We start from the raw sequence: 72089 nt of genomic DNA, 5'->3' as shown, positions 1-72089 counted from the left end.
ATCTTAATTCCCAAGATCGGTGGTACATTGGTATTTTTAGAAATGGTTAATATTTCTTATGGTGTATGGTGTCCACCTCCTTTTTCATAAAAAGAAAAAATATATATATATACTTCATATTACTTGTACCTATAAATAAAATATAATAATTATCAACAAATGAATTGGGTACATAAGGACATAACTTGTATGTATGACCACTAATTATAATAATTGTTGTGTTTAAATTGGAATGCAATTACTTAATAGTAGTAGATAAATCTTACAAATATTATAAATGCGAAAGTTTGGATGGATGGATGTTTGTTACTTCATCGCGCCAAAACGGTTCAACTGATTTTAATTAAATTTGATACAGAGATAGTTTATTGTCTGGAATAAAAATAAAAAACAAATGAAACTTCGTTAGAATCAAGCCCACACGTGGAAAATTAGAATCTGCCATGTGTATCAACCGCATTGTAGCAGCGCGGTGGTTAAGCTCCAAAACCTCACCTCAAAGGGAAGAGGAAGACGTTTCCCAGTAGTGGGATGTTTATATTATTTACAAATGCCTCCGATCTTATCTTTCAATAACTGTATCATATACATACTTTTTATCATACTATTTAATACATATAAAATACCATTAAAAAAATATTTATTCAGTTCAAACCCTTTTGAATCATTTTACAGAGTTATATTAAATTTAAAGCTACCGGAACGAAGATTCTTACGAGTAGAAACGGGAATAAACTCAATAATCGGTATTAAAAATCAATCAAATGGTAAAAATATTTTCAGAATAATTTTTTTAAGCTAAACATGAATTATTCCAAGTGAAATAGCGAGACAAAATAAGCCGATAGTCAAACGTGACTAACGTCCCGCGGTTCATAATGTCAATAGCGAATAAGATTAGTGCGTAGTATCGAATATTATAAATAATACAGCTGCAAAGGTCAACGGTAGGCGCGATAATGTCTGACATGGTATCAATCAATCATTGGATAACCCGCGAGTCAATGGTTTACACGAGGTAAATGGGGTAGCGTCAGCACAAAACAAAAAAAAATCACACAACAATCTTATTAATTATGTAGGAAATTGGAAATTGTTTTTATGTAGAATATAAAAATTTAGTTGTACATAGTTGATGACGTAATGTCAATAGTGAAATCTGTATCTAGTCGTTTTCGTGTCGACTTATCTTAATATCTCGTACTTCCAATGTTCAGCTAGTCTTATAAATATTTTTCTTGTGTCAAATTTATCTTTAATGTTACTTGTAAGGGCAACTTGATAAAAAAAGTATTGAATTTTGTTTTTGAATATCTTATAATTGGTTTAATGTTGACTGTGGATCGGTACATTGTTCTTCTGTTCTCGTGGTCAATTAAATAAAAACACAAAACATCTGGTCTTTTGTTTTTATTTAATCACGTTTATTAGTTTAGTCCGTGAAATATTATTGAAGTAGTCTACTTCAGAAATTCAAGAATAATATGAAACATCTGTACGCTTATATTCGGATTTGAAGAGAGCAAAACAGCGAACATAGGGCAGCGAATTGAAGGTGATTCCTTAAAATAAACAAAAAACAAAAAAAAAACACAATATAGACAAAACTTTCATAAAAACAATATATCTTTGAAAATTTTTTTTACTGACCGTACAATTCGATCTGATTACGATAGCAATAGTGGTCTTCAGCTGATAATATCTAATTAGCACACATAATAGCAATACATCGCGTTTTATGTACAGCTGTACATCAAAATAAATCGATGTCAATGTACACGCACCCCTCCAAGATTACCTACTCAGATGTCTATTATACGTCTTATCATGTTTATTACACACTCGTCCGTTCGAGAATCGCTTATCTGTGTTGTGTCGGACCGCCCAGTTGGTCAATTGGCTAGTGTATGCTGCTCTGTGATCCTCGGTTCAATCCCAGGGTAAAGGAAAAATTATTAAGTTTTCCTTTTAAGAAATTCTTAATAGTCTAAAGTTGCTAGTTTTTATACCCGTGCTTGAGAAGACTGGTACAGCCGTTTTGTTCATTAAAATAATACTTTAAAGGTTCGGGTTCCAACGCAAGACCGATTAGGAACAATAATTGTTAATAGCAACATCGTCGTAAAACTGATTTATTTGATAAGAACTGCTTTCCGAAACAGTGGTAGAGTTGAAATATTGACGTTTTAAAAATGCTTTATTGTATAATTTACTCCAATAAAATACAATGGCTTTGATTTGATTTGGTATTGTTCCTCTTTCTGGTCTAGAATAGTCTTAATCTGTCAAAAGATCATCTGTATTATGTATTTAATTTAAAACATTACTCAATGCAATATCAAAACTATATGAAAATGTATCTTATTATTAATTAACGTCGTAAAAAAATATTGTCTAAAACATCAAATATGTAACAACACCAAAGTCATAAAACAGTTGCACAACGAGTAAGATAATGAGATTAATGAATCACGCTGTTCCACTGCGTATTAAATATATATGCAGTTGTTAATACATATATATTATTATCATATGATACAGAAATAATTGTGTTATTTGTTTTGCAGCTATCTCGTATTTTTGGGTGCATGCAAACTACGAAAAGGAGTTTTATTTTACATTTAATTTACAACATCCACGGGCTCACAGTTGCTCGTGCCTTTTTTATATTTTATTTTTATAAATTTTGGCGTTATTTTATATTTTTACTGAACACCAGCAGATCTTCGCTGGACTTCGAGCTTGTCATTCTTCACGTCACTTCTTGAAAGAAGTGGCACACACTGACATTTTTTTTTTCAATTAAACGAAAAAGGAGTTGGTAGAGTCACGATGACCTGCTTGCTTGAAACCGAGCTTCTTTAAAATTTTTTCTGGTCATTTTTTCACCAACATAGCTAGCTGAGGATCGCGCTCTTGTGATGAATAGCTTGAGATGGACTAACTCTATTATACCCTGAAACTTCTATACACATAATCAATATTTTATGTCTTCAAAAATTAATAGAGATTTCTATGCAAGCTAGTTTTACCTTATACTGCTTCAGAATTATTTTAGGTACAGCAGGCATAATTGTAGATAATTGTAAACTTTAAATAAACAATAAGTACACTTTTTGGCCAGTGACTAATAATATACGATTCAAAAGAGATTTAAGGAGACTAGTCAGAAGTGCACATATTATTCTATTTTTAAATATAAAACATTATTCTCACAACATTTAGGCTTTCGAACCACTAATAAAACCGATTTGGCTTCGTACCCTAATGTGAAATTTTTATTCGCCTGTTGATCATAACTGTTCTTTATGGGCTATTACTTACATACATCATATTATTTCTTGAATGCTTAACCATATGGCTCTTTAATTTTGCAAGCATTTGTCATTTTTATGGCTAATAGATGATAATAATGGAACTAGATATGAAGATGTATATTAATATATATCCCAAAAATTGAGGGTATTTAATGAAATTACTTAACCCTTTCCCTGTTCTGCCGATTACACATGCATGTTGTTTAACTATTGTTTCGGCTATTTGGACAGGGAACCTGTTAAATTATGCAGAGAAGATCGTGCAGTGAATACAATACGTGAATCTTAACAGTAAGGTATGTAAACTTGCTCCGTGGTGATGGAAAACATGATGAGAAAACCTGCACGTTTTGGAAGAAATTCTACGACATAATTATCATCCAACCTACATTACAGCCGGTTGGTGGACCAAGCTAAAAACCTTCATAGAATATATCTTTGCTCAGTAAAAGGATCTTACTTTTTAATTCACATAGCCAGATATTACGCACACGTACATAGTTTTAGCGTCAAGGGTCGAAACATTAATTAGAAAATTTACAAAACTCTGTACGAAAATGTCTTTAGTAATTAAAATAGTTTAAATGTATAGCATAACTTTAAGGTCAGTCAACTAATACCAGATAAATCTTTGTAACGAGGGAAGAGGATTACAAAACTGATTTATTTTCAACCCCTTATACCCTATTAAATACATTAAAACAGTTATTTGTAAACCACAATAGAGCAAGTTAAGCGGACATTGTCAATCCATCTGTACCTCAGAACAGATAATCTCATAAAACTGGCATCAATGTACTCAGACGTATATGATTAAATACGAATTATACGAATTATGATTAAATTAAAACCTAAGGTATGTGTTAATTTGCATAAATGTTTGTCTGTTACCTTACTCATTGTCCTGGCAATTTAACATGACAGAAAAGAGACACGCAGGACAAAGTGCTTCAAGTACTTGCCGAAGCACGTCTGGTATAATTCTGGACATCTTGAAAACTCCGAGCTACTAAAGATTTGTGTAACAAAAATATTCACTTCTGACTAAAGCAATTATACTCTATACTATATACTATAATGCTTTTGTGAGTGAGTGGTGGAAAAAAAAAGGAAAAAAAAATCTTAGGAAAATAAAAAGGTAGAGAATATTCGTAGACCAAATAACCGTTTACATTTTTCTGACAAATTAACATTGAAGTCCTTAAATTGTCTTTATTTCGTAGTTTAAATAGATGTCATTTCTCCAGTTCTCTGTTCTAAGATCTCACCAAACTCGTACATTCGGTTTGCGGTGACGCACCTTTCGGCAAAACTATAAATGGATGATTTAATTAATTCAACCAGTTGTCCAACCTTAAAGTTTATACACATTAAAGAAAATGTTGTTGATAAAGTTTGGAAATTATTTATTAAAATTTATAAAACAGTTTAGTAAAAGAGAGTTATAAAGATACGAAGCAAAGCCATTGAAGATATCGTTTAATACTTATTTAAATTCAAAGATAGTTTTAGTTGAATGGGCTTTTTTATGATATAAATAGGCATAACTGCAAATGAGACAACCGCCAATGTGCCACCATCCTTGGAAACTAATATGTTATGTCCCTTGTGTCTGTAGTTGCACTGGCACATTCAACCTTCAAACCGTAACACAACAATACTGAGTAATCCAGTTTGGCTGTAGAATATCTGATGAGTGGATGGTACCAACCCAGGCACAAGGCATCACCACCAAGTAAAACTATTAAATATAAGCTTTTTGAATCTTTAAATAAAAATTTACCTCGACAAAAGTAAATCTCGATGACCAATTTTATAATTGAATAGACTAATAAAGGAAGAAATACTTTTAATTCTCTCTTAAGAATACTAACGATAGCCCTGATACAACTGAAAAGATATCAGATGTAGAACGGCTTTACATGCCTACTTTCTTTTTCTTCTTCTGCCAAAGTCAAACTAAAGAATGGCTTTATACTTAACCAACCCGTTTTTAGAAACCAACACCTAACCAGATTCACAAACTAAAAAATTTACGATATACTATTTGTTACCTCAACGTGTTAGGTCATTATTCTATGAATATATTGAGTATCACTTTTGGTGGCGTTGTCCAGCCCTGTCTGGGTAAATAAATCACTCATGTAATTGCTAAGCATTAATAATTTATACTGCTCTGTTCTGACTTAAAAAATTGAGTTTGCCAATAATTACAGACTCAAGTGATATGTTGACTGGAAAATAATATCTTAAAATTCAGATATCTATGTTTGGACGTGAATTTTTCTATCATATTTTATGATGTGACATAGTCACTGGTTCTAAATTAAGTCTACGAAGTATCAGCATATCTAGCTCCAAGATTTTTCTCATTTAAATATCATTTTTGCGGTTAAATTATTATTCCTTATATACCTAACAATAATTTTAAAGTATGCTCTTAAGTTAATGGTTCTCATTCATAAATTTAAGCACATACATCACAAAGTGAGCTATATAACTTCCACGTTAACTGCCTCCCATTATCTAATTCGGATGTTTTCTTCAACGCTGCTATTAATCTGTTGTATGGCAGGCCTCCAGCTTGAATAATGTGTGTTGCCACTAATAGCGTTTAAATGATATTGAAAATTACATGGATTATTTTAATTATGAATTAATAATAACACTTTTTGTATACTAAATGAAAATATTGGATTACCAGGTATCCGATTTTTAAAGAACTATACGAAAAAGTACTCTTATGCTTAAAAAAAATGTTTAAGAATGATATTTAAAGAAAAATCTTAAAAATCGTCTATTTCCTTAAAATCGAGACGAGACGGGTTGAAGGTAAGACGTTGGATCATGACTGACCGCTTTGGATCGAATCGGGATTTGTAACCAAGACCTCGCGCAATGGTCTTCATAAATCCCATCATAAAACCAACGAAGAAGTTAATAATATATTATAAGTAAAATATAAAATATCAGGGTTATTGGTGCTGACACTGTTACGTCATATTAAATAAATCCAGTAAGTCACACACACACCTTTAGCTGAATCGTGGCTAATCGTTCAAAACTTGCCATTAAGCAAAAACATTTCTGACTTCTTCTTAATCTTTAGTAAGTTTTTAGTCGAAATACTTTTAAGCGAACGCTGTCAGAGACACCACACGAACTATAAGCAGTCATAAAATAAATCAAAGCGCTTTACGACCAAACTATAGCGCCATTAAAATATGGTAAAACGCTTAGCTTTAGCACAAAAACCCGTGTTTTATGTAATGAAATTTTAACAATAAGAAAATTAAAATTTAACGAGATAACCCGTTGGAAAGGCTCGTAAATTTTCAAGCATCTAGTTAATTTGCAAACTAATTTGCTGTGAAAATTATAAACATAGTGAATTTTATTCAAATAACTGTTCGCGGCTTTGCGGTTAAAATGTCGTTTAGTATACGCGTATACGTCAAATATCAAATTTACGACGATATATCATAGTTAAATTTATGATTTAAGCCTATCAGATGAGTATGTAAGCATAAATAAATACACACACTACGTAAAAACACAAAACCTGTATATAAATGACTTCCTCGATTTTTTTATGAATGCTGAGTCAGAGCTATTATTTTGGTCTAGTTTTTAAGACTTTAGCAAAAAAAAACGTTTGTGAAAATATGAACTTCGTTCCAAGAGAAAGTGAACTCGTCACGTAAAACGTCAAACTTCCTCTAGGCGACCATTCCCTCTCTTTGTCTTTGTCTCTGTCTTTTTCTATTATATGGTTTAATATATTTACTTAACTATACTATTTACCCCTCCATTTAAGCTTAGGGAACGACAATAGCCCAAGACATGAGATTATTCATAATGATTCTATTTCTTGTCATTATTTATTATGTATGTTACTTAATACACAATAAATATCGAAAGAAATTTCATTCCAACCGCAAAACTCCCACGACAAATCTTTATTTTTCTATCTCTCTTTAACAATTACACATCTGAACAACTCTTGGACGGTTAAGGTAACCTTCATAAAATCAATCATAACGATTTTGATAGATTACTTTTAAAACCAATTACAATTAAAGTAGTGTTCGGTTTTTAGGATTTATCAAAGTATTAAAAAATAATTGAATTCTGTCAATGCTTATATATTTCAAATTACTTTATTCGTATTAATACTTTCTGATAACATTTTGTCTAATTCATTTTTACCCGTAATCGGATTGAGAAGGTTTAAATCTAGGTCTCAGATTGAATAATCGAAATTGAAAGACAATTTTTGAAACTTCTATAAAATGAATTATCAACTTCAAATACAAGTTATTCAGTAGGCTTTTGGGTATTTTCATTTCATGTTAGTTTTTTTTTTTTTTATGGCATTGGTTGGTGGACGAGCATATGGGCCACCTGGTGTTAAGTGGTCACTACCGTCCATAGACAAAGGCGCTGTAAGAAATATTAACCATTCCTTACATCACCTATGCGCCACCAACCTTGGGAACTAAGATGTTATGTCCCTTATACCTGTGATTACACTGGCTCACTTACCCTTCTAACCGGAACACAATAATACAGAGTACTGTTATTTGGCGGTAGAATATCTGATGAGTGGGTGGTACCTACCCAGACGGGCTTGCACAAAGCCCTACCACCGAGTAACCGAGTTTGACGAGATTTAATTAAATGTAAACTATCATCAGTTCGCATGTAGTATTACATAAATGTTATATTCACATACTACATACTGAAACGAATTTCCGACTCAAATAAAAATTTACAATGCTGTTGTTTTGATAGTGTTTTAATCAAATGTTTGCACGTGATTTCATGTAAAGGTTCACAAATTGGTAAAATTGCATCCGTACTTTCACCAATCAAAAACTATTGTCTTGTAATTTTATTGAAAAAAATCAAAAAAAAAAAAAAAACGTTGCCAAAACGAGGCGCCGGACAGATGTGAAACTTCGTTTGTTTTGTCATAATATGTAGGTGAACTTGCGAATGAGCTACCTGAGCCACTATCCATATTTGTTGGCGCTATCAGAAATATTAAACATTCCTCATATCATCAATGTCTCACTAACCTCCGAGCTTGGTAGGGATTTGTGTTGAATAGCCACCCTGGTGAGTGAGCCTGTGTAACTACAAGCACAAGGGACATATCTTAGTTACCAAGGGAGGTGACACATTGGTGGTCTAAGAAAAGGTTAATATTTCTTACAGCGCCATTGTGTATGTTGTGGTAAGCACTTAGCATCATGTGGCCCATATGATCGTCCGCCTAACTATAAAAAAATATGTTATATACCTTATACCTGTGGCTCACTTACCCTTCCAACCGGAGCACAACAATACTAAGTGTTGATGTTTGGCGGTATACTATATGATGAGACAGTACCTCAGACTCCAACTCATATAGCGCCGACGTAGAGGGTGCAGGACGGTAGGAAAGAGCTTTGTCGTTTGCCGTCACGACATTCGAGTCGGTTTTACCCCAAGGCGCGCCAATAGTTATGTCACATCTATAATAATAATTAAAAAAAAATCACTATGAGTTTAAATATGCAATCAATTTTAATTCGTATACAATTACGAATTTTCAACTGATCAACTCGCTTTGCGTCATCGGATAGTAAAAGTCGAATAATTTAATTAATCCAGAGTATTTTTAGCGATCTGCGTTTCAAATAAGCTTTCAATACATAACAGCCCTTTTAATTAAACGTTTCATTGGCATTCCTGGCAATACTATCCGTTGTATAAAATGACTGAAGGCAGGAATTCGAATTAAATTCACAGGTACTAAACAACGCTTTGTGTTGATGCGTTTTCATTTAAATTTTAATACCTACTATTTTAGGAACTATTTCGTTCGTTCTGTTTGCTATTTTGTTCTGATAAAATTAAAGCGAACGTTGGTTTCGAGCATCGAATGTATCGAAAACGAGGATTCGAAATTAGAATTCATTCAATTATTTTTCATTACACTTGGAAATGATTAGGCACGTGCATTGATTTAAAATAATGACGTTCCAATATCAAATATAAATATACGATTTTGTATTATCTGCTTTTTTTGGTTTGTTAATTATACCTTGAAATTAATATAAGCCTATGGCTTTATGTAATGGCAAAATTAGTAATGAATATTTTAATTACTAATTTTATGATGAAATCATTATAGCTCATCCGATATTCAAGCAACAGCTTAGAAATTTTTGGGTAAAAAAATCATTTTATAGACTCTCTAATAAAACGTTTTTTTATTACAGGATAATCGATACAACACCGTGTAAATAAATCAAAATATTATTGATTCAATTAAAAGAAATGCATACTCAAAAGGTCCGAATGAAAATTGTTTTTAATTGACTTCAAAAAGCTTCAAGAGGTTCTCAATTTGAATCTTATTGTTTTTATAAAAAAATATATTTTGAATATAATGAAAAAAAATGTGCTTTATTATTAATTCTAATAATTATACTGACTTACTCAGATATATTCTAAACATAACTATTAACGAGATGATAACTGCCGAGAAGCGTAGATTTGCTAGCTGAGCCTACCTTTGACTAACTCAAAAGAGCACTGGATCACTAACTCCATCCATTTATCCAAGTTTTATATATCAGAATTGTCGCATAAAAAGTAATTATCGTATAAACTAACAACTGCGTCAAGGCTCTCTATATCACAGTGATAACCTACAATTTCCTATCAAGGACATTTTTTTTAACTCACAATATATTATTATTAATAAATGTGTATCATATTTTTTGTATAACGTCTGGCGTGTCGGAGCAAAAACAATGAAATATTTTCTTAACGTTCTTCTATTTATTCGTTCATATTGCGGACGATATTTCAGTACGATATCCAGTCTGTTCCGACTTCCGGTATCTCGGTTCACTCATTCAAGGCGATGGCGAAATAGATCGAACGGTAAAGCACAGGATTAACACAGGGTGGATGAAATGGCGGCAGGTTACGGGAACAATTTGTGACCCCCGTATTCCCCTTAGACTTAAGGGGAAGATCTATAAGACCATGATCAGACCTGCTATTCTATATGGATCAGAGTGTTGGGCTATAAAAGGGATGACTGAAAGACAATTGCATGTGGCGGAGATGAGAATGCTGAGAGCAATGTGTGGTGTTACGCGAATGGATAGAGTAAGGAATGAGTACGTAAGAGGAAGTTTGAAAGTGGCACCGGTAACCGAGAAGCTATCTGGAAACCGGCTGTCTTGGTATGGGCATGTTATGCGGAGGAATGAGGACCATGTTGTGAGAAAGGTTTTGAGTATGGCTGTGGATGGATATAGAGGTAGGGGACGACCCAAGAAACGATGGATGGATTGTGTGAAAGACGATATGGTTAGAAATAATGTTACTTGTGAGATGACGTCTGACAGAGAAGTATGGAAGAAGAAGACATGCTGCGCCGACCCCAAGTAAAATTGGGATAAGGGCAGGAGGATGATGATTGCGGACGATATTTCTTATTTATATAGAGATGATAAAAGTTGAGCCATATTATATTCAACGTTTAAGCATCAATAGCGCTAATATCGATGTAAAAGGTTGCAGGATCGATCCTGACCCCTTGGGCTATCGCCGTTTAAGCTCACAGCTTGGATCAGCCAAGCTGTGAGCTTAAATATGTATAAATAGGAATATTAGTAATTCTTTGTAATGGGGCAATACAAGAAAGAAAGAAATGTTTATTTAGAGAACACGGCACAATTAAAAATGTTTATAATAGATATTATATTAGATTTATGTATTCTTTATAAAAGAGAAAAATCTTTTGCATAAACAGTCTTGAAATCCGATTTAGATCTGTTCTGATTTCGTCAGTGCAAAATTTATAATATGCTTTATTTATTAATAGATTTTTAAAATAACGGCTTCAAATTATGAATCCGCAAATTTAAAAATATCTGCGGAATTTTACTATAGAAACGAATACCTTGCCCCAAGAAAGATTTATTGACTTTGCGGAGTCGAAAACTTGGCGGAATGCTGAGTTAGCCTGTGAGTGATGGTACGCAATTGTGAACAATTAGTCACATCTTGTTTATTATGTAATTTTAAGTGTATCACGTTGGCTTAAGATTAAATATTAATTAACTTGGTGGTAGGGCTTTGTGCAAAGCGGTCTTGGTAGGTTACACCTCTTCATCAAATATTCTACCGCCAAACAACAGTACTCAGTATTGTTGTGTTACTACAAGCACAAGGGACCTAACGTCTTAGTTCCCAAGGTTGATAGCGCATAGGCGGTGTAAGGAATTGTTAATATTTCTTACAGCACCATTGTCTATAGGCATTGGGGACCACTTACCATCAGGCGGCCCATATGCACGTCCGTCAGCCTATACTATAAAAAAATCCTGAGCTGTGTCTCAACAGAATCGACGTACAAAACCTTATTATTGAAATAAAATAAATAAAGCATAAATAAATCATATATTTGTGATATCTCTTAATTGATTAAATTTCCCCTTTATAATATTTCTCTATGATATAAATAATCTGATACAAAGTTATATTCATCAATTTAAATACGGAATTCCTTGAAATACTAATATATCTTTGAACGTCAACGCATCTAATTACTAGTTATTGTTATAATAATGTAATTAATTGATATGTGTATTAATTAATATCACGATTTGATGTTTGATATTTATATGAATGCCGAAATGTCCAGTGGATGACGTCGGTCTGAGTTGTAAGACGTAAGACACAATTTCGATGATAATTTCGTTCATGTGCCGAACTGTTTATAAACGGTATCTCGTTTTGTAATAAAAATGGTAGCCTATAGTGTAACGAAGGAATCTAATTAAGTCTTACTATCGAATGTTTTGAATGCAATCAAAAACTATTGGAGCCGACAAACAAACTTGAAAATCAAATGGTAGGGCTATACCTATTTTACCGCCAAACAGGATTATACTAAATAGGAGTGTGTCTCTAACCTTCATTTTACGCAGATGTATGGAAGTACATGCATCTCCGTAATATATCACATATATATGTCAGTGGCTGGTGGAGACCAATTAACATCAGGTGGACTATTTATCCGACTATCACAAAATAATTGTAAGCAGATAAAAAGTTTTTTTTTTTTTTTTTAAACAACAATAGCAATACCCGTTTTAAGAAAATACTCTCTATTAATAATAATATAATATAATATAATAATAATAATATTCTCTATTTAAGTCGGCTCATATAAGCGCTTTTGAAACCACCAGTTTTGAAAGTAGATTCCTTCTACGTTACTCCGTTACTCTTTTCCAAGATTTACGTACATGTGGTAAATGTAAGTATTTGTTATAAAGGGACGACTTTTTCGGACTTTTAACATTAAACCTAACCTAACCTAACATGTAAATCCTAAGATTTACCAAGTGAATGATGGTAAAAGTTCGAATCCTAAAGTTTTATGGACATTTACCACACATAATCGGTAAATCTTAGGTTTTACTGGAAAATCTTAAGATTTACCGTAGTTCGAGCTTTTACAGTAACACATACATTATCATTTTATCAAAGAACAGTACTATTACAGTTATTTCTATTCATATTCAATATACGTATTTAATTAGTTTGACAAAAAAAAAAAGATCCGCGGAATTTCTTTCACCGGTTCTTCTCAAGTCAGGGTGTATCCTATTCCGTGTAGTGTAATGCTTCTATATTGAATAAAGGAATTTGATTTTGAGTTTGTACTTATCATATTATAAGAACTATATTAAAGTGTTATAGTGTATATCACATTTAGGCTTCCCTAACTACATATACAGACAAACTAATAATACAAATTATTCATATACATGTACTAACAACAAAATTATATAAGGCACAAAATTACCGTCTCATAGCCAGCTAGCAATTTGACAAAAAAAAAAAACACCGCAGAGTTTTTTAGTCTAAAATTTCGGGTTATAAATTAATTTTATCGTGACAGGAGTTAATTAGATTCAAAAACTACGCTAGCGATGTTTCTCTTTGAGCTCGGCGTAAATGTCAAATTAATAATTTTACTATCGTGCGATTCAAAATTATTTCGAATTGTATGTTTAATAAATACAAAAGCGTCGGTACGCATTTGTGGATTAGAACAGCTTGGTAGAATATGCTCTAAAATTTAAGAGATTTTTAGAGATTTGACATTTTTAGCATTAAATATCATGTATTTTTTTTTTTTTTTTATGTCATAAGGTGGCAAACGAGCAGGAGGCTCATCTGATGGAAAGTGACTACCACCGCCCATGGACATCTGCAACACCGGGGGGCTTGCAGATGCGTTGCTGGCCTTTCAGGAAAGAGTACGCTCTTTTCTTGAAGGTTCCCAAGTCGTATCGGTTCGGAAAAACCGCCGGCGAAAGCTGGTTCCACAGAGTGGTTGTGCGAGGCAGAAAATGTCTTAAAAATCGCGCTGTTGTGGATTTTCGGACATCTAGGTGGTGCGGGTGATATTTGGATATATCAATATATATATGGTGATATTTTTTTATATCATGTATAAGGTTAAGGTGAAATTTTCTTAGAAAATCTTGATAACGTCCACTAAAACTTAGTTTTATTTGCATATAGTAGAGAAACACTGATAATTTTAGAGACGATGATATTATAGATTAGAGATGTGAGTTTGTAAATAAATACATTTTTTGCGCTTACATTGCGATCAAAAATGTGCTACAGTATAATACACCATAAAAAGGTCTAAAAATTCTCCACTGGCATATATCTATCACCTAGGGATAGCCCACAATAACCATTTTTTATATTTTACGAAAAATAATGGTTTATTTATAAAGCGATTTTAAGCAATACAGCATTAATTATTTTCCAATTAATTACCTTAAATAAAGATTAATATGGTCCTTTATAGCATGGTATTTAAATTAATATTTTCGAAGATATTACAGATTTAAAATGCAGGGATATATAAGTTTGTATTGTCTAACGACAAAAATACTGTGAACGTTGTATATAAAGACATTCTGTCGTATATTTAGTTAGTAGTAAATATAAACGTTTTTATTCTGCCCGTGCGAAGCCGTGACTGAAGTTAGTACATAATAATAACGTCTATGTTAGCTATTAAATATCAAAATGAATTTCAACAGCACTAATTATGTACTAAGAACAAAACTCCGTAATTTCTTTATAAATATTTACTGGGCCTTTTGAAAAGCAAATTGTCCTTAAATGAGGCGTTTAAACTTGAAATTCAAGTTTTGAACGTGTTAGAGTTTCACAAATTTACATAGAGATCTGAAACGCTTTGACGAGACCCCCCGCTGCCCCTAGCTCGTTTTAAACATAACTTCCCTTCATTTACATTCATATAAACTGAACAGGAACACAATATATTTCGTTTTGATCTAGCAATTTAACTTTCTAGAATTATCTTGAAAAATAAACCTTAAATAATTATTGAATTTAATTTTGTGTTATTTACACAATTATATATATATTTGGAATTGAGTTAGAAGTAAAATTAATGATGTAATTTTAGAGAAAAACTTACTCTGTAAACTGCACTTGTATATTTATTTTTATCGTAAGTACGGTCAGTCAACTTAACATTTAAGAGTACATTTTTTCCTTATTCCCTAATACCAAACGATTAAAATTAAACGATTTCAAAATAAAAGATCTTATTACTATTGTTCTATCTAAAACGCATTGTTTTGCATTTGAACTAACCCCACTTTCATTCAAAATTGCCAATTTTGTAATTATAATTCATGTCTGGTTTGGTGATGAAAAAAAAAACTTATGAGAAAACCTGCATGGGATAATTAAAATTCTACTTTATATGTAACCTAACCTAATGGTGGAGGAAACACATAAAGGAGACATTCTTCCCAAAATGAGAAAAGACCTCTGTTAGCCGTGGGCGGTCTAGAGACTACTACTACTTTCCATATATTTGTATCATCCTTAGGATGAATAATTTATTCTATATAATTTATTTCCAAGGGAAACGATTAAACATTGAACATACACATCTAAGTGACCGTGAGAAATAATTAAATTAGGCTCCGTAAAATTGCGTAAACAAGCTATAAACCTATGAAAGAGTTTTAATACATCCAATCACTAATAAAAATAAAATCGATTTTTAAAAATACAAGCCAATCACTTTAAATTGGTAGTCGTGAAGTTTTTGTTTGGCCCAGTGGTTAGAACGCGTGCATCTTAACCGATGATTTCGGGTTCAAACCCAGGCAGGCACTACTGAAATTTCATGTGCTTAATTTGTGTTTATAATTCATCTCGTGCTCGGCGGTGAAGGAAAACATCGTGAGGAAACCTGCATGTGTCTAATTTCAACGAAATTCTGCCACATGTGTATTCCGCCAACCCGCATCGGAGCAGCGTGGTGGAATATGCTCCAAACCTTCTCCTCAAAGGAGAGGAGGCCTTTATCCCAGCAGTGGGACATTTACGGGCTGCTAATGCTAATGCTAATGCTAAAGTTAAAACGTCACGAATTGTCAATTTCCCATTCGGTTCGAGCGAATTTGATTTTTCATTTCTATTTCTAAGTCTCTCGTGAAAAAAAAGTGTCATTAATTATATTAATTCGAGAAGAATGTCAGCAACGTGCGGTCATTTTCAAATTATGATTGATGTATTAAATCTTTGTTTAGATTAATATGCCTCCATAGTCACTTTTTTGAAGTGAAATGAGGTGTTTGTGAACTTTAGTAGCGACACAAGCGCTTTAAAAGCTTTAATTATTTTTTCTTTGTGTGGTGAAGGCTATGAGGATAGGAGACGTGAATTTCTTTTGTAATCCATTTATTATAGTACTGATAAGCGACCAAAGGACAAATGACCACCCGACGTTAAGTGTTCGCCATCACCCATTGACATCGCTTTGATATTGTTGTTGAGCGATAGAATATCTGATATGTACGTGATAGGTCCAGGCGATCATGTACAAAGCCTACCAACCAAGTAAGACTATGTGATATATAGATTCAACTAATCCTTCACCTATTTTGACTATTTTTATTCCATCTCTGCTATACAAACTGGTGGATATTTGCACATTTTATATCCTCCCAATACTTTCATTCTCTGTCTATGCGAATTTAGATCTAATATTTTCGGTTAAAGCTCTCGTACAGCGTAACATCACGCTGGGCAATCTTGGCTCTGAACAATTATAGGAAATTTTAGGAATATATTCACTAAGATTATGCAGCCCGATATTGTTTGTATTATTTAAATGTGTTTGTGCGTGTGATTATGTATGACTGATGTGAATTATGAATAAAAGCTAGTAAGTATAGTATACATATCAGACATATATAGTATAATTTTGTGTATGTCAAATAAGTCGTAGGACAAATGGGTCACCTGATGGTTAGTTATCACCACTGTTCATAGACATCGGTACTATAAAATATATTAAGCATGTCTCATATCAGAAATGTACCACAAGCCTTTGGAACTAAGATGTCATGTCCCTGTAGTTATACTGGCTCACTCTTCAAACCGGACCACAAAAACACCAAATACTCTTATTTAGCGGTAGAACATTTAATAAGTTGTCAATACCTACCCAAAAAGCCCTTTATCGAAGTATATTTATTTGTAAAACGATATTATTTGATTGGTGAAAATTATTGTTAGTTCAAAATTCCAAAATCGTAGTAAATTGTAAAATTGTGATTCAAATGAATTTGTTAGAGGCTACTTGTTAAAAGTATATTTCAATTTTAAATTATGTATGTAAAATTATACAACTATATAAACTTAAAATGTTCTACATTCCTTGGCTTTTTTCTTTTTCATAATCGAAGTCATATTCCATAGTAACATTGTGATCCGCTAAAACATTTGAAAGAGAACATCGTTCGAGAAAACACCGGCGTAACGTTAAAAGAAGTTGAACAATTAAGTCGAATTACTATTCAAATTAGAAATTCGTGTAATAAGCTTAAGTAAAATTATGGCACGCCACCAAACGCCCGTGCGCGATGTCGGCAAGCCAGCGAGACGGGTAACAAAGCGGGCTCATTAACTGCTCTGCTACCGTTGAGTTTCTTACACAGAGTAGGCAACAACAGATGATTATGTACTCCTTTCGAGGATTTTCGCAGTTTTATATTTTTTTCAGACCAAACTGGGTATGTACCTCCCATTTCTTTTACTGCCAAACTGTATCGCTGTGTTTAGTGAGCAAACTTTTACAGATACAGGTCCAACAGAATTTACTTTAATTTTTATTGATTCGAGTGATGTGGTTGTAAGATGTACCTTATTTTTGCTATGACAATGTCTGTGTCTTATCTCTGGTGGGTCATATGCCTGCTATAAAACAAAAATAAGGATTTTAGATGACGGGCTCCAATTCAGATTATTGGATGTCACGACTTGATCAGCTTGACCGAAACAAATTATTGGGTAGTATCCGAATTCACTTGCAATTGGAAGTAAGTTTAAATTGTAACTGTGGTCTGCGACGTACCAAATTTTTATTTCAAAATATATAACTAATAATATTCCTAGTTATTTCTACAGTGTTATTTTTGTTGTAGGATACGATAAATGAAGAAATGCACTATTTAAACACCAAGCTTTTGCTAAACAGTAAAGACTACAATTGTTGTCTGAGCCAAACTTAAAAATGTGTCTTTCACACAAGTAATCCATATAACTTTCCTTAGATTTTATATCATAATATTGTGTCGCTTGTATCAGCTCTTATACTGACTCATTTGTTTATTTTTTTAAATCGTAATATACAAAGTACTCATGTTTGGCAAAGATCCAATAGGTTTCCAGGTTTTGTGCAAATATTGCCATGTTACTTCCTCATACGTTCTTAGAACCATAATTATCATCATAGAATAGAATAAATATTTTAGTAAGAATTATTGTTATTTAAATATTTAAATTAATATACAAATCAAAAATAAAGACAGATACTGAATAAATCATAACTGTGTGGATGCTAGTAGCATTTTCTAGTGCCACAATTTCAAAATATTTACAATTTATTCCATGAATTAATAGAATTATTATAATTATAGGGTCAATAGTGAATTATTTACAGTGACAAATATATTTTCGGTAAGAATCGGATACGAAACTATAATATAATATAAGGCTATGTGTGACACCATTGTCTAAATTTCCTCTCACTCTCACCATTGTCTAATTTCATCTCATTTGTGAACGTTTAAATTGGACAAATAAATAAATATTGGACAACATCAATCTGATCCCAATGTAAGTAGCTAAAGCCCTTGTGTTATGGAAAATCAGAAGTAACGACGGTACAACATACACCTTTGTCGTCCATTGTCCATTGCTGGACAAATACTTTTCCATAATATGGCTGCAGGGCTAAGTGGAAGACGCACAGGCTGGGTTTGTTCCTCTAATTTGTGGAGATTTGTCCATGATATTTTTGTTACTAAGATTGTTATGAACAAACATACATTAAATTGTTCTACCTAGAATTTACAGAGACAATTGGTGAAGAAACAGGTTATAAGCCTCAATTATAAGGTACTTGTATCAACATATTAAATCATTTCAAGATTCCAATTTCAAATAGAAATACTTTGTATTCCTGTGGTTCCAGTTTAAAGGGTGAGTAAACCAGTGCAATTACAGGTATAATGGATAATATCTTGTATTCTATGAATGTCGGCGCATTGAATGTACAAAAAGTGGTTTATTCGTTTTTACTGTCATTGACTATATGATAGAAAGAGTCCACTGCATCGGTGTCACTATACACTTTAGTTGATAGTATTACTGAAATATATTTTAGCGATTTGATCGAACATCAAGTGACAGATTAGCTTTTTTCAAGATTCGTTCAGCAGAGTTCCATCATCTTCGCTGAACGAATATCGAATAATCTAGTTAAGGTCACTGCATCTGAATTTTAAATACTCTATGGAAATGTTTGAACGTAACCGGGGAGATGGAAAATTTTAATAAAATATGTTTTCCCGCATAAACTGGCATCTCCTGCGTCACGTCCCTTACGAATCCTTTAAACACTTACAATGTTACTTCATACACTTCTTCCTTATTCCTTAAGACGCAAAGATCAAATTCCTTTATCTTGTAACGAGAAGAACTTGCCTCGATAAACTATGCTGCACTATAAGGAAGAGATGTGCCAAGATTATGAAGTACCTACGTTTTAAAATATTTCTTCTTGTTATAATTTATTTGAATGCCGGTAGTTCTCCGTTTGTAATTGCGTATGTTTTTGCAATTAGCCGTTCGTGACATGCTTCTGCACGATGAGAGGAAAATATTTTATATTTAATATAATTTTTTTGGGTCTTTGAAAATTATGTAGTATTACTTAACGATGTAAATAAAAATGCTCTTTAAGCTTTAAAGGTATTTGTTTTGGTTATAAACTTTTTGTAAGATAAATTTTACGATATATTTAAAAATTATATTTTATTATTGGTATATATATTTTTGATGATTAAGAATTGGACACATCTGCGTTCACTAAACGAAGAAAAAAGAATCAAGAAAATCAAGAGCGTTTGATTCACGAATATCATACTTACCTTGCTTACTATACTTTTTTTTCAATAAACTCTTACATTTTACTCTTTTTTTAATAAAATCGTGTAATAAATTAAGAATATTAAATCTCGTTTATTTATCCTAACCGCAAACAATAACTACTCAAAGTTTCATCTAATTTTTAATCAGAAGTTTCCACTTCAAATAAACAATTTCAAATTAAAATAAAATAAGTAACTAAGCTATCAGTTAAATCAAAAGTTTGTATGTGTAATATATGTATAAGAAATATAATTTATTTATTTCATGTGTTATCACCAAATTACGTACTAAAAAGGGGCAACATTTTAAGTAAACTGGTTTAAACTGGTTTAAATTTCAGTTGAAAGTTTTGCCCTACTGATAATAATACTAATGGGTACAGAGAAATAAAAGTTTATTTAATATGAATGCGGGTTAATATTAACGACTCAAAGTTGTACTATTAAATAAATTATATTATTTAACAAAAAAATCGTAAGGTTATTATTATTCGTTATTATTGTTATTCGTATCTGTTGACGTTCATGCAGGATATATGTTAAAATTTGATTGCTATAAATATAATATCAATTTTACAAAGTGTGACCGCGGGGCATATCCAGTCATTAAATACAGTACTTTTACATTTATTAACTTCAATAAAAATTGAAATCCGCGCTTCAATAAATTCATAATTAAATAACGCGAACATATGATTCTGTAATAACATATTCCAGTAAATTAGCGAATGAAAGCAGTCTCACGTGAAAGTAAGAGCATTTATTATATCAAAGTGCATTTTGTATGTAGTCGAGTAATTAAGATTTAATTTTCAGCTCAACTGGTTGAAGTAATTAGTTTATAATACGCTGCAGATGTCTGGATGCTGTAAACTTGAATATACCTATCGCTACATCTGTAATAATGTTAAGTCATTCGAATTTTATGAAAAATCAAACCGGTTCAGACTGGTTTAAGCCAGTTAAATCTAGACAGTTTGTTCTATTGGTCGGTATAATTTTTCAACAATCATCATATTTCGGCCCATTTACACAAAAATCTTTAATGAATTACACCTAAATCTTCCCCTTGAATCACCCCGTGCATTAGTGAAAACCGTATAAAATCCGTTTTGGTAAGTTCTAGCGGGAGGAATTTATTTTATAATATGTAGTGAAGTAAACTTTTACAATTCTGTTTTGTGTCGCAATTTGAAGTTACGAATCTTGGTGGTTGGTTTGTGTATTTTCAAACAGCAATAAAAAAAAACTTAATGAAATGTCAGTCACGAACGATTGGTTTGAATACAAATCCAAGCCCGAGTTGTTTGTAAAGAAAAATGACCCAATATTTCATGGAAACGAAACGAAAACATTTACGCACTAAGGTTTATTATACTACGATTTATTATACTTATAAAATCGTTTATCGTGACTGACTAACAGCGCACAGACAAAACTGTTTAGTCGTTCCTTTTAAAGGACGATTAATTTATTTTCTTCGTCCGATTATCAGACGACACTTTTAAACTGCTAAGCCTAGAAAGCCGAAATTTGATAGATAGGTTTATTTGACAATCCAAATAGAAATGATTTTTGGTAATTTCAACCTAAGAATGGAAAATGTGAACTTGGCACTCGTAAGAAGTCGAAACAGATAGCTCGTAAAACAATAATTGTGATGGATATTGACTTAAGTTTTCTTTTTATTTATTTAGTCATGAAAGTATTCTTAAATCCATTCAGGTCACATAAATATACCGAATTTCATTATACGCATGCAGTTTTACTTGGTGGTGGGATTATGTGCAACCCGCTCTATCTAGGTACCAGCTACTCATCATATTTTTCCGCCAAAGAAGAGTAAGTGAGCCAGTGTAACAAGCGACATAACATCTTAATTACTGGACTAGTGACGCATTAAAAATTTAAGGATTGGTTAAAAATTCTTACAGCGCCAAAATATATGGGTAATGGTGACCACCACTACGGTGACCACTTACCACAGCGGTAGCTCATTTGCCAGTTCACATAAAAACACAATTGTGCTTGTGCGGATTACATCTACGCATTCTGTCCCCGTGGAATTTCGTTTGTCTTCTAAATTAAATTGATGTTGTAATCTCAACAGTATCCATCAATCTTCCAGTCGTCTCCATCCTACATGACATTGGCAACATTATCCGTGTTCAATTGGCACAATGCCATTAAATGATTGAATAGGAAAAAAAATAATAATTAAACACTTTATAGCTTTATAAAAAATTTAATATTTTAAAGTAATATGTTTAATGTCGTTCATCAATCATGTAACTTGACTTAGATCGATTTAAAATACAATTTAATTAACCATATTAATAAAATACAACCATACTTAACTACCGTTGAATAATCGCCACAGGATTCACGAAACACTTGTCATAATTAAATTATATTTTTGTTCTGAAACGTTTGTTAGGACGCTTCGGGGGTAGACCGGTTCGTATGCCGTGACGGCTAACGGCATGAGGCTTTCATTTCCCTATTTCGCTTACGCTATCTACCGCCTGTATGTATGTATGCATGTTTGCGGTGCGTATAATATATGTTTCATTATTTATACATAGTAATAGTAAACATAGTTTAGTAGTATGTAAAGTTTAATGCAGTTTTCATCAATAAACAGTTTGAGAGGAAGGTTTATATGTAAAGGTTTATGTACAATGTATACATATTATCGAATCGAGTATTTTTACTTTAGCAGGAATTTTTGTATATATTAATAGGTGGCTGGAATACATTTGATCTTTTTCCTCCAGTTTATTTCTTGGTTTACTTAAATAAATTATTTCAATAAACATCAATTTCGTTTCACGTCTGCCACGAGATCGGTAACGGATACAATTTTTTTAGTCTTGTTCGGCCGTATATGCGTCACTCGGACGACTTATGACGAAAATGTTTTTTTATCTCGGACAATAAAAGATAAAATACAAATAAATATTACTTCTATAATAAAATATAAATTAGCAATATACTCGTTTAAAAAAATCACAAAGATAATATGTATAATAAAATCTGAATTTAAAAGGTAATTACTTAAAAAATAATTTACACCGTGTTTAAAAGTATAAAGGAAAATAAATCATTTCCCAGTGTCAAAGGCGTGGTCAATCCCCGGCTTCGCAGGCAATTATATTTTAATTTGTCTTTCTTTGTTATATTTTAATAAACTTCACGATTTTGCTAATTTCACCTTTTTTTTAGAATTCCTTAGAGAAATACGAATAAACTATTATCTGAATTAATTTAAGATTCTTATATGCAAAATATGCTTTTAAAATGAACTATGTGTACATCTATGATATATTTATATCACACAGGCACAGTAGTAGTTCGCACAAAAGCATGCTAAGTACTGTCAAGTGCTAGCTACTAGCACGTGTAAGCAGATTTCCTTGAACGCATATTATACTAGTTCTTAGCATGCTAGGAGTATCGTAAACTGTTTGATCTTTTCCCCCTGACGAGAAGCGGTGAGGGCGAATCGTATGCCACCTATAGCTACACAAAATACTTGCAACGAGTACTAGGTTTTATTTCATACTATTAGTAGGCAGTATATAAATGGGCCACCTAATGGTAAATGTCCACCACCACATAGACGCTATTAGTAATATTCCTTATATTTCCAATACGCCACCAGTATTGGGTACAAAGATATTATATTCCTTGCATAGGGACACAACGATACTAAATATTATCGTTTGAAGGTAGAATATGTGGTGAGGGTGGTAAGCTAACCAGACGGACTTGCACAAGCTCTACCACAGGGTAACTATTATGGCATCGTCAAGCTAACACAATTTAAAACTAGATGACTTTAAAACTAAGGAACTAGCATACTACTGATTTGTTTTAGGGTAGAATAAAATTTTCCAGAATACCGATCTACCAGTACTAGTATTTGTAATATGGGTATGTCTATAATGCATAACATTACATTTATCTTGAAATAAATGGCAAATATTTTCACATCACGACAGCCCGTACTGAACCCAGAACCCAGTGTGAATGTTACAGAAATCCATCGCAAACGCCACATACGTATTGCTTTACAATAAACAAATTTTTGTCATAAAAAATCAAAGTCATTTCTACCCATCAGTTATCGATATTTAATTTTAATTCAAATAAGACGAGATATAGAGCAATTATACGAGATATAACATAAAAATTAAACATTTATTTAAAAAAAAAGATTGTTGTCTATAATTTCTTGCATAACAATTACACCTTTAATTATCGAAGTAAATACGTTTAATTAAAACTTTATTTTAAGTAAATATAACCATTGAAATAAATTAACAAACTAAGTAACATTCGGCCCTTCCACATTTGAACTATTGAGGAATTATCGAACCCGCTTGATTGAATCGTACAAATTCTATTCCATTAACTAATGAAATAGCAATTACAATAATTGAACGGTTCCGTACTGTTAACCGTTTCATTTGATTAAACTTTCGAAATAACTACAGAGAGCGACGTCTTGATATAGTTTGGGATTCTAAAGAGATTTTCACGAAAAACTATCCCACGGCTGCACTTGCTCCACGTTTTTGTATTATCTCCAAAGGAAAAAAAAGTCAACAAGAATTTAAGCATTGAAATTTTTTTTCATTATTTGTTTTGTTTATAGATGAAGCATTTAGACCTTGGAGTAATAGATTTTTTTTTTTTTAAATTATAAAGCTTCGGCTTATTGCCTCCACTGGTGACAGTTCTGTTTCATTTTTAGGCAAGCAATTAGAATTGCGATTCAACGGAGAAATTCTGCTAACATTCTTGCACCATTTCACATAGTCATGATTTTCATCTTATTTTAATTTTATATAATTATAATTGATACCTTAATATAAGTAATTGTTTATTGAGTCATAGAAAATCTACATATGATTTTATCAAGAAGTAAAAATATTTTGAATTTCTATCAACTATTTTTTAGGGAAGTAAAATTATCATAGACATCTTACATCCTTTGGCTGGTAGTGTTCAAAAACTACAGAAAAAAGGAAAGTTATGAGTTCAACTCGATTCGAAATGTACAATCAACCGAGAGCAACTGGAAAGAAACTCAATCAGAGCTATGTCACAATACAAACGATATGCCGCTTCTAAATTTCTTTATTCTATGGAACCTATCCTTTACGGGTCATTCAGGAAGTTCTCAAAACGGAGGGCAAAAGGGATGAAGCAGTATTTGCTAATGTTCACAAGTTGCTTCGTCCACTTGATTAATGATTTTCGGCTTAGTTATAATTACTAACAACGAAATACGGTTAAGATAATCGGTGACACAACAATATGGATACCAAGGGCGATATGAAGACGTGTTGTTACTTCGTACAAAGGTATTGTTGGAATAATTGTTAAGCTTTGTAGTTTGGTTCAAGATCAAGGTTATCTATATAAACTTTTATATATTTATTGACAAAATTGACGTTGAAAAAATTTAGTTGAATTGAGATTTTTATTTTATTCTATTTTCAAATTATAAATATCCTTGCAAACAACATTTTTTTTTAGCATTAGTAGCCTGTAAATTTTCCCACTGCTGGGCTAAAGGCCTCCTCTCCCTTTGAGGAGAAAGTTAGCATATTCCACCACGCTGCTCCAATGCGGGTTGGCGGAATACACATGTGGCAGAATTTCGTTGAAATTAGACACATGCAGGTTTCCTCGCGATGTTTTTCTTCACCGCCGAGCACGAGATGAATTATAAACACAAATTAAGCACATGAAAATTCAGTGGTGCCTGCCTGGGTTTGAACCCGAAATCATCGGTGAAGATGCACGCGTTCTAACCACTGGGCCATCTCGGCAAACAACAAATACATATTTTTTTTCAATTATTTCTTAATAAAATTTTGGATGCATACTATTTCGAAATTGATATATAGATTTCAATGTTACATGTCGTTTTAGTATTTTAAACATTTATATTATAAATTGAGTACTTGTTTTCTTAGAAAGCATCAATAAGCATATAAAAAAGGCGGACAGAATCTCGCTTTAGTGACAACAGAAATACTATAAGACATTCACAGGCATGTACTTTCAGCCACAAAAAGGCAATACAGCTTAACCCATGAGCAAGATGAGCTCATTCACTAAATACCAGTTCTGATTTTAAGTTTATTGACGTATATCGCCCCACTTCTAAGGGTCACAGCGTGAAATGAATATGTCTTTTTATAAGGGTAGAATTACTACTTTCTAACTTTCCGAACGCCATTACGTCAAACTTGCAAGGTTACGTATTCATTACATATTCAAATTTGTTTCGTTTTTTAATAGTATTCTATCAGGCTATAGGATTTTTTCCAAAACGAATATAATAGTTACTGATATTATCGCATTTAACCGTAATATCTCATCAACTTTCTACCAAGATTTGTTATTATAAATTTGCTGTGTCCATTGGATATTTTGGATTCCAAATCAATTAGTAAGCAGCATCAGTGCCGGATCCAGTATTGCTGTTTGGGAGGGGGTTAATCACGCTTGAAAGTGTTAGCTTACTTGGTAAACATTTTATTTTGCTTTAGGTTGTATAATGCTTGCTAAAAAGTTAAACTAGAATAATAATTTTTGAGTTCACCTTAAGATTTTTTACGGAAAACCCCAGATGCCTGTAGAGGGGGCTCGAGCCTCTTAAAGCCCCCCTACAGAATCCGTCATTGAGCATCATTTAAATAAGGCAGAGCGTTAGGGTGATAACGTGCGATAAAAACTTCCCAAACATACGGACAATAGAAAAAAAACGAAAGCGAAATAAAATGTTTTTAAAGGGTATTTTAATTTTGGATTAAGGAATCATTGCTTTCCAGTCATACGCAAAAAAGATGACAATTTTACCCCGCCGTAATGATCCAGTGGCTAGAAGTCATGAACCTGAACCGATAATTCTGACTAATACTCGGGAAACACTGTCGAAGTTTGGTTTGCTTAGTTTGTAAGGAAGCTTTCATGTGGTGGATGAGAAAAATTTGGAGCAGCGGTAGAGAAATCTCCAAGTCTTCTACTGAATAAGTAGAGGAGGCCTTAGTCTATCAGATTGACATTTACAGGCCTTTATTTTTACTTCGTAGCATCAGGTAACATATCCGATATTTTTTATCAGAGAAAAATAAACGATTCGCGATATTTTGTCACGTGTAATCGGAAAACAAATTCATTGAATAATAACGATTTCACATTATTGAATTCAAATTGAAAATAATTGGGAATGAATAATTTAATTGTATTTTTTTTTTTCGATGTATCACTGTATTCGAATGAGTTACAGATGTAAGTACGATTACGCCGAATTTTAAAGTACAGTTGCGACAGAAACGCTTATATTAATTCCACGTTTGCGAACCAATACACCAATCTTTTTGACATCAAATCTTCCAATCCAATGTTGGTGACAAAATATTTGATTTAGTGGATGAATACATTTTCATTTATTTTAATACAAGTTTTATTAGCGAGTGTGAATATATCATATTTTCTTAAATTCGAAACCTAAAACTTTTCAGCATCCAACAACTGTTTTCATGAGTTAAAGATGCTTAAAAAATGGTATATCTGGTACTTATTATTACAAACGTGATATACCTTATCGACGGTACATTTTTTTGAATCCATAAGCAAACGTTTGATCAGACTGTCGATCGGGCTCTCGTGGCATTTCTCCAACAGCTCTACGTTTGAGATGTTCTCGGGCCAGTAAATACCGAGAATGCGACGAAGACAGCGGAGATGGATTGGCCACACACTCCGAAGGGACCCCGATCATATTCCCAAACAAGCTTTGGACTGGAATCCCCAAGGGAAAAGAAATCGTGGCCGTCCCCGTCAAACCTGGCGACGCTCCGTGTTGGCAGAGGCGGCGAGCATCGGAATGACGTTCAGCGAGGTGAAGGCTTCAGCCTTTCTTGAGCTTCAGCTCAAGACCGATCGCGATGGGGGACATCTGTGGACGCCCTCTGCCCGATCTGGGGGACATAGGACGTTCATTATCATCATCAAGCAATCGTAATTTAGCTGTACTTTAAAAAATGTCGCTGATAACATTTCCTTCGATGATAAGTTTTATTTTTATTTCAAAAGTTACACTAATTAATTAGCAAATAAATGTCAATGGAACTTGTATAATAACGTGAATGCGACGAATTTAAAAGTTACAGGAACGCTGTTCAAAGTTCAGCGAAAACGATGAATTGGTTGATTAAATTGATAATTTTCCTCAATTTCTACATAGATCGGTATGAAAAGAGCGTTTTCAGAACTCGTATAATTCTTGAATTGACTAATTTTAGAGCTAAATTAATAATATCGAGAAATATATTTTAAGAATATTTATTAAAAACAAACATACCTATGAAAGAAAACTTCGTATTATTAGTATATTAATTTAATCTATGCGCTTTAATTAATTTAAGTTATGCCAATACAAAAACAATACTTCGTGTCCCGGTATTAAGGTTGAATATCTAATAAAGGGACATAAAAGTCTGAAAATATATATCAGTCCTTTTCTTCTTTTACGGAGACGATTTTTACCACCACGATTCCTCAATGTGGGTTAGTAGCATTTGTCCGGACAGATACTTGGGAGCCTTCAAAAAAGTAGCCTACTAAAGCAGTCCTAAAGGCTGGAAACAGACCTGGAAGCCTTCCGGTGTTACAGATGCTCATGAACGGCGGTAATCACTTTGACATGGTGATGGTACACCATAAAAAAATATATAAAAAAACCGTAAAGAAATCAGGCGCATGACCACTGGCTTTTACGTACTTCGGCATCATACACTGTTCTTCTAAATATAATGAATAAATTAATTTAGTTTCCACTAATAGTGGAAACGCTACTTCCGCTGCTGAAAAAAAAATATATGTTGTTAACAAAATATTATTAACGATAAGGTAACTTAACTTTATAAAAATAAAAATAATAAATAAATACAAATCAAGAATGGTAGCATTTCCCCGTTGACTCTCACATTCCTTTGGGCAAAAATGAACCAGCCCTCCTGTCACCAGTAGAAGCAATAAGCGAGTTGTTATACTTCTAATGGAGGATTTTGCAGTACTGCTCCCATGTCCAAGTGTTTCATAATAATAATAAATTAACATTCTATAATGTATTGGCGATCCTATAGTGCAATTATTGTAATATATATAACAATTAAAATTAATTCGTACTCGATAGGTATAATGGCATAAGTAACTTGTGATAATTCGATTTGATTAAGAATTTTATGTACAACTAAATGTTGATACGGAAGAAGTAATTGTTTATTTATTCACTGTTTACATATTATACTGTTTACATAATATGCACTAACATTTTTATACCTTGAACGTTTGAACATATAATAAATCAAAAAACTGATTGAACTATTCTGTGCCTAGTAATATAGCCCAATACATCAATATAGTTACGTATCAATAAAAATCTAAGAGCCGAGATGGCCCAGTGGTTAGAAAGTGTGCATCTTAACCGATGATTTCGCTAAATTTTTATGCTATTCTGCCACATTTGTATTCCACCACCCGCATTGGAGCAGCGTGGTGGAATATGCTCCAAACCTTCTTCTCAAAGGGGAAGGAGGTCTTAGCCCAGCAGTGGGAAATTTACAGGCTGCTAATTTATATAAAATAAAGTCTGAATAATGATCATATTCCATAATAATAATATATTATAATTTAGGTATATATGGTTTTTAATATACATAAATTTATGATAATAAATGCTTTAGTAGTCGATTGTACATACACTAAAGATGCGTTACGTGCAAGCCGTCACACACGATAAGCACGCGACGAAGCGTAAGGATTTTTGTACATCTTCAATTTGGGAAAAGACTCGTTCACAATGACAGTTATTGGAATTTATTTCTTGCGAATATTTGAGCTAAGACTTCTTTGTTACTGAACAACGTTCGGATTTGTAACGTTACTTTGATAGTATTTATTTTGTGGTTTATACATTTGAAACGGTCATTTTTTATTACATATATAATCCATTGCGTTTTAAGATATTTTTATATGGGATTCGTATATCTTCCCTCTTGGAGATAAAAATTGAACGGAGTTGATACCTAAAGACTAGACTGAAACAATTGGTTGGTTCAATAAGTATTCCAAATTTTTCCTTCAAGCTGTATGTATGAGTAGACTACATTATTGATTGTTATCAACAAAAAACTAAACTCATTTTGTTTCTGTGTTAGTCTTATAATAATAGTTGCTAGTAGGTATGACAATAAATCGGCAGGTTTTCTAAAAATTATCTGGACTGCAAATAAATGTACACACTTATTTTTTAACTAGGAAAATGATTATGAATTAGCTGTTAATTAAATTCACTTTGATTTTATAAAAAAAGTTTTTTTTAATAAACAAAACAAAAACAATTTAATAGCACATAGCAATCGCGGTTGATTTGCTAGCATTTATCGAAGACTTCCGTTTTCTGTCTCCGAAACTCGTCATCAAAACTTTACAAAATTTAAATAGGACCATTAAGAAATGAACCTTGTATTTTTCAAATTCTATTCTCCTCCTCTAATTCTCCTATTTTTCGAACGAAATAAAATAATTTGTGAATCTGTCTTTATATAAAGGAAAGGGCATAAGCCCAAACATGCACAATAAGTATATATGAACATCCAATTTAAGAACCTTCCCCTTTATGAAGACGTAAAAAAATCCAATATAGACTACAATATATTTTAATGTTTCATACATATTGAGACTAAGCTATCAACATCCACAAAATAATTTATAAATGAAATAAAGTAATATTTTTTATCCCACAATTCTATGAACTTAGCTTTTTGAAATTAATCTTAACTAATCGCTCACCTGATTGAAAAAAATTTTTTTATAAAGTATTTAAAAATAAAATTATAAAATTAAGAGTAAGTCCTTCTACGATTCACATTTGAAATTGAAAAACGAACATATCTTAATAAAATATTTATGAATCACGATTTAAAAAGAAAGCCATTAAGAATAAGTCCTTATACGAGTCACACAGAACAATGCGGGCAAAAAAAATGCAGCAATCTGTGTCGCGAACCGTAACACGCGGCCCTTTGTGTAAATTATACAGGTGCCGCCGAAAAATGCATAATAAAAAATATTTAGGGTTCCTTGTGCTTTTAACGAAATTAAAAGTCCCATTAACATATCAACAAAGGGACAGGCTTGAGAACAAGGATTTTTTACACGAAAATTCTTGAAGAAACTAATGAAAATTGACTGATATTTTATTGATAACATCTACTTTACATGACTATATTTCGGCTTGAAATTTGTGTGAGCCATTGTAATTACATAACGAACTTCTTTGATCCCATGGTTAGTGATGTATTGATAGAGTAAAGGAATAGTTTCCTAAAGTGTATCTCATATAATACAATGAACCGGCAACAGCGGCGTTTAGGCGGAGAGTTCAGGCGCAGGACCAACAGCTCTATGTGGTTTTTGGTTGTGAAGCTTCAGGGTGGTACTGACAATTCATAGCAACAATATAAATTGGAAGCATTCAAAGGTAAATCATTTCATTAATACTATTAGGGTTTAGAATATATCGCATGCTCGATATCGCAGGAAAATGTTGAGAAACAGCCAATTCCATTTGTAAGTTCCTATTTGTTTTTTCACAATGTAGACTACAGTATAAAACTTGACGTATTTATTCTAGAAAGTATTTCCATCTCAAATGTCATTTATAAAAATAAAGCATTTCATTTAAATTTAATAATTTAATGAATGATAGAAAAGAGTAACTTCTGAGTTTCCTGTTGGTTCTTGTCGATATAATCTACTTTCCGAACCGGTGGTAGCTTTATATTTAATCCAACATTGTAACAAGATGATTCAATATTGCTTTTATGTGCCTACTTAAATAAAGAATATTTTGATTTTGGTAATATTTAAATAGGAACTTTATTTATTTCCCGATCGCTCCAGGTGCAATCTGAATCATCAAAAACACAAATTGGATCCTACACACACACATATATATATATACATATATATATATATATATATATATATATATATATATAATCAATATCAATCAATCAATATCAAAATCGGCTCAAGCATTTAAGTGGATTTTAGTTACGTACAGAAGTTTTATTTATATAAAGATACTTAAAAGATTATCCTCTTGCCAACATAAGTTATTGTCGTAAAAACTCATAGAACTACTTTACTAACTTCTGTAAATCGTGTCCCATATTGACAATAGTAATATTAACGTCTTTTTAGAATCTTTCAATTGAAGTAATAGGATGGTTTAATTTATATATAATCACGTTTAAATAAGACGTTATCGCGCTTGAAGAAAGACCGAATCGTATGCCGTCGCGGCAAACGGAAACCTTCTCCGCCTTCGTACTCAGATCGCCTTTTTTACGTGGCCCATATACTACATAATACACTGAAGTGTATAATTATAATAATAAGAAAAGTATATCGATTTGATAGTTAGATATTTAATGCTTCTTTTGATTAGAACGCGTACGTCTTAACCGATGATTTCGGGTTCAAACCCAGGCAAGCACCACTTAATTTTCATGAGCTTAATTCATGTTTATAATTCATCTCGTGCTCAGCGGTGAAGGAAAACATCGTGAGAAAACCTGCATGTGTCTAATTTCATCGATATTCTGCCACATGTGTATTCCACCAAACCGCATTGGAGCAGCATGGTGGAATATGCTTCAAACCTTCTCCTCGAAGGGAGAGTAGGCCCAGCAGTAAGAAATTTACAGTCTGCTAATGTTAATGCTTCCCATTGATATATAGGTACATGTTTATACATCCATCTAGGAACGCAATAAAAAATTATAGAGCAATACATTGTGGTTTCGTGTGAATATTATACAGTAAATTAATATAAAATTAAATAAATTATATACCTATAAGTCTATTCCAACCGCAAAAGGACAAAAGTCAAATAAACAATATTTGACGTTGAATTGACGCGGTATCATTGGCCGAGAGTTTGAATATTCTACGATATTCATTATGGATCTTCATAAGAACGGCGTTTTGAAGTGAAATCGAAGTTGATATACATAAGTCGTTAAATGGATTAGTGTTGTATCATAAATAATGACATATTTATCAAGAACTGCTTGTAGTGTACAATATAGACTAGCTACTAGCAAATCGCATGAAGTACGTACATTTAGGATTTGTTTATATTTATTCCTTCTTCGATAGGAATAGACTGTATTCAAACATGGTGTCATCATCATCATTCTCCTGCCCTTATCCCAATTTTACTTGGGGTCGGCGCAGCATGTCTTCTTCCATACTTCTCTGTCGGACGTCATCTCACAAGTAACATTCTTTCTAACCATATCGTCTTCCACACAATCCACCCATCGTTTCTTTGGACGTCGCCTATCTCTATATCCATCCACATCCATTCTCAAAACCTTTCTCACAACATGGTATTCATACATGGTGTATTTTTACTGAAAACCAAAGGTGTTAATTAGGAAAATAGTTAGTAATTATTTAAATTAAATACCAAAAAAAAAAAATGCCCAGTCTACTTTCTTGTAAAAATATTAAAATCCATTTAGTGGCATTTCGTTTGAATAACAATAAAGTGCAGAACTTAATGCATCTTAGAATGCATTTTTGTACCAAATTAAAAAGCGATTAAGGCATAAACTTGATTACCTGTTATTACGTCTGTAAAATAAGGCTTATATGTGTTTTTAGAAATCCATCGAGGATTATTAACTTTATCACGGAATCTGCTAATTTTTTTGTCGTTTTACAATTTTAATATCATATAATTATGCTTGATATGCATTAAGATTGTGACTTTAATTATATGTTAAATTTCATTTATTTTACTTTTATAATTTTATATTAAAGACGCGATTTGTCTTAACTTGTGAAGTTTTGTTCGTGATTAATAAATACGATTGAGGGCTCACATCTAGATCATCTTTAAATTGGTATGTGCTTTATTTATGTTACTTATTCATGACGTGTTTAAAGGAAATTATCCTGCACGTGTTGCACGGAAATCTACCACTTGTAGGCCAACCCGCATTGGGCAAACGTAGAGGAATAAGTTATATATTCACAAGACTTATTCAATATAAAAAATAAATACAATTGAATTAGGCACGTCTCATGGAAATAATTGTTTTTCTATCAAACAAATTATATTACCTTTTAATTGAGTCATTTCCGATCTCACATAATTATAAAAAAAAATATATTAAAATCATAGGGAATGGAGACATAAAAAGCAAGAAATTTATATAGATATTTGCAACAAAAAAAAATGTAACATGGCAAAGGTATAATCTATACATACCGAAATATGTGCAACTTTTAAAAAAATCGTGGCTATGATAGTCCAAACAGTATTTATTAAGTAAATTATTATATTAATTAATAAAAAAATTATATAGGTACAAAAGAAAAAAAAACACATAATACTTTAATTGCGGCCTCGAAAACAAATGTCGTATAAACATATTGAATTTTCAAACAAATCACAAGTATCAAAAGTCCAGCTCATTTCCACGTCCAGACCGCACAGCGCCAGACCTTGAAGAGACAATAGGTGATAAGGGAAGCTTGCGGTCAGACAGGGAACCTGTGTCTCTTTTAATACGTGTCATGCATTTGAATTGTTACGATGTATTTATATTATACAGATTGTAGTTTGCGTTATTTATTATTGAAACCAGCCATCACGTGTACACTTCGCTTGGATTAAAATACCGCGATCATAGTGAAAATCTAAATATTCTTTAATTGTAATCAGATTTGAATTGTTTCAGTATTCAAAATCAAAATATAGTGTATTCAAATAGGGTTTTAGAAGCACTTTTGAATCGTCATTTAACAAACTATTTAAAGTAAAGCTACCACCGATGAGAAGAACCGCCAAGAAACTCAGTAGTTACTCCTGAATAAATTGTTTTCCCCTCCGAGTAGTAGTGAGCACCGGTTCGGAATGTAGATTCTACCGAACCAGCGAGAAAATATTTTTTTATAATTGTTGTTTGTTTTTTATTGTGAGCCAGTTTAATTACAGGCACAAGATACATTACATATTTTTTCAAGATTGGTTCTTCGACTATGTAAGGGATTGTCAATATTTCTTACAACGCTTATATGTCTGGTGTCTATAACGCTGGTGACCACTTATCATCAGTTGGCCCATTTACCATCCGCCTGTCTATACCTCCTCTGTGTACCCCTGAAAACGTGTTTGCAATATTTACATGCAAACGTAATAAATAAACAAACACACTTTATTTATAATATCACATTACATTGGCAGAATATATTACGCTTTTGAGCTAGTATAGACACACGCAATAAAAGAAAAAAAAACTTTATAAATATCCAATCCATACTAAATGAGCAAATTATTTAATTACAGAATTACTATTCATTTCGCAAGGATATATTTTATGTCGCGTCCATATATACATTTTACAAATCACCGTTGTTAAATATTTATTTTGCAGCGAATGTATGACGCATTGTCAACTTATCGTCAACGATTTGGCTCGGCGCCAGTTTGAATAAAATAAACTAAGATACGGACACCGCGTTCAGTTTCTTACGAGAGTTTCGATCGTATATAATTTGCTAAAAACTTTATTTGGTTGTACGTATAAAAGGCCGTATTGGTAGTTACTCAAATGTCAAGACGAACTCCGTGGTCGAGTAGTGTGTACACCGTCACTCTGAGATCCCGGTTTCGATTCCCGGACGAGTCGATGTAGAAAAAGTTCATTCGTTTTCTATGTTGCCTTGGGTCTGGGTGTTTGTCGTACTGATGTTCTGATTTTCCATAACACAAGTGCTTTAGCTACTTACATTGGGATCGGAGTAATGTATGTGATGTTGTCCAATATTTATATCCAAATTCACTCAGCAATAATTAGTGTTGTTGTGTTCCGATTTGAAGCCTGAGTTAGCCAGTGTTACTACAGTATCAAATGGCATGTTAAATTGCATAGGAAAAGCGGCTAAAATCAATTTTTAATTGTGTTAATTAAGTTGAGTTTCGCATGCGCGTACATAAGTACAAATACCTTTTTTATATTTGGCTATATATAGACGTTTTAATTATATCACAATAATTAGTTTTCATATTGTTTTCCATTAATTCTGATGATCTCTTCATGCCGGCACGCCGGATATTTTCAACGGAGAATAGGCAGCACACACTCGGGCACCCTTCATTCCTACACTTTTACAATCCTACACAACCAGCACATGTTTAAGGATTACATACATATATCACATGTCTTCTGGGATACAGAAGGCATTTTAACCTAGGACCTCGTGATTGCAGTCTTTTTTTGTTTTTTTATTTTTTATTTTATTAAGGACAACTTACAAAACATACACCATTTATAGGTTTTAAAAATAAAGGTAATTATAATATTTTTAGCTGAGTGTTGTTTTAATTAGAAATTATCACGGCATGGAAAAGGAGAGTTTATCTATTAACCTAACACAACTTTTTTTCTACTATGTTGTAAAAAATAAAATTACTAACAATAATAATACAATATAAAAATGCAAATTACAAAAGAAAAGACAATTTACAAATGCCCACCTAATTATTAAACAATTAAAAAAAAAATGTAACTTTTTTTATAGGTAACAAAAATGTTATAACAACATAGTCTTATTAACTTGCCAATGGACCAAAAAACCGTTGCGACAATACAAGAGACAGAATAAAAAAATTGCTTCAACCATAAGTCATATAAAACAATTATATAATTGCATTAAAAAAGTTTAAATATATCAAAATCTTCATCGTCTGTATTATTAAATAAAAGAATACTCCATGTTACGTATAAACTGTATGCAGCATACAATTAATGCCGATATGACAACGTGAGCAGAATACAACAATACCGAAACAAGCCAGTACTTTGTAAACAAGCGATTTGGTTCCTGGGACCGAATACAATTGTGTAAAATCAATACGTATTCATTTTCCTTGACAGCGATATAAGATTGCCTTAATTTATTTCCTTACTGTATAGCGGATATCTTGATGTAATTCTAATGTTTGTAACAAGTCTAGACAGGTTTTCTGCATATTATACAACGTTACTAAGACTAGAGATTTATTACATTTAAACATCTCAAGTTTAAATCAAAAAATGTTTAATCTAGTTGAGACACTCAAGAAGTAAAATTAAATAATTTTATACCTACAATCTAATTCATAAGTCCTGTGCTACTGATTTTCTAAAATTATGTACAATGTGAAAATATAATATTGAATCTATATGACACGATATTTTATCACATTTAAACTCACATTAACATAAAATAATTTACTTGATGGCATGGATGTAAAGCCTTACATCCATGCGTGGATGGAACCATGGAACCACCCCCTCACCACATAGTCTACTGCCAAATAGCTATACTTAGTATTTTTGTATCCTGTTTAACGGGTATATAACATTAACAGCTTGTAAATTTCCCACTGCTGGGCTGTATCCTCCTCTCCCTTTGAGAAGAAGGTTTGGAGCACATCCCACACACTGCTCCTATGCTGGTTGGTCAACACATGTAGCAGAATTTCGTTAAAATTAGACACATGCAAGTTTCCTGACGATGTTTTCCTTCACCGCCGAGCACGATATGAATTATAAACGCAAATGAAGTACATGCAAATTCAATGGTGCTTGCCTGGGTTTGAACGCGCAATCATCGGTTAAGATGCCCGCGTTCTAACCATTGGATCATCGGCTCTCTGAACTCAACGGGATGTATGAGCCAGTTCAACATGCACAAGGGACATGACAATTTAGTTTCTAATATTTGTGGTGTTTTGGCAATGTTGTGGTAGTGATCACTTATGTGTCTTACTTGCTCTAAAAAATAATACTAAGTTATTTATATATTTTACTACAAGTTGGAAGATAAATCCGAAGAATGTATAAAGTCTCGACTATAGTCGACAACAGATACTCATAACCCAACCTTTATAGAAAAGAAAAACAATGACGCAAATTGAAAATTAGATTAGAACATTTTTAATAGATCTTCACTTAAAATAATTAAAAAAGGAACATCTGATGGACAGGTTCAAGGCGAACCATGTCATCGTGTAAGCAGTTATATTTAGATTTATGAGCAACAAACAGCAGGAAGTCCAATAAGAGCTATACGAGTCGACGTGTTTATAAATACGGAGCTCTCACCTTCAGTGTTGGCCGAAATTATCACGTCTTAGTGAGTGGTGTAAGTCAAAAGATACAGCGGATATAAATTATCTATACTTTACAGCTTCTGCGTTTCTGATGAGAACTGGAAATAATAAAATATGGCACCGTAGAAATAAACTCACTAAAAATTTAAAAAAAAAAAAAACAGAGACGACTGTAGTTATTTGTTGTGAACGCTAATTTTTAAATCATATTCCGTTTAAAGATTCTTATGTTTCTGTAATAATATTTTTTGTAGTCGTCTATCTATCTGTTGTTCAGTTTGCTAATACATATAATAAAAAAATAATATATATTTTTTTTATTGTAATTTTCAAGAGTCTTTGGAATTTATTAGTTATTAATATAGATTTATTTCATGATAGAAAATAGTTTTTAGTTATAATTTGGTTCTTGTAATAAGTACCTAATAAATTTATTACATTCATTCATATTCAGACAGAATCATAGTTTATTATCAAAATTATTTTTCTTAATTAAAATATATTACAGTAAGAATTAAAATCGCTAACGCTTATGATTTGCGGCAAAGCTGAGTGCAACACACTGCGTTGCGTGGCCCTGAATATGCTAAGGCCAGTCGCCTTAGGGCCGGCATTTTGTCATAAAATTTGCGAAAAGCGATTTATCGAAATAAAATAAATACTATCTTGAATATTCAATAAGCATTCATTACACATTACTCTGATAATCCAGTTACGATTGTTTTTTATATCTTTATTTACGTAAAGTCAAAAGTGAGTTTGTTTATAACACAACGTTTGTCCCACGAGTCAATAACGCAACCGATCATCATGAATCTATCAGGGGTTTACAAAAGGTTATCTAACACCCCTCCCCCCGCCAACTCCATAATCTGTATTATAATCCGTAGGTGAAAACTAACTTTTTTATAAACTGGGTGTCGTTTAGCTGTTTCAATTTCTTATGAATATTATCACATAAAAGATTAAACCTAATTCGCAAATAACACCCTATTTGTATTTGCGTCAAGTTAAACGGACGAGTGACAATCAGCTGTAAATAATTTTCAGAGTTCTAATTAATGCACTCCAATATACAGGAACTTTAAATCCAAATATAATCACGACTTTCTTATAATAAAAAAATAATAATAATATAACCTATTTAATTAGCAATTTTTTTTTTTTTTTTAATTTAAATTGATTAAGATTACATTTATAAATCTTAATTTTTCTTTAACTAACACCGTCAATATTATCATACATTTATATTCAACATGTATCGTATATGTAATAATGCCATTGTATATATGTTAATATAATTAAATTATAATTTTGAACGCTTAATAAATCACGCATTAAGAGTTGAGTTAATTTTTAGTGATTCAGGCATATTAAATCAAAACACTGAGTATTATAAGACGAAGTCCCTCGCATCTGTAAGTACGTATGTCTCTGTCTGAATTTGATAAACTTAAAACTACCGAACGGATTATAATAAGATTTCCACCAATGGACGAAGTGATTTATGAGAATTTATATGTACAATTCATAATGGTATTGTCTAATTGGCTGAAATATAACTGAATGAAATGATTGAAGATGTCCAAAATAATCAAAGATGCTTTTTATAGTATATAATAGTTATTTGTTGAACGTTTTATATAGACCCTCACCCACGCGGAGTCAGAATGAATAGTTGTTATAAAATAGTTTGGTCAATTAAGCTCTTTTGAAACATAATTTAACTGGATTAAATGAATGTAAACCCGGTCATAGACTGCCTAAATAAAATACCATGCAAGGACTTGAGTAGTTAACCATTTTCTTAAATAACATAATTAATATAACGTATACGTAGTCAAAATAGTAATATTCTTTATTCAAGTAGACTCATAGTAGCCCTTTTGAATCGTCAGGTTAGCGTTGAATTAAATGTAAAGCTAACACCGGTTCGGAAAGTAGATTCTACCGACAATAAACTCAGTAGTTACTCTTCTTATTGTATTAAATAAATAAATAAAATGTATATTATTTGTATATATATATAAGTCAACAAGGCAGATGGCCCAGTGGTTAGAACGCGTGCATCTTAACCGATGATTTCGGGTTCAAACCACTGAATTTTCATGTGCTTAATTTGTGTTTATAATTCATCTCGTGCTCGGCGGTGAAGGAAAACATCGTGTGAAATCCTGCATGTGTCTAATTTCAACGAAATTCTGCCACATGTGTATTCCATCAACCCGCATTGGAGCAGCGTGGTGGAATATGCTCCAAACCTTCTCAAAGGGAGAGAAGGCCTTAGCCCAGCTGTGGGAAATTTACAGGCTGGTAATGTAATGTATGTAAAGTCAACAAGCAATAATTTCGTACTTTATATCATATATTTATATTACAACAACATGAGATTCACGCTCGTCACGTAAATATTTTAAATTGAAAGCAAGTGAATATGTCAATCTAAGATACTTATATACTAAGACTATATAATCTTAGTATATAAGTACTTATATAATCTTAGTATATTGGTTTAGTGGTGTTTTTTAGAATTAGGCATTTAAAAGACGACCTCGTTTATGAGCGTATACTTAATTTAATCAGGTATTCTTTTATATTTCGTGTAAGATTAAAATTAATAGGTGATGTTAAAATACATAATTATATAAAAAATTAAATAAAGCAACTGATACTGACCAGTATCAGTACCGCTAGTATATGAGAAAAGGGCAAAACGTTGTTAAAACACCCTAATGTAGGACCGTTGTAATGATAAGAAGCAAGTCCAGCGGTGGTTGAAAACGGACTCATTGATAACCTCGACAATTATGTAATTCTTTAGCTTTAAACTGAATGATGAATTGTGCAATAATTTGGCTTAAATATGCACATAACTTACCATGCTTATTTACTTCGCGGTTGGCTTTGTGCAAGGCGTGCCTGGAAAGGTACCACCAACTCATCAGATATTGTTCCACCAAACGGCAATTGTATTGCGGTTTGAAGGATGGTGGTGAAGTGATATAAGGAATAGTTAATTTTTCTCCCAGCGCCAATGTCTGTGGATGGTAATGACTGTTCCATGTGGTCCATTCGCCAGTCTGCCTACCTCTTTTAAATAAATAAAATGCAATATTCCTTGCGTTAAACGACCAATTAAAGTTTTATATTAATTTACTGCAGAATATTTAACGAATTAATTCATATGTGCATACATTGGAAAAATTCAACGGCTTGAAAGCGCTGCATGAGAGCGCTGTAACTCATTATAACTTAATTACACGAACATTATTTAAATAATAATATTAGCGTTTGATTTAATTTTTTAACCGTTGATGTAAAGGTAAAGTTTCATTTAATATTTATTTAAGTGAATCGAATTTATTGAATATTTTATATTAATTAACTTTACCCACTTCATATGGACATAAATATGATATTAATTTGTATAGAGCCCTTTGAAAGCCTCTCTTTTATACAATTTATCAAACATAATTGGGGTACCTTCCCCAAAGACAAGACACACATAAAAGCACATACGACTTATATCGATAGTCAAATACTTGTCCAAAAAGCGAAATACTGTTTATTTTCTCTTAGGAGAACCGACGATATTAACTTAAAGGTTTTTGCTGTCCAAAGTCGTAATTATTAACAACTAGTTGAACCAGCGGCTTTACCTGCGCGAAATTTATACAACTTTACCTATAGCACATAAACCATAACCCATTTAACTCCTTCGAGGGCCGAATTGAACAAGTAGCCTATGTCCTTCTGGACTTAAACTATTTCCATTACAAATTTCATCCAAATGGATTCAGCGCTTTAAGCGGGAAGAGGTAAAACAGACAGCAATACACTTTCGCATGTATAATAATAATATAAATTTTTAACATAAGATAGAAATAGACAACATCTAACAACTCACCGATTATTTTTTATATAAGCTATTACAACTAAACAATAGAAGTATAAGTAAATATGATAAAAAAATAAACCAAAAATAAAAAAATAAATGTATTTAAAAATAAAGTAATTATTAACACGTGCAAATAGAAAACGTAAAAAACCAAAGATGCATTAGTGCTGTGAATAAAACGTTATAGGACAATTAACACGTATTATCGCTGAAAGTGCAAGGTTTGCCCTTGACTGCTACGCACAGACGAATGCGCTTATTATTTAAACATAATTTTCTCAAGGTTGACTTCTGAGTATATTAGTAATCGTGTATATCAATTATATACATATATATTTATTTATACATTTGTAAAGTATGCGTTAGTTGATAAAATATGTGGTACTGAATTTATTTTAAACATATACAATTTACCACAATTATTGTAAACTTACATGGTTCTAAAATATATACTTACATTTATTTAGAAGGAACCTCGTCTAAACAAACAACAACTACTATATTTATGATTTAAATGTAAATAATAGTTAAGTAATAAAATAAATATCATTTCTCGTATATATAAAATGTTTCGCTTAAAAACTAAAAGAAAAAAATATAGTAAAAGACATTTCATTTTAAATAAAACTTAAACGATAAGACCGCTAGAGCGCTAGTCTTTTAATAAACTAGGGTATAAAAAGTCAATTGACGTTGAAAAGCGCGGGAACGGACGCGCTGCAAAAAGAAAATGGCCGACGGGCGTCCCGTGATACCGACTTAATTTCCTAGCCGTTAAGTTTAATTGGCCACGTAAAGTTCCATTGTTTCTCACTCGTCCCGTTCCGCGCCCGTCCCGTTGCAGTTATCACCTCATTTGACCTATTCAGACGAAAATGGCATTTCCCTGATTCGCTTTTTTAGCGTCTCAACAAAATGGCGGCAAGTGCTGAAATGAAAGCGTTACATTTAAACAGTATTTGCTCGTTTGTATATTTTTTTATGGATCATGTACAACGGATATTGCGTTTGCTTTGTTCAGAACGATTTTTTTTTTCATGATCATGTCTTAATTAAGTTTAAGGTTATCGATGTTTTTGGTTTAATTAAATGTTCAGACGCACCATTCAGAATATATTTAATATAAAAAAATAACGATCTTGTGTCACGATATCTGAAAGCTTAATAATATTATTTATCGCATAAATGTTTTTTTTTTTAAAGTATTTTCGATAGTAAATTAAAAAGTAAAGTCATAAATCCTAAGGAATGTGTAATAAAATTTGTAAAATATGAGCAATGGTAATGCAGTGTCACACCCATACATAATATTATCCCATAGAGAATAGCTGGGCGTCGCTAACATGATGTGAACTGCATAAACAATTAAAAATTTTTAAACGCCAACTCATATAATTAGTAAATGAAATGGTTTAATTACTTTAGACGGTGAAAATTACTTTTCTTTTTTCAAATTGAAATTAATTTATTCAATTTTGTAGTTTTACTATTATTTATTGATAGTTAAAGTAAAAACTATCACCGAGAAAGTGGCGAAAGAAACTCACTGGTTTTAGATATTGTAATATATAAGAGTAGTGTGTACATCGGTTTTCATGGGTACGCCACTCCGAGGTCCTGGGTTCGATACCCGGCCGAGTCGATTTAGAAAAAGTTCATTTGTTTTCTATGTTGTCTTGGGTCTGGGTGTTTGTGCTACCATCGTTATTTCTGATTTTGCATAACACATTTGCTTTAGCTACTTACATTGGGATCAGAGTAATGTATGTGATGTTGTCCAATATTTATTATTTATTTAATTTCCAATACGATAAAGAAATAGACAGTACGCTAGTATTCCAAAATCCTATAGTCTGCTCTTAAGTATGTCAGTTTAATACCAAAGAACTATAAATGCGACGATAATACCACCACGATGATGATGATTTCTTCCTGACAAATTTCGACTATCAGATCGACCAACTATGGACAAAAAATTATAGTGCACAAGTGTGTGCACAACACAAGTGCGCCTCTATTCCCATACTCAGACTATAACTTGGTGGTCGGGCTTTATACGAGGCCGTCTATGTAGGTAATGCCAATTGCAAACGCGCAGGAGGCTCGCCTAATGGAAAGCGACTACTACTAGCCTTAACATATGCAACACTGGAAAGCTTGCAGGTGCAACCTTTACTAAACTCTCGTAATCCAAAAGGACAGAAAATCTGATATGATTGGAAAGAGTTCAGGCGCAGAACCAAGAGCTTATATATTCTCGAGACACATAAATGAACACTTACATATTTTAGACTCTGGATTGCTACTGAGATTATTTGTTGACAGAAACCCCAATAATTTTTATGAGGCAATATTGACATCATCATCATTGATACAGCTTTGCTTCATACTCATTTTGGTGGGTATTAACACCCATCAGCTATTCTACAGTTTTTTTAACATTCATATTTTAAATTGCAATGATCAGGATTCGACTTTATGTAATAACAATTTAATAGATCGTAGGCGGCCTGACAAATGGGCCACCGTGTTCAACAGTGTCCATTGTCATTCTTACAGTGAGAAATGTTAATTACTTGTCATATCATCAATTCGCCTGCAACCTTGCGAACTAATATTTTTTCCGTCAACGTTCACGTCCAATCAGTTGACAATGATACGAAGTATGCCTGTTTGGCAATAGAATATGACATTTGATTTCAACCGTGGGTTAGTTAAGTAGATTTTACAGTACCAGCTTGAAAGTCACTTTTCACCCTCCGTTGACTCAATTATTCTTTTGACTGAATTGTCTGCCTTTAGTGTCCTCTAATCGTCGGTTATCCCAAATTTGTTGCTAACCAAAATTAAAGGTATCTTAATTAGTCCATCTGTATACCACATTCAATTGCCCAACAGCAATGCCTTGAATTTTCCAGATGAGTAAGCCTGTGGAATTCACCGTACATAGCAACTTCCAAGGTAATTCATTAAAATTAAAATAAAATCAATAAAAAAATTGTAACATAGTTTATATTATAGTTATTTTTGAAGCTGGTATGGCCGACTATACGTTGAATAAAACTTTAATATCAAGCAAAGCAAAAAAACTGTATTCAGAACATTTCACGTATATCATAAGGAGAATTATAATATTCGTGCGTGCACTTGCATAGGGTTCAAGTAGCTTTTTTTTTCTGTTTGAAATGCACAAGCTTTTATGTGTTTGCATAGAAAAGGGGATATCGAGTAAGACGCAAAGATTATTTGGCAGATATATCATATATTAGACATCGATATAATTAGGGAAAAAAAATCATCAAGTGACGTTCAGCGGATGTTGAAAAAAAAAACAATAAATAAATAATTAGCAAAGTAAAAATTATTAGCTGGGCTAAAGCATTCTCCCCCTTTAAGGGGAAAATTTGAAGCTGAACGAATAAATAGGGAGGTAAATAATTAATATCAAACAGTTTCGTTCATAAACTAAATACTTTTTCATATTATTTTTACAAATATAGCAACGAAGTATGCATTCAACGCGCCTAGAATACGCAAGTTTTTTTTAACTTGTTTACATATACGATTATAAATCTAGTTCGTATTTCAGATCAGTTGAATGTAACTGGTTTCAAATTAATATGCTATATTTGTTTCCTTCTTCTCACGATTTAGCAAAAATGCAGACCAACCTAATAAGGCAGGCAGTTGCAAACCAATCTATATAAAACATTACCCATATACACATAGTAATATATGATTTAATTATAAAATATTAATTACTTATTAACTAAATACCACAACTGCATAATTATTTGGTCTTTGACCAGAAGCGTTTTATGCGCTTGCTAATCTATTATTTATAGGCGAGCCGACACGCGACTACGATATTTCACTACTAAAATTACTTTACACATTTTATTTTACAAAACATTCTTTTTATTGAGTCAGTATAAACAATGCTTTCGTGATACACTGTTCTATGTTTGAATGTAACGAATATTCGTTTAAATAGCAGTTACCTCCCCTGTTTCGCTCTGTGTATTGTTTTTTTTTTTTTTGAATAATTGGCCAATGCCTTACAATGAACTGCAATGACTGTTTTTTTTTTGTTATAAAATATCTGCATAATATTTCGGACAGTGTACCAATCTGAACTGTAGAATTTAAAAAAATGTTAAATATACAACAAACTGTTAAATACGGTGGAGATTTGGTTATTTGAGAAAAAGTAATTTATTAAGCAATGCAGGAAATGCAATAACGTACGGAGTCGAATATTATTTAGTAACGAGCAGCCAAACTTTTGTATTTACTCGTTTTTTATAGCTTAGGACTTTGCCACTAAGTTGGTATATCTGGTAGTTCTTAATCATTATTTAAGCCGGAACACAACAATAGTTTGTATTGCTGTCTGGCAGTAGAATATCTGATGAGTGGGTGCTACCTAACTGGCACAAAGCCCTACTACCGAGTAATCTTATAATATTTCTTAGCCTTCAAATGGTATGTAAGCTGGATTATGTACGACTGTGATAAGAATGTTTTTAGTTTATTTATCCACGTTTCAGATTTTCATACAATGTTCACCATGATTTTCGCCACGTCCAAGCGCAATATGAATAAATACAATTACATGTCCATCTCGTCAAGGAATCTTCGGTTCACGATTTCTAGCCAAGTTCACTGGGCCATCTCGGCTTAATAAGATTTATTATGCTTTAAATGTCTAAGCCTTATTTTCACAATAGAATACGAATCCTTTATTTACTGAATTGTCCGTGCCAAGCTGGTGCTTTATTACACTTCAATTTACAATACTGATATTTAAGCCACTATTATTACTAATTCAATTTTAAGGACACATAGCTCTGATGGGATTTAAACGGACCACAGGCTTTATGGGATAACGTTATGGAAATCAGCTGCTAAAGTCACAATATCATGGAATTCAAAATGTTCAACCATACAATAACCAGTATGCCTTGATGTAATAAAGCAAGTCCAAGAAGGTTCTAATATAGGAGAGCAATGACCTTTCATTAGTCAAATTAAAATCTATCATCAGATATCGCCATCATTTCATTTTTAGTGGCTTCTGTGTTATAATCTGCGGGTGAGAGTAATTGATTTTTTTTAACTTAACTAGCAGTTGTTTGTATATCTTCGCTTGTAGTGATACTGTATTTTAAATAAATATGAATAAGGGCACTGAAAATGAGCCATTAATGGTTAACTCTACGAATAGGCAGTGCGAGATGCGGAATTGTTGATCAGAGGTTAGATCATGTGAACCAATGACATTTATATCTATCAACTACCACCGTCTCCTCAAAAAGAGACGTGGTCGTAGCCCAATAGCAGGAAATTTGCAGATGTTGCCCTTTTCAAAATCATTCTTTATAGTATGACTGCTATGCCGATTATGAAATCTGAGATATTATGGCCCTTCTCTCTGTTATAAACGGAAACCCCAAGACCAGTTCCTTTGTTAAATAAGATAGTATTAAATCTACTTATTTATTTATTGTTATTTGAATTTTTTTTTAATTTCATTTTTAAATTTCGAATTAGAGAGATTATTTTATTATTTTTCATTAATTATAAATCTAGTTCTAATTTAACTTCATCGTGGTAATTAATTAGACATGTCTCGTTCTGTACGTAAACACGAAGGGGTGGTTAGGGTGTGTCGTTAAAACTTCATAATTTTTATTGTGTACGTGCACACATATAGTATTAAATGTAACCTTTTTATGTTAAAGTGCATTCCCAAGCATGAAAGCTTTGGTACCAAATATTCTGCCGCCAAGAAAATTCATCGTTTTCATTTAGAGCGGTCATGATCGGTCATAGTTTAAGATACGATTCGCAGAACGATCTTCGCCTCTTTTACCTTTTGCTCAAATGCCTGGTGTACGATACACATTTAATATATATAAATATCACTATGGGCAAAATCATATTAACATTTACCGACTTCAATGTTTTCTTTCGACAAACAAATAACTTCTTCAGTTATCATGAAAATTATTGGGTAGTGATTCCATGTGATTTCTGTGGTCACTGCTTGCTGAAACTAATTGTTAATGTCCCTAAAACCTAACCCATCATTGAGTAAAATCCTTCGAAATACGCTGTCCCAGTGCAATTTTATAAATAAACATGTCCCAAAAGGATGAAGACACTCGAGAACATTCTCGAACGTCAGTTATCATTGTGCCCTATTCGGTAGACCATCTCGACTACTATATATAACTTAACTCATAAAGAAATAATATAAATTAAACAACAAATAAACCAATGCAACAATAATGTTTACTATGCAACTAAATTTATTGACATAATTCATTATATAAATAAAATCTACAGCATTATTTCACAAAACTTACTCATCTTGCGTCTCGTTCAAAAAAAGGCTGATGTCAAAATTGTTAAACGAATCATATTTTAGTCTTAGACAACGAGACAATTTTATTATTTAATTTGATATCACAATCGTATTCAATATATTTAGTACAAGTAATATAGATTAAAACTCTTACAATTAAATAAGTCTTGTTACATACATAAATATGTCAATATAAATAGCATTAGCATTAGCAGCCTGTAAATTTCCCACTGCTGGGCTAAAGGCCTCCTCTCCCTTTGAGGAGAAGGTTTAGACCATATTACACCACGCTGCTCCAATGCGGGTTGGCGGAATACACAGGTGGCAGAATTGAAATTCCTTCACCGCCGAGCACGAGATGAATTATAAACACAAATTAAGCACATGAAAATTCAGTGGTGCCTGCCTGGGTTTGAACCCGTTAAAATGCGCACGTTCTAACCACTGGGTCATCTCGGCTCTATAAATAAACATCCATCAAATTAAGACTGTAAAATTAAATAAAGAAACCTTAAACTTTGCTAATAAGTTTCCAACTTTCAACGTTAACATACAAATTTGTCACATATATATGCAACTCTGATAATATAATGCATCTGAAATATATAGCTATATATCCTCAGGATAATTTGTGCAAATTCCTGTTCAAATAACAAGCTTTGAGGAAAACAGCATAATAATTTTTAAAACACATTAATGTAGACTCCTTTGTTACAGTATTATTAAACAAACGAATAATATTTATTCCTTTGTGTAGCAGTAATGAAGATATTCTGAATTATTTAATAACGTCGACACTCAATGCACTTGTTCCTTATTAAGATTCATAATTGCTTTATTAAATCTATATTTTTTGACATGTAATAAATTAAAATTGTATATTATATATATAATAATAAATGCGGCGTATTCTATACTAATATTATGAAGAGGTAGATTTTTTTTTTATATATGTAGCTAGTAATCTCCGAAATAATGACCAAATTAAAAAAAAAAAAATACAGTGCCATTGTCTATGGGCGATAGTGATCACTTACCACCAAGTTCCCACCGTCCAATATTATAAAATATACAATCAATAAAACTACTATTTATATTAATTATGAGTTTACAACAAATGACTTTTGAAACATGATAAATTGCATATGAATACAAAAATAATAAAAATATCCAATAAAAAAACATTTTTCGAATCTAGATCAAACGTAACGTCTCATTTCAAATAAAATAACATGAAAAATTATTTATTCCGAAATGAGTGTATATATTTTTTTTTGTAAAATTACAAACATTTTCATGTAGTTGTCCAATAAACTAAGTGAGAAGCGCATTCTTGCTTTCAAACGAGGGCCTTTTGTCCGGCCGTCCGTCTACCTACATGTCACCCTTGCATTATATGATTGCCTTACGCTACGGAGGGATTGTGAAGATTCTCAAAGGCTTTTTAGAAAGTAAAAGGAAAAGAAATAAACTTAGTTTTATATAAATTAAATGAATTATTTATTTATTAAAACTTCACTCTATAAAAACTAAATTTGAACTAAGTAAGAAAAAAAAAATCATATGTAACTGGAAATATCCCACTGTTGGGTTTAGTTCTAATTAAACTTTAAGTATATTCCACAACGCTACACCAATGTTAGTTGGAACGTAAATCAATGAATGGAAAATTATATCAGTAGAAACAACACAATACACAAATTGACCTGAAATTGACCTATTTTGAAAATGGACAAGTAATAACATCGAAGGTTAACAAATTTATTCGACGGTAAATATATATTACAAGATACTTTTTTTTTTTTAAATAAAATTAACATTTATATTGCGAATGAATATTTAATCAAAGTTCGAAAATGTTTATTGAATATCGTATTTCGGATTAGGATCAAAATTCGGTCGACCTTCCTCGCCTTTGATGTTTCTATTGCCAAGACAGTTATTTACTTTTAACGTTATAATAATATTACATGAATGTTAGCTTAAGAGTAATTAATATGATAAATTATAATAATAAAAAAAAAACGAGCAGTTCAAAGTTCAATTATATTTTGGTTTTTGGAATGAAGTTTCTTTAACGCTGCTTACAGTAGAGTAAACAGGCAAAAATCCTCACTAAAGGAAAAAGTGTTAGGCCTCCAGGCGATCTTTCTATCTCTTTCTCTCAATATACTGTTTTATTTGAACGTATTTTTCGTTGTACCTATTATATATATTAATCGGATGTCCTACGGCATCTTGCATTTTTATGTTTTTTTTTCCATGATTTTCATATCGTCGTGACCGATTTTGGTCACGGCTGATAATCTCAAGGGTCACCAGCCAACAACGCACGACTTATTATAGTGCATATATAGTGTTACTCTCTGTCTTCTATATTTCATAAAAGAAAGAAGAGGATCAGAGATCAGGCGCATGGCCAACGGTTTTATGTGCTTTCCGATATAATGGGACTGTACACAGTTCCGACTTCCAATTTCCAGACTCCGGCCGGGGCTGTTACTGAGAACTTTTCTCGCCTTACCTGGAGTTGGAACCTTGGGATCTGTGGCCTTATCAGGCAGTCTAAGTCTTTCTCTGATAATATTATAGTGAATAGTAACATTAATTTTAGAATATAAATAAGCTGGTTACCTGACCTCCTACTTTTGCTTATGTTCCTCGTTGCTGCGTCGATGTAAATCCGATATAGATAATCATGTTTTAAATCGATAGGTTTATTTAATCTCTAAAGTGATCCAGCCTCATTTTGAAGGAAAAATCTAACCCATGAAGTGAATAAGATGAACCAAAAAAACGAATGAAATAGATAAATTAATTTGTAAGCTAATCATATTAGATATTAAGGCCGAGTTTAAATTTAATTCAATAATACTGTTTTTATTGAATATTTTTTTATAAAATTGCTGAAACATCAAGGCGCAAAGGGTACAATCGCGGTTTAAAGCTAAATGATACACAATGTATTAACAACACACATCTAGCAAGTTAAATATAGTTTCTTTACAATCTATACTAATATTATAAATGCAAAAGTTACACTGTCTGTGTGTCTATCTGTTTCCCTGTCACGACCAAACCAATGAACCAAATTTGATAAGAATTGGTATGGAGCCAGCATAAACTCCAAGGACATAGGCTGTTTTGTTATTTCAAAATCTGATGATCATTTCCCAAAATGCGAACGAATCCAGAAGGACAACTAGTTTTCTATAAGCAAAATACTTTTTAAGGCATATATATTTAATAAATATATCGAAATAAATCATAGTAAGCAATATAATTTAATAGACCCAATCTAAATCTTTTAACTCTTTGGCAATAGCATAGCGATATAAAGCCAAAACGTATGAAAAATCAAGAACAGAACCATCCGACCAATGATAAATCGGCCCAGCTTATTATTTTTGCCCATTAAAATTACGAATGGCCTATTTTTTCGGTACATTCGAGATTTTTGGCAGATTGCCGATTCCTGCGGCCGTTGTGTGACTTCGTCGGTCCCACCACACATTGAGTTGTAAATCAAATTTTGCATTAAGTAATTAAATTTATGAGCCGTTTATAGCTACGGGAAATTGTTGTTAAACGACAATTATTTTGTTTGTTTTTTTTTCTTCTATGTCCAATTGAAAGGGTAAATGAATAATGGAATATCGAGTCTCTTAATCAGACAACAGATTTTTTGGTATCAATTATAAAGTCAATCATATAACTCCGGTGCACTTTTGGTATGTGCCAATTAAATTTATTTCCAAGTGTCTTCTGAAATATTTCGATATTTTTTTATTATTTCCAAATATTGCTTTACGGTTTAACTGCCTTTACGGTTTCGGTATTCGGAAGATTTGTGTTCAGTTCCCGAGTTGGAAAAAATAAATGTATTTTTTTTCTGTCAAGTATTTCTTAGAAACAGACGACGACTAAACGGTAGAAAATTAGCGGTGCTATTCTCTAACTCCTTATCCGCGGAAATCACTTAAAACAGTTGGTTACGTATTTTATTTTATTTTCAGTCCGATCACACTATCAGACTATGAGAGGAAAAGAAAATAAAATATATCATTGATCTGAAAATTTATGATAAGATAACCCGCTTTACTGAAATTTATTCAAATTTATTATTTCGAACTATTAATACTTTTGCAATACCACATATTATTATTAAACACACATTATTAAATCAACACCATATTATTAAATCTGAGAGCTCAAATCAATGATTTTTTTTAGGAATAGTATCTGCACCGCTTGCGCTCATGTGCTCCAAAATATTATCTCTCGTTTGCCTTCTTGTGCACTTATAATCTCACAGATTAACCGGCTTGACTGGAATTTAGTCAAAGGGATAATTACAAACTTTTGCACATTTATAAGACCTAACATATCAATTGACGACCTCCGTGGTCGAGTAGTGTGTACACCGGTTTTCATGGGTACGCCACTCCGAGGTCCCGGATTCGATTCCCGGCCGAGTCAATGTAGAAAAAATTCTTTAGTTTTCTACGATGTCTTGGGTCTGGGTGTTTGTGGTACCGTCGTTACTTCTTATTTCCATAACACAAGTGCTTTAGCTACTTACATTGGGATCAGAGTAATGTATGTGATGTTGTCCAATATTTAATATTTATTTAAAATATCAATAAATCTAAAAGATCAAATACGTATTTTTTGTTTAGGAATAGAATCTGAGTAATGAATGTTTCAAGACCGTAGACAAGTAGACCTTGCAATTTTATCTAAATGTATCGGAAGTATCGCGTCCGTCTGTCTCAATGCTGACGATATCTTCCTTTTCTTTATATAATAGAATGCAAAACGATTTTATTAAACAAAAATGTAGTAAAAAAATAAATATTATTTAATATCGACTTGGCGTATCCTAATTTTGAAAAAATAACTTTCCAAAACCAATCTTTCCGAAAGTAGCTTACGTCATCACGTCACCTACGTCGAGATCACTGGCGAAATCATCAAACACAATGGGAAATCTATTACTTGGAATTTATTAGAATTATTCCCTGCAATATAAATCATTGATTCTGAATATAGTTCCGCAGTAAATGATTAATATTTAACCTTTTTAATAAATATTCACCTCGAACGGCTTTATGAAATTAGATGGAAATTAAGGTTTAACCCACACATATAAACAACTGAACCTAAATAAAACTTTATAAAAAAATCCCAAGCAAAACTATGGCAATTTAAAAAAAAACGAAATCACAGATTGTTTCTTTTTCAAAAATTCCTCATGGCAAATGCCTTTTCGATAACCAATTCATATTTCTATAAGTGAAATAAAATAATAATTGTTATTTATTCTGAAAGGTATAAGTGCACTCAGTATAGTTCGTTGACCGCAAAAGAAATTAGGACGCAACCCGATGTCACATGATTGAAGTCGAGGGCCGTTGCTCTGAATGCATTCCAACGTATTGTTTGTTGAAGAAATTTTGACATATATGTGAAAAAAATTCACTGAAACTTTCATATATTTTATTTTACCTATACATACTTTTTACAATACTAACTGGCAGTAGAACCAAGTTCAGCATCGTCTGAATAGGTAGCATTAGAATAGAAATTCTATCTGCAAATAGATATTTTTAGTTTCTGTGATCTTTGTTTTTCTTATTTCGATGCCCCGGTCTCAATGGGCTTGATCCACGATTCTGAAGGGTTATTGAGTTTTACTGTAAAGACATCTTCAATGGCATCCCGATTCTGGCTCACTTTGATGCGTTAGATCGTCAGTGTTTTGGTAATAGCGGTTTGCTGGTTGACCCTCTCCTTCTTGGATAAAACTTATTTTCTTCTGAAAGGATAAATTCTCATAATTTGAATAGACTTTCATGTAATTTTAGGAAAACATTTACAGGTTTTACGTATTTTCCGAGGCACGGGACCAAATTGATGCTACTGAGAATTTCTGGACAGTGAAAACCAATAACTTAAATGGATCTGACCTAGGGTTTATATTTGGACTTGAAGTCTAATAAGATAGCAACTTTTTAATATAAAGAGTGACTTTATTATCGATGAATTAAAATCAACAAAAACAAAGGTTCTGTTTAGTTATGACAGGATAATTATTGGATAGATTTGAATGTATTTACAAGAACGTAGAACGTATGGCAGATATTTGCACTGCGATAAATATTCGCTATTATTTTCAAAACTTTATCAAAGGATTAACGCCTATAGACGGTATAACAATTACTTATTTACTATGTCCTTCTGTGTACACATATACTGAAAGTACTAACAATCATGTATTTGTTACCCTATGATTTTTTTCTATTATATAAGTAGGCCGATGAACAAATATGCCATCTTATGGTAAATGGTCGCCACTGCACATAGGTAATGGCACTCTAAGAAAAATTAATCATTCCACGCGCCACTAACCTTGGTACTTTTTGACTGTAGTTAGACTGGCTCCCTCGCTCTTCAAACCGGAACACAACAATACTGAGTACTGATATTCTATATCTGATGAGTAGGTGATACCTACCCAAACAGACTTGCTTAAAGACCTACCACCAAGTATGCTTTATATAAATCTTAGTACACTTACAAGCCTATAAATAAAGTTTAATAAAAATGAATCAAAGGAAATCCATGTTATTTGGTGACGTAAATATATGCAAGATTACATGTGTGTACATGTACATGTACGTAAAAAACGTACGAAACATTAAAAGAAACAGTAACACATTTGCAAAGATATGTGTCGACTCTTTATTTACATCTCGTTTTAAAATCAGAAAAAGTATTTTGCAAAATAATTATATTTTTTTGCCTGTTACGCTACGTTTTTCACACCAGTGCGTCATTTGTTCCGTTGGTAATGATCGCCCGTAATTGGAGGGACCAGGTTGAACGGTATTAATGACTTTAATGATTTTATGTCTTTGACACTTAATGATGACTGTTTTAAGTATATTATTTTTAATGCGATTATTTTCATATTTAATTAACGCGTTATTGATAAACGTTATGATTTTATAAAATTATTACTGACGGTTTCATTTTTCGAATTATATATTCTAAGACATGTTTGTACTGTTTTATGTTTTTTTTTTTTTATATTTCTGAGAAGTGATCGGATTAAGGTCATTGAATTTTAATATCATTTGTTAATAGTAATTTTTTTTTTATTCATGGCGGGTACATGGAAGGCTGATATAGTTTATAGTATATAGTATGTATGTTACTCGTGTCGTTATAAGTAGTGCAAATATATACATAATCATTTATCAAAAATAAACCTTGATTTAGTTAATAAATTATTAATAGATCGGTGAATACTTATAAATGTTTCAAATTTCATTTAAATAATTATTCGGGAAAGAAAACAAATAATTAAAAAGTATGCAATCTAAAATTAATGAAACTGTACGAGTCATATGTCTGAGCGTGGATTACTAATATGGATATAATAGATCAAAAATTAAACAGGTGAAATGAAATATTCTTGAATAAACCTGCATATTGTGACAAATAAAAAATACCCGCAATGGAGCAACTTGGTGGTATAAGCTCCAAGCCATATCCCCAAGAAGAGAGAAAATATTAATCATTCCTTACATCGCCAATGCGCCACCAACCTTGGGAAATAAAATGTTTGTCCCTTCTGCCTGCAGTTACACTGGCTCACTCACCCTTCAAATCGGAATACAACAATACTGAGTACTGCTGATAATATCTGATGAGTGGGTGGTACCTACCCAGACAAAGCCCTACCGCCAAATAAAATAGGTATGCTCGAATTTAGCAATGGAACTATAAGTAGTTTTACTTAAATCATATATTATGTAGGTTAAATCTCTTCACTGCTTTTCTATCATTATGGCAACATATTACAATTAAAATATATATATATATATATATATATGTTAGATTATATGACATCAATATAAGTTTGAGACTGTGATCGTACAATAAGACACGTTTAACTACTGTATACTTGATACATATAACTATATACACCTTTAAAAACATGTGTATATAACTAAATAAAAAAAAACACCGCACCATTTATTGGTAATGAAACCCTGTCAGAAGACTTTGACACAATTCCGTTTTGTTCAAACTGCATTTTTCTGAGAATAAAATGACAAAGGCGAAATGACCGTACCTAATTAGATGAAACATACAGTTCTAAATAACACGCGGGTCACGGAAGTATTTTTTACATATGAAGATAAAAATAACTTTAGCGGTGTTAGGGTTTTATCCAGATTAGTTTAATGGTTAATTATTCATTATTCTACCATCATACTCTGTATTTCTGGGTTCCGATTTCTGTTCCAATAAACTTCTACAAGACGAGTTATGACAAATAATTAACTTTGATAGAGATATAATCAAGATCTGGAATTTGAATATAGAACGTTATTAATTATTGATTCGTGAAAAAATGGCGTGTGTCAAAAAGTATCAGCGAAGTTGTCATCTTTTCAATTAAAATTAAAACGACTATAAATAGTTAATTAAAACAATGTTGTTTCAGCAATAAAATATATTAAGTAAGAACTGTTTGTAGTGCATAATATAACAGAGCTATTCGCAAACCGTATGGCATATGTAAATCTCAGTTAGTAAATTCCTTTTTCGATTAGAATAGGTTGAGTAAGTCATATCTTAAATCACAAGATTAGCTACGCATTGACGGAGTTGCAGTATTGCGAGGAATGGCTTATATTAGTTGCAGTGCCAGTCTTCAGACAAAAGGTAACCACGTCTTATCATTATACGGCTGATTTGCTTGTCTGGTACAGTTCTGTGTGTATTGCAGTGTTCATATATACCTTCTGTAACTATAAAATATAATGTTCATTCCATAAAACAAAATAAGTGCGTATCTTTTGTGTATTTTATTTTTTACGACCGCGTGATATGTTCTAAGCTTATGTTAATTCAAAGTTTTATGTTATTTTAATTGCTGATTGTCGTGTTACCTGTACAAACATAAATTTTCGACCATAGTTTTATCACACATAAAATGCATATTATATTATTATAAAAAAATGTGTTTCTATACTAATAATCAATTCTTGGATTTATATATTTTTTGACCGTTTGTATATCGACTAATGTTGTTTGATTAACTAAATGTTCTCAAACTAAAACAAAATATATTTCTACAATGATTAAAATTTTTAGGATTATAATATCTTTAATTACGAAATAGTTCAACTTCATTCCTTGCTTATACATACATCTTGTATTGGGTTCTTACTCAAAAAGTATAATAATATTTAAACCGTGATCAATTTAATAACTATAAAATAATAATTTCGTGCAGGACTACGATAGACCCGACCGAAACCTATCCACAATTATAGTCCATTAAAAATAATGATTTTTAATCGACAATATGTGGATATAACATTGGATACAAAATTCGTATAATCGAGATATTTCGACATTCGTTTCAATTTTATTTATCTAAGCTAAACCGGATCTTGATTTAATGTAATAAAAATAAAACGTTCAATTTTCGTCACAGTAGACATTTTATATTTAATAAGGAATAGTCGTAGCGTTTGTATAACAAACCATTCGTCGTATGTTTTCATAACAAAAATGATGCGTTATTCGTAATATGACAATGAATTTTCGAGAATCGTGAGATGTTTGACGGAAGTGGGCTGTGAGACGCGACGGTATCGTTACAAAAGGGTATTGTGTACTTTATATTTATAGCATTTTTGCCGGTTATATATTTAAATGCTTAACCTCAAAGTTATAATATCCAGTAAATATGCCACAGCCGGACAAAGACCTCTAGGACGTGAATTTCTGAATCAATCGCAGCTTAATAAATGTAAAACGATATGAAGACTTCATTATACAAATTCTTTTTTTGAAATCAATTTAGTTGCTTTTTATAGTAAAAGTAATAAATATAACTGGCTTAGAAAATTAAATACCCAAAACCGTGGAAAGGGACAGCGATATATCTTTTGAATTATATAAACAATTAAATATGTTTATTTGTTTTTATGAAAAGGGCATCCATATATAAAATATATTTACGTTAAGATATAGTATTTCGAAAATAGATCCAATTACTGTTTTTATTGATTTATACAAATGAATGAATTTGACGACCTTCGTGGTCGAGTAGTGTGTACACCGGTTTTCATGGGTACGCCACTCCGAGGTCCCGGGTTCGATTCCCGGCCGAGTCGATGTAGAAAAAATCATTAGTTTTCTATGTTGTCTTAGGTCTGGGTTTTTGTGGTACCGTCGTTACTTCTGATTTCCATAACACAAGTGCTTTAGCTACTTACATTGGGATCAGAGTAATGTATGTGATGTCGTCCAATATTTATTTATTTATTTATTTAATAGTATAATGCGTTGCAAGACAATCGTGATAAAGTAAAATAAAAGTAAAAAAAAACAAACAAACAGTAATAAAATAAAACAATACATATTTTAATAATTTAATAAATACTAAGTTTGGATAGATAATTGTTTGTTACTCAATTATAATCGGCTGAACGGATTCGAATGAAATTTGGCATTGAGTTAGATTATAGTCTGGGATAGCACAAGGATTACTTTTACCGTCGGTAAATGCACCGTTTCAGTGCGATGAATTTTTTTTTGTTTTTTACAGAACACGGGATTTTTTTTGACTAGTGGTGACTTACTACACGTCGTCAGAGGTATAGAAAAGCTCAAAGGGTAGCAAACACCTGCACCACCGTCCTGCTTACACTCGCGATCGACGCCGCGGGCGAACACTTGATTTAATAAATTAATCAGTCAGACGATAACAATACAGGACTTTAAATTTGGTCGATTTTCATACAAGTTAGATACGAAATTTAAAAGTAAATACATTGAAATCATAATACATAATCCGGATATAATACACAATTGCCGGTTCTTCTCGATATAATATATCTCCGAGTTGTTTTTAACTTTTAAATGTATATTTTAAATTTGTTACTTCATCTCGAATGTAAATTATTTTCATTGAGAATAAACCTCGCTGAAGTTTTCTAATTTTCTAATTTTACTTATTGTACATATATGTCGGAGGAGCAGGATGCCGAACAGTTGGGTTCGGGGATTGATCCGACATTTGGAAGACTATGTGGGTGTGCAATGGAGATATTAACAAAATAAAACGTATTTAATATCGTCTAATTACTGTATTAATTGATTCAATAATCGTACACCACAATAATATCAAAGGATTACAATAATTCATCTCGATTAAGAGCAAATGGGTTTGCAAGCAACCATCTCATTCGAATCGCCTGTCAAAACATAACGACTCGCGTTGCCATGACACTTACAACTCCATTCGGGGTGACCCGCTCTTAAAAGTAAATCAGCCATCAAACATTATTGCCAACTACTCGGATTCATTAATTATCCAAATCAACAATCAAAGTACCCACGCTCCGATATATATGTATACGAGTATATATTCATTTAGGTATAATTTCTTCATATACGAGCCTACATATTTTATTGCCAAACATCACCATCTTATTGTACTACTAGCAGTGCCCGCTGCTTTGTGCGCGTTTGAATTTAACAAAAATGTTATTTTTGTGGCCTAAGTTACTCCTTATTACATCAGTTATCTGCCAGTGAAAGTACCGTCAAAATCAGTCCAACCGTTCCATTGATTAGCCGGAACAAATAGACAGACAAAAATTGTATAAAATATTATTTTGTTATGTGTATACATACATATGCGTTTAGTGAAAAGCGTTTATTTTAATATTACAAACAGACATTCCAATTTGATTATATATGTATAGATAAATATTTAGACTTATTTTCTATTTTTTAATTGTTTACTACAAAAAATCTATTAAAATGAAACTGCTTACGTATCATCGGTAATTGAATACAATCATAATTTTTGACAGACGCTTCTGACCTCAGTCGACCCCCGATTGTAATCGTCGGACATTGATTGTTCAAAAGATTGAAATATATATTTAATTTTACATATATAATAATCATTTAAGGACCGTTAAATAATAACCTAAATACTCTTAAGTGTGTAAATACGCTGATATTTGTGGTGCAGACTCACATACGAGGCTCGTGTATATTATAATCGAACACTAACTAAGTTTTAGTTTTTTTACATTAGCAGCCTGTAAATTTCCTGCTGCTGGGCTCAGGCCTCCTCTCCCTTTAAGGAGGTTTGGAGATTATTCCACTACGCTGCTCTAATGCGGATTTGTGGAGTAAGCATGTTGCAGAATTTCGTTGAAATTAGACACATGCAGGTTTCCTAACGATCTTTTCCTTCACCGCCCAGCACGACATGAAATTATAAACACAAATTCAGCACATGAAAATTCAGTGGTGCTTGCCTGGGTTTGAACCCGAAATCATCGGTTAAAATGCACGCGTTCTAACCACTGCACCATCTCGGCTCTAACTTTTAGTTATATGCCAAAAAATATTTTGAAATCAAAAACGCCATTGACAGCTTAATTTGACACCGTGATAACCCAATATGGATGTTTTTTTACAATGATTTTTATCTGAAAGATGACTTCACTGACCTCACTTCACTGACTGTGGTGACGTCACTTGACTACGTCATTCACTTTTCGTTCAACAATAATAATATAAAATAGACTGGCAAATGGGCTCAATGATGGTAAGTGGTCACCACCATCAATATACATTGGTACTATAATAACTATTAACCATATGTTTTATAGCCAATTCACCATCATTCTTGGGAACTAAGATGATGTGTCCTTGTAGTTAAACATAATATACAATATATGTGGATAGTTCATTAAAACGTTTACTAGCTTACGAGATATATCATAATAATATAAACGTTTTACATAACAATAAAACGGTTATTATGTGCCTTGTGGAAAACACAGCATCGCATTATGAAGAAGCAGTGTTAACTCACCTTTATATTTTTACTTACGCCTGTGTGTTTTAAGCTGAATCACATTAACCCTTTGCCTTATTTGTATGCTCTGTCACCGCAAGGCGGGAACCGGCCTGTCAAAGTCATTGGAGTATTCACCAGGAAGAGCGTTCCTGCGATGCTGTGTTTTCTTTCGGCACATAATAACCGTTTTATTGTTATGTAAAACGTTTATATTATGTGCCTTGTGGAAAACACAGCATCGCATTATGAAGACGACGTGTTTGATATCTGCTGGTGACAAATAAACACACGCAATGTTGAGTTAAGCAGAATAATTAATGTGTTAAAAATTACATGTCTCGAACATAAGAGTAGATACTAATAAAACCTACAGTCAGTCTTATTATCTTCATTAAATAAAAAATAAATAAATAAAAGAAATAACTTTTATTAATTATTATTTGCTATCCTCCTGCAAATAAAATTCCAATATCTGACTCTATCTTATTTCTACAATATTAGGAATATACCTAATTTAGTCAATTTCTATTCAATGCAATTGTAGAAATTTGACCCAAACAAAAGCAAAAGAAAAAATAATAATAATTAATTAAAAACAGTCTTTATCTATTATTACAAATAATAAAAAACAACATAATAAATTCTCTGCAACAATTAAAGATAAAAAACATTAACTATAAAATTTAACATACAAAGCCTCCGAAGCAGAATCTAAATTTTAATTATATAATGCCTTATAAATCTACTTGAGATCAAAACAATCACAATGAAGTCATCACATTAAATAGTTTTAAAATTATCAAATAAATTATAATCATATTCGCGTTCCTGTGTATCAATCTCTCGGCAATAATGCTTTCTTAGAGTATTTATAGCTTTCCAATTACCTCTTTCTAAAATTTCCTCTACGGGCCTATTCTCTAGCCAAGCCAAAGAAGCTACTGCTGATCGACATGAACCAGGTGAGGCATCAATTCCTGCATCCTTCAGTACAGACCGCACCCATCCTCCTATTAAAGTCTTAGAAGCTGGCTTTGGTATACCTCTTATTGTTATGAACAGATGCTTTATATCTTCTGTCCGCCTACTTTCAGATGCTTGAATCAAAAGACGAATCCAACGAACTGGACATAAATTAATTTCTTGATTAGGTAGAAGTCTCCAACCAGATTGGCGTCTAGATCCACTATCAGTTTTAGCTCCGAATACTGGCCAAAAACAAATATCTTGTCCATCATCAGTAAAATGTTGTTTTGATATTCTTAATAAAGTTAGGTCGTGTATCCTACGCCCTGACGTTAGGAGTAAGATTGTTGCAGTTCTTCTTGCAATTTCAAATAATGAACTATTGTTGGGGTTATTTTTTAGCCACTCTATCACTTGTCTGGCATCCCAAATTGGTGGTTTAAATGATGGTGGTTTAGAATTGTTGATGGCCTTCAACACTTGTTTCACCATAAAGTTAGAAGATATTACACTATTTTGTCCACAAAATGTTGCCACTGCTGATTTATGAACCAGCATCGTGCCATAAGCTAAACCTTCTTTTAGAAAGGTGTCAGCAAGAAATTGAGCTACCTCTTCTGGTCTGGGCGATTTCGGGTCTGAGCTTCTAGCGCTACACCAAGTTATCCATCTCTTAATGGCTGGTTCATATGTGTCAAGAGTCGAACGACGCCAACTCTTTTTGAGAAGGTCTTTTTCAGCCTGCGACCATGTGGCTATCTTGTCCGCCCACCCCCAATTTTCCAAACCTTCAGAGCTAACTGGTCTATCTGTGGAGGTGGACGCCCTGTTGTCAGGTCCACTAGCGCTCTGTGCAAGTTGGGTACAATCATGGGTTGGTCCAGGGCTCGAGCCTGGAGATCTGCTTTCCAAAAGGGTTGATTCCAATCCGGAGCCACCAGTAGGTAGGTGCCTCTCGCCCTGTTGAGATGACATAGTACCCTTGGTATTAGATTTGGTGGAGGAAATATCCACCCCAACCGATAATTCCAGTCTCTTGAAAAAGCGTCTACGAATATGGCGAAACAGTCTCGTGAATCGAGAGTTACGTAGTCTGGTACTATTGCCGACCTTCTGGACGCAAAAATGTCTACGTCTGGTTTTCCCCAACGCCTGAAGATCTCCCGGGTAGCTAGAGGCAGTAGATGCCACTCGGGTATTGGGCGTCTCCTTGACAGTCTGTCTGCTATGGCGTTGTATCTGCCTGGGAGATACTGTGCAGATAGAATTATGTTCCATTTGTCTAGAAGGGTCAAGAGTTGAAACGTCAGAGACAGCAAGCCTATCGAGTGAGTGCCTCCTTCCTTGCGAATGTACGCAATAATTGTTTTGTTGTCTGTCTGTAGCAACACGTGTGAGTTCCTGAGACTCTTCGCGTGGCCTCTTACTGCAGACAATACTGCGAACATCTCTTTTTTGTTGCAATGCCATAGTTTCTGCTGAGTTGTCCAAGAGCCCGACATTGTCGTCTTGTCCAGTACTGCACCCCAACCGATGTCTGAAGCGTCGGTGGTCAGAAAATGGGATACTCCTACCGAATGAATAGGAGTTGTTAGGTCTACGGCTCCGAGCCACCAATGTAAATTTCTCATCACCCTCCGCGGGATGTCCAATTTTACTTTTGGCAGATTGCGAGGAAATTGACGTAAAAAAATCTGCAGGTGCCGACAATGAAGTCGGCCTCTCGGTATCACGAAACATGCGAAATTCAACTGCCCTAAGAGGCGCTGTAGCTCCCGAAGATTGCAAGTCTTCTTAGTTAACATACTTGTTAAGGCAGTAGAAATTGACATCTTTTTCTTGATTGGAAGTGACATGATATTTTGTTCTGTATCCCAATTGATGCCCAGAAAGTCTAGTGACCTCACAGGAGTCAGAGCTGACTTCGAGTAATTGACTTTCCATCCTAGGAACTCCAAAAGGTCCACAGCCTCCGCGGCCTGTGATGCCAATTTGGAGGGATTCTGGTGTACCAGGAGAAAATCGTCGAGGTACACCAGAATCCGCATCCCTCTCTTGCGTTGAGTCTCCGCGACCCAGAAAGTGACTGCTGAAAAAAGCCTTGGGGCTGATGATAGGCCGAAAGGCAGTGAGGTCATCTGGAGCATTTCTTGTTTGTAAAAGAGGCGCAGAAATGGTCTGTGGGAGGCAGTTATAGGCAGATGAAAGTAAGCTTGAGATATGTCTGCTTTTATCAACCAGTCGCCTGGTTGAAGGAACTCGGGTACTGTTACGTGACTGATAAGTTGGAAATGTTTGGTTTTCACAAATCTGTTCAGCTCGCGAAGGTCGAAAATGGGTCTGAAGCCACCATCGCTCTTCTTTACTAGAAATACCCGGGAGAAGAAAGCGGGAGTCAAAGAAACTGGTTTTTCCAATATTCCCAAGCTCTTCAACTCCTCGATCTGTAAAGTCATCTGCACAGATGGCTTTGTAGCATAATTCTTTGCTACTGCTGGTGAAGGGTACACTAAAGGAGGTCTTTGAACAAAGGGTATCCGAGACCCTGATATAACCTTCAGGATAAAGGGAGTTGCTCCGAGCTCCTCCCACCTTTTCCTGAAATTCTTTAATTGGCCCCCTTTGAACCCCAGTTTGGCGTCACTGTCTTGACTGATCAAAGGCACGAAAGGAAGATTTTTTACCTCTCCCCTTACCTTTGCCTCTGGCCTTGAAGTCATTACCCTGAAAATTAAAGTTCCTCCGAGGAGCCTCATATTTGGGTTTCTTTGGGGCTGTGCTGGGGAATGAGTTTGAGGCTGAGTAAGAAGCCTTCCTTTTAAAGGGAGTCACTGAATTTTTGTCTGTTAAGACAAGAGAACTTAACCAATGCTGTGGCCCACCAAAATTTTGAATTAAGGTATTTAATTTAATCTGATCAAATAAGGATGTATCTGAAGGAGGAATATTTCTAAGTGCCAACTGTATGCATTTGTTAGGAATTTCCTTAATCAACCTTTCCCTTCTAGTCTCTATACACTCAGCCCGCTTACCACATACAACTTGTAATATGTCCTCAGAATTTTTAAAAAATGGTGTTCCTTTACCAACCGCTGAGGTAATCTTTTCTACACGAGTTGATGCTTTTAATTCTTCCGGAGATTTAAAAGCCCAATCAACTACAGACTGCAAACCAGTCCGAAGCAACTCATTGCTTTCAAATATTGCATTTGACAATGCAGCCATAACATTCTCAGTGCCCGCTAAATAATCTTTTGTTTTACTGAGGTGGCACAATTCATCATTTATTATTAAGTCAGTAAAGCCGGGTGTGGCAGCAAATGATTGTAATGTTTTACAGTATCTCACATTACGCCAGGTAGGTAAGCCAAAATTTTGAAGTAACTTTATCTTGTCAACCCTTTCCGGAAGCGCTGGTTTTATTAATTTAGTTGCATCTATATCAATTGCTACCTGGCCTAAATTAAGAACTGTCTCTTTTTCTTGTGGAAGAACTAAAAATGATTCATTTGCAATCTGATTACCTATACTCTGTGAACTAATAGGATGGTTATTTTGCGAGCCGCCGAGACTTTGCATATAAATATTCGATAAATATTCGAAAAAAAAAAGTCCCGCTGAGTTTCTTTCGCCGGTTCTTCTCAGGTCAGGGTGTTTTCTTTTCCGAACCGGTGGTAGTGTTTAACTTGACAATCAATAAGAAAGTGTAATACTTCTATATTGAATAAAGGAATTTGAGTTTGAGTTTGAGTTTGATAAAAATCCTACCTGATTAATGAGAGCTTCTAAGCGTGGGTCTTCTTTTGAAACTCTCCTTTTAAAAGACGGTCTCTCACTCTCCGTTACTGAAGACCCTGACGACGAATCCGAGTCCGAACCGTCTTCGTTCGAAACTATTACATTCGGATTATTTTCCTTATCATTTGGAACGAAACTCTCGTTTTCATTCATTTTAATTTCAATTAAAAACTATTAAAATTAAAAAACACAAACAACTAGGCGGCGAGTAACACACGCAATGACTTTGACAGGCCGGTTCCCGCCTTGCGGTGACAGAGCATACAAATAAGGCAAAGGGTTAATGTGATTCAGCTTAAAACACACAGGCGTAAGTAAAAATATAAAGGTGAGTTAACACTGCTTCTTCATAATGCGATGCTGTGTTTTCCACAAGGCACATAATATCCTGTTACGGAAAATCGAAGCGATATGAATGTTCATATAGAAAGTCATTTTACAAAATAATTATTATTAAATTCTCCTATACATATACCAATAATGGAGCTATTTATTTCCATTATTTAAAATGAATTTGACTATCATTTCATACAAATTAATTTTCGATTGTAAATTATAAATCATTTTCATTTGTAATAAGTTTATTCAATTAATCGATTCAATGTTATATCTAATTATAAGACGATATGGTTAGAAAGAATGTTACTTGTGAGATGACGTCTCACAGAGAAGTATGAAAGAAGAAGACATGCTGCGCCGACCCCAAGTAAAAATGGGATAAGGGCAGGAGGATGAGGATGATGATGTTATATCTAATTATTTTCTTCATTAGTATGTCTAGCAGTAGAAGAAAAGACTCTACTTCTCGAGTAGTAGAGTTAAATGTGAAGAAGTATTATGATGCGAGTTTCATTAGATTAGAAATACATAAGTTGAGATTAAATTGATTGAGATATTAAGGGCAGGATAAGGGTTTACATGTTGTCTGAGGCAAGCAGGCAGACAGGGTGAAATTAACCTTCTGACTCCAAACTGAGGATAACAGTTTATGGAAGGAAAACTTATAACTTTTTACTGACTCGGTCTGTAACACGGCAGAATTTTCTGAAACTTTTGTACCAAAAGTATGGCTTTGACGCCTGATGAATAAAGGTATCATTATTATTAAAAGGAAACTAGCCAGCTGGGCAGAACATATAATTTAAAATTGCACTTTAAATTTTGTAATATGACCATTCAAAAGTGCTTGTAAAATCCGACTTGAATAAAGTTTTTTTTTTTTAATTTTGATTTTTAAATGCTATGAGCCGGAAAATTCAACTCAAAAGAATGAGTTCAGGATTAACTTATTTACGTGCTTTCTGAGGCACGGGAGGATAAACACTGGTAACGTCTAAAATTCGGGATGTTAGAATTTCTCGATAGAAATAATTTTTGCTTCAAGTCGGGGCTTGAATCCAGGTCCTCGGGATCTTACAACCTACCCATTATCGTAGTGGCTACCGAGTTATTTTTGCAACTTGTTGGCCACTGCACCGAAGTGCCACTACACCTTCAGTAAGTGGCGTCCAGTTTAGTACTAATACATATTTTCTTTGTAGTTTAATATCGTTTTAGTACCTAAAACATCTGAAGTATTCTTTCGTCGTGATTAGAGAAAATTTGAATGTAACTTTTCTACGTATTTTATTTTAAATTATTTGCCACAAAGACTCTTATGACTATAATCATATAATAAATTAATAAATAAATATTGGACAACATCACATACATTACTCTGATCCCAATGTAAGTAGCTAAAGCACTTGTGTTATGGAAAATCAGAAGTAACGACGGTAGAACAAACACCCAGACCCAAGACAACATAGAAAACTAATGAACTTTTTCTACATCGACTCGGCCGGGAATCGAACCCAGGACCTCGGATTGGCGTACTCATGAAAACAGGTGTACACACTACTCGGCCAGGAAGGTCATCATATTACTATTATGAGTATAAAAAAATCTATTATGAATATATTTTTTTTTTATATTTATATAAGTACTGCAGATGTGGGATTCAATTTCAGTTTAAGTCGCATATTATCTGTTTCCAGACCTTCGACACATATTTTCGAGTACCATTGAGTTTGTAGAGATAACCTTGAGACGAAAAGTCAACACGAGAGTCAGTTAAATATATAATAAACATATACGTATTACCAGCTGCCTGGATCGACTTTATACAAGTTACATATTTTTTTTATTAAAAGGTAATTCCTAGGACCCAATCCCAAGGCCACCTATCGAATCCAATCTTAAGCATCCATTAAAACACACTCAAATATTCCATCAACATCGGTCCAGCTAAGTAACATACAGTTCACATACATACGTACAAAGAGAATTATATGTATAAGAAAAATATGAACACATCAAATATTTGAACAGTTGAATAAAACGCAATAACGTAAAAGGGTCACGGATGCATCCTTGAATTGTTTTACTTACGGGTGACAACCAAATAATAAATACAAATATTCTTCAAGCGATTATAAGCTTTAAAACTTAAGTGATAAATAATTTAACTGATTAAATGATTAATTATTGTATGGGTTGTACGGAACTTATAACCTGATAAGTAGAATTATTGAAATTGTGCATTAATGATGCATAACACAACGATAATTGTGGTTAAAATAGATCAAATCTTGGCCTACATAAGGGCTTTTGTTTAATATGACGCAATTGCCTTTTGAAATTGAACTAACCTACTTTTTGTGATGAGTGTTTATTTTAATTTATATGATAAATAGTTCGCGTTTATTTGAAATCGATTAAAATGAAATTATGCTTTTTCGAAATGCGCATGATATGAGCACTTTTAAATCGCCATAGTAAAATTATGTCAAGTCACATTATTAGTAAGATTACTTGTATGTTCTCTCGGCGGTAGGACTTTGTGCCAGTCTGGGTAGGTACGACCCACTTGTTTTAATTATATTCTACCGCCAAACCGCAATATTTAGGATTGTTGTGTTCTGATTTAAAGAATGAGTGAGCCAGTGTAACAGGCTCAGGGGACAATATATCATATATAACATATTAGTTAATCTATGGTCTATGAGCAATGGTGATCACTTACCCCTTGCCTGTCCGCCTATTTAGGTCATTAAAAAAAAGATTAAACCGAAAAGACCTAGAACGAAACTTGCATGTGTAAATTTTATACGGATTATACATACATACAATTTTGACAGATTTGTTATACATAAAATCTTTTTTGTAATACTTATTTTTTATAATTAAACATATTTTTTTTAATAGTTAGTATTTAGGAAGCAACTGACTTCTGCCGCACTTATCATACTAATTTGCAAGTCGACAATATATTTAGATAAGGCCTACAATAAAAAAAATACAAAATAATGATTTACGATTTCATTGCATTTTTCAGGATTTTTTAATAGAATATTTTTATATATGAACCACAGCACACACGGTTTTACTTGTTTTTTGAGTCATGGGAGTGTCACTTCCTAAATCTTGGTTGTCACTGAGAAATTTTAGAGAGAAAACCCCAGAAACTTTTATTGACTTGACCAGGTTCGAACCTTATAATCTGACGTTGTATTCTAGTCCCTGGACCAAGAAGGTAGTTGTTCGTATTATTATTATTATTGGACATTACTAAAGAAGCCATTAATTTCCGAAGCCATATTCACGTCAAAGCCTTATCAAAATTGATTTAGTGACTTTCTCCTTTTTCATTAAACGCGAACACCGTATCTACATCAATTAAGATAATAAATGAACTCATATTTTTTCAAACAAAGAGAAACTAATTTTCATTGTAAAATTCATATCTATATTAAATATCTCGTTTCCGAGAATTTATTTCTGATGAAAACATTACTGATTAAACAAAATACACGTTGATTCGAAGAACTTATGTGCAGTTATAAAATACAATTAATTATTTCAAAGAACGTTATTTGATAACTGTATTAAATGATGATATAAATATCTAAATATTAAATTATTAGTAAGAGTCCGCGGCTTCGCCCGCATGGAAGGGGGGGGGGGGAGGGGCTGTTATTGTAAGGTTTATGTCAACGTGTATACGACATTCCAAGCAGATAAATTAAATAGTTAAGTCGGGAAACCGTAAAAAAACGAACAAACTCACTGTATATGATTTGATGAGCATTGAGCTTACCTTCTCAACTACTTCGATTCGAGAAATGAGTTATGTTTAGAAGCTATTTGACTGTCTGGTTATAGACGTATTTCACTGGTATTATATATTATACTGGTATATGTATTGATTAGATATGGTGCCCTTATAGGGATTGTATTTAAAGAAAAGAAAGTTGGGTATCAAATAAAAGGTCCCAATCAGCATGTATCGCATATATATCAGTAGCTCTAGGCTATGGTAAAATTGGGTAAAATTCACAAAATCACGTCTTACTTTTCGGAGCGCGATTTTTACGTAAACGAGTTTTAGTTTTTAAACTTTTTCTTTCATATAACGAGTATGATTTTGCTGGGTTGGATTTTGAAACTATAGATTAATGAATATGATACCAAAAAAATATAAAAGATCAGGTGCAAGAGTGATCCAAGCATTTTGCCAAGTAACAAACATGGTCCTGCGTACAATCACTACAGGTAAATCTTATGGATGGCCTGTGTTTACACTAGTTTAAGTATTGTCTCCGATTCATTTGTTAATTTTATTTTAGGGTTTTCCTTTTTGAGTTAAAAAGTTATGTCTTTTTTATATCTTAATTGTCAAATATATTAAAATTATATCATTATTTTTTAGGATAATTTAACGGTTAGTTAGTTAATTATTGAGTGGTATTGAAAAATTTAATATATTAATTTACACAAGAAAGAAAAATAAAATCTTCTTAGCCTCTTGGACTATTTTTAATTTTATATTCTATTTTAATATAGGTTATTCATTATATACTTTTTTTATAGGTAGAGTTGCAAACGGACCATGGGGAAGGGGGATAAATGATCACCAATAGCCCATAAACATTGGCGCTGAGATTACACCATCAACGTTGGTAACTAATTTAATGTCCCTGGTAGTTTAACTGGCTCACTCACCATTGAAATCCGAACATCATAATACTAAGCATTACTAAGCGGCAGAATATGAGATATGCTTGTGGTACCTACCCAGCAGGTTGACACCCGATGGTAAGGCACAGTGTTGAGAAATGTAACTCATTATTGATATCCGTTAATGGTCTGCCAGACGCGCGATGCAAGTGTTAGAGATAAAAAACTTATATACAGTCCCAAACTATAATCTATCTTTGAGTTATATTTCATTCAGATACATTCAGTCTTTCTGGATGGAGTAAAATACATCAATTCATCCAAACCATCACATTTATAATATAAGTATGTTATTAAAATTATTAATATTAGAGACGAACGAAGATCGGTCGCCTACGGACATTTATATAAAACCGCAAATTCGCTTTAAATAAATAAATTTAAAACACCATTTTTAAAATTGTATATTAATTGAAACATTCAAATATTCATTTCGAATAAAATATCCACAATCAAAATCAACCATACCATGGTAACCATTCATTCATTCGTTCAATACCGAATTACGCATTCGTAAGTCCGCTTTGATCTTTTCACGGTGATTATCTCTTGAATTATTCATCTGACCGCGTTGTCGCACAGTAATAGGCGGATGTTTTATTTATCTCCTTTCGTTTATCGGGACCGTAAACAGAACCCTTAGGTTACATTCAATCATTCATTCCTTCATTCATTCACTCTATTCAATTCAATGTTTCTTCTTTCCTATTTCTTTATTCGGAGTTTTTTGAAGTCGGAACGTCACACCATTTAAAAGTAATAATCATTTTTTGTTTACTTACTCTTTATTTTTTATTTTATGTTAGATTATATTTGCAGATGACTTCAGTGTGGGATGATCCGTCCGTCCGATTTCCGCCACTTCGGCCGATCTCAAGGGAGACCAGGCAACTACGCAGGATATTTTATAATGCACAA

The 72089-nt window shown here is 32.8% G+C and overlaps 1 protein-coding gene across 1 annotated transcript; it reads right to left on the bottom strand.

Moving 5' to 3' along the window:
* Nucleotides 1-27836: 27836 nt before the first annotated feature.
* Nucleotides 27837-65071, bottom strand: LOC125070670. The gene is made up of 4 exons (XM_047680619.1): nucleotides 63426-65071; nucleotides 62237-63363; nucleotides 28710-28791; nucleotides 27837-27906 (listed from the first exon to the last, which is right to left on the bottom strand). Exons 1-4 carry the CDS (start codon nucleotides 65069-65071, stop codon nucleotides 27837-27839), a joined length of 2925 nt encoding a protein of 974 aa, XP_047536575.1.
* Nucleotides 65072-72089: the final 7018 nt, after the last annotated feature.

The sequence above is a fragment of the Vanessa atalanta genome, chromosome 17 (genome assembly GCF_905147765.1).
Source record: "Vanessa atalanta chromosome 17, ilVanAtal1.2, whole genome shotgun sequence".
Classification (NCBI taxonomy): Eukaryota; Metazoa; Arthropoda; class Insecta; order Lepidoptera; family Nymphalidae; genus Vanessa; species Vanessa atalanta.
Note: the sequence above shows the minus strand (reverse complement) of the source record. Positions and strands in the feature narration are given on the sequence as shown.

Bases quoted from the DNA above. Each gene is read 5' to 3' on its own strand.
- LOC125070670 (XM_047680619.1), bottom strand. From the start codon at position 65,071: ATGAGGCTCCTCGGAGGAACTTTAATTTTCAGGGTAATGACTTCAAGG. The intron at 63,364-63,425 runs GTCGGCAATAGT...CCATATTCGTAG, and splicing joins GACATTTTTGCGTCCAGAAG to ACGCTTTTTCAAGAGACTGG. The intron at 27,907-28,709 runs GTACGTAAAAGC...TATGTCCCCCAG, and splicing joins GAACAGTGTATGATGCCGAA to ATCGGGCAGAGGGCGTCCAC.